At 32.4% G+C, this 72,089-nt stretch overlaps 1 protein-coding gene and 1 long non-coding RNA gene across 3 annotated transcripts; both read left to right on the top strand.

The window, feature by feature from the left end:
• Positions 1–36,648: 36,648 nt before the first annotated feature.
• LOC139846913 (inactive poly [ADP-ribose] polymerase RCD1-like) lies at positions 36,649–40,283 on the top strand. The gene is made up of 6 exons (XM_071836489.1): positions 36,649–36,815; positions 37,869–39,051; positions 39,248–39,489; positions 39,600–39,742; positions 39,827–39,951; positions 40,033–40,283. The coding sequence occupies exons 2-5, from the start codon at positions 37,973–37,975 to the stop codon at positions 39,926–39,928; spliced, it is 1,566 nt and encodes a 521-aa protein (XP_071692590.1). The 5' UTR covers positions 36,649–36,815; positions 37,869–37,972; the 3' UTR covers positions 39,929–39,951; positions 40,033–40,283.
• Positions 40,284–40,466: 183 nt separating this feature from the next.
• Positions 40,467–42,647, top strand: LOC139848065 (uncharacterized). Of its 2 annotated transcripts, none has more exons than XR_011759821.1 (3): positions 40,467–40,733; positions 40,841–41,094; positions 41,415–42,647. It is a non-coding gene; the product is annotated as an uncharacterized lncRNA (long non-coding RNA). The 2 variants fall into 2 exon arrangements; XR_011759820.1 differs by having other exon boundaries at positions 40,841–41,100.
• Positions 42,648–72,089: the final 29,442 nt, after the last annotated feature.

Below are 72,089 nucleotides of genomic sequence, written 5' to 3'. Positions count from 1 at the left end.
TTGGATAGTAAATTTTTACTCGAATTAGCAAATGGTAAATTAATTTCAGCAGATAATATATGTCGGAATCGAGAAATTAAACTGGTTAGCGAAACATTTAAGATTGATTTGATACCAGTAGAGTTAGGGAGTTTTGATGTGATAATCGGTATGGACTGGTTGAAAGAAGTGAAAGCAGAGATCGTTTGTTACAAAAATGAAATTCGCATTATACGAGAAAAAGGAAAACCCTTAATGGTGTACGGAGAAAAGGGCAACACGAAGCTACATCTTATTAGTAATTTGAAGGCACAAAAACTAATAAGAAAAGGTTGCTATGCTGTTCTAGCACACGTCGAGAAAGTACAAACTGAAGAAAAGAGCATCAATGATGTTCCCATTGCAAAAGAATTTCCCGATGTATTTCCGAAAGAATTACCGGGATTACCCCCACATCGATCCGTTGAATTTCAAATAGATCTTGTACCAGGAGCTGCACCAATAGCTCGTGCTCCTTACAGACTCGCACCCAGCGAGATGAAAGAACTGCAAAGCCAATTACAAGAACTTTTAGAGCGTGGTTTCATTTGACCAAGCATATCACCGTGGGGAGCTCCTGTTTTGTTTGTCAAGAAGAAAAATGGTACATTCAGGTTGTGTATCGACTACCGAGAGTTGAACAAACTTACCATCAAGAACCGCTACCCACTACCGAGAATCGATGACTTATTTGATCAACTACAAGGCTCATCTGTTTATTCAAAGATTGACTTACGTTCCGGGTATCATCAAATGCGGGTGAAAGAAGATGATATTCCAAAGACTGCTTTCAGAACACGTTACGGTCATTACGAGTTTATAGTCATGCCGTTTGGTTTAACTAATGCACCAGCTGTGTTCATGAACCTTATGAACCGAGTGTGTGGACCATACCTTGACAAGTTTGTCATTGTTTTCATTGATGACATACTTATTTACTCAAAGAATGACCAAGAACACGGTGAACATTTGAGAAAGGTGTTAGAAGTATTGAGGAAGGAAGAATTGTACGCTAAGTTTTCAAAGTGTGCATTTTGGTTGGAAGAAGTTCAATTCCTCGGTCACATAGTGAACAAAGAAGGTATTAAGGTGGATCCGGCAAAGATAGAAACTGTTGAAAAGTGGGAAACCCCGAAAACTCCGAAACACATACGCCAGTTTTTAGGACTAGCTGGTTACTACAGAAGGTTCATCCAAGACTTTTCCAGAGTAGCAAAACCCTTGACTGCATTAACGCATAAAGGGAAGAAATTTGAATGGAATGATGAACAACAGAAAGCGTTTCAGTTATTGAAGAAAAAGCTAACTACGGCACCTATATTGTCATTGCCTGAAGGGAATGATGATTTTGTGATTTATTGTGACGCATCAAAGCAAGGTCTCGGTTGTGTATTAATGCAATGAACGAAGGTGATTGCTTATGCGTCTAGACAATTGAAGATTCACGAACAAAATTATACGACGCATGATTTGGAATTAGGCGCGGTTGTTTTTGCATTAAAGACTTGGAGGCACTACTTATATGGGGTCAAAAGTATTATATATACTGACCACAAAAGTCTTCAACACATATTTAATCAGAAACAACTGAATATGAGGCAGCGTAGGTGGATTGAATTATTGAATGATTACGACTTTGAGATTCGTTACCACCCGGGGAAGGCAAATGTGGTAGCCGATGCCTTGAGCAGGAAGGATAGAGAACCCATTCGAGTAAAATCTATGAATATAATGATTCATAATAACCTTACTACTCAAATAAAGGAGGCGCAACAAGGAGTTTTAAAAGAGGGAAATTTAAAGGATGAAATACCCAAAGGATCGGAGAAGCATCTTAATATTCGGGAAGACGGAACCCGGTATAGGGCTGAAAGGATTTGGGTACCAAAATTTGGAGATATGAGAGAAATGGTACTTAGAGAAGCTCATAAAACCAGATACTCAATACATCCTGGAACGGGGAAGATGTACAAGGATCTCAAGAAACATTTTTGGTGGCCGGGTATGAAAGCCGATGTTGCTAAATATGTAGGAGAATGTTTGACGTGTTCTAAGGTCAAAGCTGAGCATCAGAAACCATCAGGTCTACTTCAACAACCCGAAATCCCGGAATGGAAATGGGAAAACATTACCATGGATTTAATCACTAAATTTTGCCAAGGACTGCAAGTGGTTTTGATACTATTTGGGTAATAGTTGATCGTCTCACCAAATCAGCACACTTCCTGCCAATAAGAGAAGATGACAAGATGGAGAAGTTAGCACGACTGTATTTGAAGGAAGTCGTCTCCAGACATGGAATACCAATCTCTATTATCTCAGATAGGGATGGCAGATTTATTTCAAGATTCTGGCAGACATTACAGCAAGCATTAGGAACTCGTCTAGACTTGAGTACTGCCTATCATCCACAAACTGATGGGCAGAGCGAAAGGACGATACAAACGCTTGAAGACATGCTACGAGCATGTGTTATTGATTTCGGAAACAGTTGGGATCGACATCTACCGTTAGCAGAATTTTCCTACAACAACAGCTACCATTCAAGCATTGAGATGGCGCCGTTTGAAGCACTTTATGGTAGAAAGTGCAGGTCTCCGATTTGTTGGAGTGAAGTGGGGGATAGACAGATTACGGGTCCGGAGATTATACAAGAAACTACCGAGAAGATCATCCAAATTCAACAACGGTTGAAAACCGTCCAAAGTCGACAAAAGAGCTACGCTGACATTAAAAGAAAAGATATAGAATTTGAAATTGGAGAGATGGTCATGCTTAAAGTTGCACCTTGGAAAGGCGTTGTTCGATTTGGTAAACGAGGGAAATTAAATCCAAGGTATATTGGACCATTCAAGATTATTGATCGTGTCGGACCAGTAGCTTACCGACTTGAGTTACCTCAACAACTCGCGGCTGTACATAACACTTTCCACGTCTCGAATTTGAAGAAATGTTTTGCTAAAGAAGATCTAACTATTCCATTAGATAAAATCCAAATCAACGAAAAACTTCAATTCATCGAAGAACCTGTCGAAAAAATGGATCGTGAGGTTAAAAGACTTAAGCAAAACAAGATACCAATTGTTAAGGTTCGATGGAATGCTCGTAGAGGACCCGAGTTCACCTGGGAGCGTGAAGATTAGATGAAGAAGAAATACCTGCATCTATTTCCAGAAGATTCGTCAACACCTTCAACAGCTTAAAATTTCGGGACGAAATTTATTTAACGGGTAGGTACTGTAGTGACCAGAACTTTTCCATGTTTATATATATTAATTGAGATTGATATTTACATAATTAAATGTTTCCAACATGTTAAGCAATCAAACTTTTTAAGACTTGATTAATTTAAATATGTTTCATATAGACAATTGACCACCCAAGTTGACCGGTGATTCACGAACGTTAAAACTTGTAAAAACTATATGATGACATATATATGGATATATATATATATATATAGTTAACATGATACTATGATAAGTAAACATATCATTAAGTATATTAACAATGAACTACATATGTAAAAACAAGACTATTAACTTAATGATTTTTAAACGAGACATATATGTAACGATTATCGTTGTAAAGACATTTAATGTATATATATCATTTTAAGAGATATTCATACATGATAATATCATGATAATATAATAATTTAAAATCTCATTTGATATTATAAACATTGGGTTAACAACATTTAACAAGATCGTTAACCTAAAGGTTTCAAAACAACACTTACATGTAACGACTAACGATGACTTAACGACTCAGTTAAAATGTATATATATGTAGTGTTTTAATATGTATTTATACACTTTTGAAAGACTTCAATACACTTATCAAAATACTTCTACTTAACAAAAATGCTTACAATTACATCCTCGTTCAGTTTCATCAACAATTCTACTCGTATGCACCCGTATTCGTACTCGTACAATACACAGCTTTTAGATGTATGTACTATTGGTATATACACTCCAATGATCAGCTCTTAGCAGCCCATGTGAGTCACCTAACACATGTGGGAACCATCATTTGGCAACTAGCATGAAATATCTCATAAATTACAAAAATATGAGTAATCATTCATGACTTATTTACATGAAAACAAAATTACATATCCTTTATATCTAATCCATACACCAACGACCAAAAACACCTACAAACACTTTCATTCTTCAATTTTCTTCATCTAATTGATCTCTCTCAAGTTCTATCTTCAAGTTCTAAGTGTTCTTCATAAATTCTACAAGTTCTAGTTACATAAAATCAAGAATACTTTCAAGTTTGCTAGCTCACTTCCAATCTTGTAAGGTGATCATCCAACCTCAAGAAATCTTTGTTTCTTACAGTAGGTTATCATTCTAATACAAGGTAATAATCATATTCAAACTTTGGTTCAATTTCTATAACTATAACAATCTTATTTCAAGTGATGATCTTACTTGAACTTGTTTTCGTGTCATGATTCTGCTTCAAGAACTTCGAGCCATCCAAGGATCCGTTAAAGCTAGATCCATTTTTATCTTTTCCAGTAGGTTTATCCAAGGAACTTAAGGTAGTAATGATGTTCATAACATCATTCGATTCATACATATAAAGCTATCTTATTCGAAGGTTTAAACTTGTAATCACTAGAACATAGTTTAGTTAATTCTAAACTTGTTCGCAAACAAAAGTTAATCCTTCTAACTTGACTTTTAAAATCAACTAAACACATGTTCTATATCTATATGATATGCTAACTTAATGATTTAAAATCTGGAAACACGAAAAACACCATAAAACCGGATTTACGCCGTCGTAGTAACACCGCGGGCTGTTTTGGGTTAGTTAATTAAAAACTATGATAAACTTTGATTTAAAAGTTGTTATTCTGAGAAAATGATTTTTATTATGAACATGAAACTATATCCAAAAATTATGGTTAAACTCAAAGTGGAAGTATGTTTTCTAAAATGATCATCTAGACGTCGTTCTTTCGACTGAAATGACTACCTTTACAAAAACGACTTGTAACTTATTTTTCCGACTATAAACCTATACTTTTTCTGTCTAGATTCATAAAATAGAGTTCAATATGAAACCATAGCAATTTGATTCACTCAAAACGGATTTAAAATGAAGAAGTTATGGGTAAAACAAGATTGGATAATTTTTCTCATTTTAGCTACGTGAAAATTGGTAACAAATCTATTCCAACCATAACTTAATCAACTTGTATTGTATATTATGTAATCTTGAGATACCATAGACACGTATACAATGTTTCGACCTATCATGTCGACACATCTATATATATTTCGGAACAACCATAGACACTCTATATGTGAATGTTGGAGTTAGCTATATAGGGTTGAGGTTGATTCCAAAATATATATAGTTTGAGTTGTGATCAATACTGAGATACGTATACACTGGGTCGTGGATTGATTCAAGATAATATTTATCGATTTATTTCTGTACATCTAACTGTGGACAACTAGTTGTAGGTTACTAACGAGGACAGCTGACTTAATAAACTTAAAACATCAAAATATATTAAAAGTGTTGTAAATATATTTTGAACATACTTTGATATATATGTATATATTGTTATAGGTTCGTGAATCAACCCGTGGCCAAGTCTTACTTCCCGACGAAGTAAAAATCTGTGAAAGTGAGTTATAGTCCCACTTTTAAAATCTAATATTTTTGGGATGAGAATACATGCAGGTTTTATAAATGATTTTCAAAATAGACACAAGTACGTGAAACTACATTCTATGGTTGAATTATCGAAATCGAATATGCCCCTTTTTATTAAGTCTGGTAATCTAAGAATTTGGGAACATACACCCTAATTGACGCGAATCCTAAAGATAGATCTATTGGGCCTAACAAACCCCATCCAAAGTACCGGATGCTTTAGTACTTCGAAATTTATATCATATCCGAAGGGTGTCCCGGAATGATGGGGATATTCTTATATATGCATCTTGTTAATGTCGGTTACTAGGTGTTCACCATATGAATGATTTTTATCTCTATGTATGGGATGTGTATTGAAATATGAAATCTTGTGGTCTATTATTATGATTTGATATATATATATAGGTTAAACCTATAACTCACCAACATTTTTGTTGACGTTTTAAGCATGTTTATTCTCAGGTGATTATTAAGAGCTTCCGCTGTCGCATACTTAAATAAGGACGAGATTTGGAGTCCATGCTTGTATGATATTGTGTAAAAACTGCATTCAAGAAACTTATTTTGTTGTAATATATTTGTATTGTAAACCATTATGTAATGGTCGTGTGTAAACAGGATATTTTAGATTATCATTATTTGATAATCTACGTAAAGCTTTTTAAACCTTTATTGATGAAAGAAAGGTTATGGTTTGTTTTAAAATGAATGCAGTCTTTGAAAAACGTCTCATATAGAGGTCAAAACCTCGCAACGAAATCAATTAATATGGAACGTTTTTAATCAATAAGAACGGGACATTTCACGCGCCGCGCACTCCTGCGCGCACCGCGCATTTCCTCAGGCCAAATTTACTTGTGTTTTATTATTATTATTTTTTTTCCAAAACCTTTTCCGCTTAACCGCAACTCCGATTAACATGAAACTTGGCCAACATGCTCACATATGATTATATAACTTAGAAAAATTGTCGGATACCCGACCCGACCCCGTGACTTTGACTTTGACCAAGTTTGACTTTTAGTCAAACTTAACCAAAAACTTATGCAATTATTCTAATCCTCTTTTATACTTGATTCTTGCATGAAACTTGACAACTTGATTCACATGCTAAATAATCGAGTCGTAATGAGCCATATGACTAATTGAACACATTTCGACCGACCTTGTGTCGTGATCGGTAATTGATACGACTTATTTGTTAGGTCAAGGCTAAGCAACATTCATTGCACAACGTTTAAATTACAAGTACTTTGGCATGCAACTACGATGAGATCATAGTCCCACCTTTTCAACACTTTTACTCTTTAAACTATGGGATGAGAAACATATACGTATTATACTTTTATACTTTGAACACAAGTACGAAAACAAACATTCCACGTGCGAGTTAGCACAAAAATCCTCAATTCGATTATCATTAATTACACTTGAGGGTGTAAGCGAGAACTTATGTTGTGTGGCCATACGTGTTTGACAAACCCTCATTCGGACGGTTCGCTACCGTTATGCGGATGAAATATATTTTTGAGAAACAGTGTAGGTTCTAACACTATGTGTATGGGGTTCATGAAACGTTAAGCCTTGATAATTGGGTGCTCGCGAATAACAACTTTTGGAATGCAAACGATTTGGATAATCAACTTTATGGAAATACTAAATCTTGTGGTTCAAACTATAACGTTTACAAATACACATATGATTTCACCAACGTTTTTCGTTGACAGTTTTCTATATGTTTCTCAGGTTCATACTTGGCTATTTGATACATGCTTCCGCGTACACTCTGATTACTTGCTTGGAGTCAAGCATATTGTTTACATACTTACGCTATTTATAGCAACCGTGATTTTCAACTTATATTATGTCGCAAGTTATTTCATTTATACTTTATAACTTTTGTAAGCTTAAACTCTTTGTCGAACCGTTTGGTAACTTAAAACTTTGTAAGTCTTACAAGTTTCAAATGAATGCGACATAATTTTGGTCAAACGTGTCTCATTTAGGGACTATGACCACGCAACGGGACCTAAGTTAACGGCGCCGTCAATGAGGATTTTGTCGCGTCGTTACAGTACCTGTTAATTTCAATTTTATTTGAACAAAGATAATAAGTATTAGAAAGTGGCAAAAGAAAATTGCAATAATATGTTGTTAACACCTAGCTATTGCCACTGTATGTTGTTAGCAAATTATTTGCTATTATAGAATTAATGTTCTGATTGTTTTTTACTATGAGAAAATATAGGTAGTAGTAATGGATATTTTGATGGAGTGTGTCAAGAATGTATATGAAGGGAAGGAAGTTTCGTTCCTTTAAGATTAACCACTGTTCTTCGGGTTTATTCTATTGGGATGTTCTCTTATTTGATTATAATGATGTTTATGCTTCTTCAAGTCTAACCGATTTTCCGATTCTGGTAAGATGCTAAGCTATAGCTATTTGGGTTTGTTATTGTGTGTGGATTATGTTCTGCGTTTCAGTTAATGATGTTCATTCTTGCGAGACATCTTACTAACAATCAATCTTCAGGTCAATATTAAAAGTTTTATTATTTTTCATTTATTGTGCTCTGATTTCTTTCATTTGTGTTCTTAAAATTTGATGAGGTGCTGTTTATTTTTCGTTTAGTTTCATCAATTCTCTTTCAGTTTTGGTTAAAGTTAATATATTTTATGTTATTTTGCTCAAAAGGTAGTTAAATTTACCGAATGTGTATTACAACCAGGATTTGTGAAGGAGACAAGTTATGAGCAACTTGGACATGTTGATCACATATTTTGAACCAACTTTTAGAAGTCATGTATGAAGACGGGGCTTCCCAGATATTAAAGTAAGTACATATCAATAACAATTTGTGGTTCAACTGCTATGTCTGTTTGACTTCATTTGCGATTATTCTTTATCATTTACTTATGATTCATTTCAGTTGTTCTAAATCCTAAATGAGTTGAAGAAAATTCCTATTGAAAGAGGAACTGGTCAAATGGGTCAGCAAGGGTCAAAAGCCACCGAGAGTATTAAATAGCATACCTCCTAAAATCCTTTCATTTAATGTTCTAGATTAATAATTAATTTTGCATATATACTCATTTTTATTGAGTCGAGGACGTCAACAATGGTAGGTACACCTCTTTCAAAAGAGAACTGAATATGTTCTTCACATTTATCTCTCGGTAAAAATGACATGGTTACAACGTTTCTCTTCCAAAGGTACACCCCCAACTAGAAATTTTGTCCTTTTGGTTATCTTATATAATCTCTTTCAAAAGTTCGTTAGTAAACCTTTGATTGCCTTTTGGGAGCCTTCGCTTGGAAGGTGTAATTCGGTAACCGAGTAGAATTGTTATTGTTTGTAGCGTCAAATTCGAATAATTATGGTAATGGATTGATATGTGGAAATAATGAGGTTAAGTTTAGGCCATTTAGTAACAAAGGGGTCATTTTTTTGGCTGATAAACATCATGGTGTAAGTAATTATTGTTGTTCACCGTGAGTCGTCTTTTACCCTTATTTCTCTTACTGACTATCTTTGGTTACTTAGAAGGGGCTTTCCTATCGTCTTCGAACTAGACGGGTCCCTTCGTCAAACAGGTGGTCCATCTATGATGCTCAATGAAGGAGCCAACAACTCAGAATAACAACGAATTGTGGAAAGGTTTATGTATTACTTTGTGGTTTTTGGCATGGATATTGAAGCTAATATTGCTTCAAAGAAAATTAGCGACAATCTTTGGTGAGCCCTTCATTTCAAACACGTAAGACATAGATGATTCATCCACTTCATTTTTCGCTGATTCCCAAGGTATACTATTTCTTCTTGTTAACTGATATTGAACTAAAATTAGAAGGTACAAATATTTCAAGGATATATATTGAATTTTGTTGCATATCAAAGTAACATGTAACAGGGCTATAATCAGCGCACATTAGCCGCAACATCAATTTTGTAAAATATCTGACTTCTGGCAACTGTTTATACGTCCTTTTACACCGTTTGTTCACAATGCAGCAAGTAATCATACTATAGGTTCATTTCTACCATCACACAAAAGAAACACACAATTGACAGACACAATGGTTCAGTTTTGTTTCATATGTCATGCTCATTTTGTACAAAATTGTAATTACATTACGTAACGAAGTAGTGTTTCGACTAAACCATGTAGCATAACCACGATTTCTTTCTGGCACATATCCATTGTGTGCCCGGATCTGTGTCGTATTAAGATTTTTGCGTGGTTGTTATGTCTCATTAAACTAACATATAAAGATAGTATTAGGTGCTTTGTTACTGAATTACTTGATTGGCAAAATGGTTGTTAGGTGTTTACGTATACACACCGACCCAGGTTCAAGTTTTGTCCTTCCAATTGTTACAACCTTCATATGTTTCTTGCAAGCCACCACCAAATGCCTCTTTTGTTAGAGATTTGGCTTTGTATTATCTGCACCTTTTATAAACGTAAATCTTTTTAGCTGATAGCTATCAAATTGAATTATGAAAAAAATGTTGACTTTTAAATCATTTTTTTGCAGTTGTTTACGTTTGGTGATTATATTGTCGGCTGATTTGTTTTGTATTTTTTTTAGTTTGTTTCCTTTCAATGAAAAATATCTGATACTGCTATTTTTTGAAGGTTGTCGTGCAATCGTTTCGGGGTATTCGACCTTTCTTTTGTTTTACGGTAATATGTTCGTTTACTAATGTATCTTTTTTTTTTTTTTTACTTGATCATTTGTATGCGTATCTTTATAGGGTTTTTTTTTTTTTTTTTTTTTTTTTTTTTTTTGAGAATTTAAACTTTTTTAACAGCTTGAGAATATACTGTAACTAACATAATGGCAAGTGAGAAAAGGCAAAAGAAATATGCCAGTATAGAGTGTCTGTTCGGTGAAATTTTCACAATCCATAAGATTACATTATGGTGAATATAAATCATATAAATGCGTTATTTCTGGTCTTATTTGATGTTCTGTTTAATTTCAGACCCATGTTAATTGATTTATGTTGTAGTGGATATGAGCTTAAGATTTATTTAGGTTTGCTCTTATGCTTCAAACATAGGGGGTTTTATGGTTGTCCTTTTTTCATATTGCTTTTTGTAGTTATATTTTACTTGAGGAATTTGGATTCATTTAACAACATCAAGCGATGATTCGGCAAGTCAACTGAACACAGTTTAAAGGGAAAAAGAAATGTAGCGATAACGTATGTGTGCCTGGTGAGATTGAGGTGGTAATTATGTTGAGTTTGAGCTCTACTTCTACTTATGTTGATTGTAACTATTTGTTTCGGGTAGTATCATTGTTACAGGTATTTTGTCAATATGAATATGCCATACTACATAAGAAAAACACATAACATCTATTATTCTAGCCGTTGCAACGCGCGGCCGTTCTTTATCTAGTTGTAATAATTGTAAGAATAAAATGAATAGAGGTTGTTTATACTTGTGTAGAATCAATATATCATCGGAGTTCCTATTATTAAAAAATGCTCGAAAAATGGAAATTGGAAAATGAGCTTTAACTTGTTTCTTAACTAATAATGTATTGATCATATACCCAACTTGAGTGTATAACATTCACATATTTTTCATCCTCTAATTGAAATTGTAATTGTGGACGCTAAGTATTTTCTAGTATGTAATTACATTGACAATAGTTTAGTTGAGCACAATGTTCGTAATTTCTCAATTGGTGGCATCTTTGAGCCTCGAATTAGTTTGACGAGTTGCACCTTAATTTTTATATATTATTTTACTTCTTCAAAAAATAGAATATGTTAAAATTATTTTTTTAAAGTGTCGGATTATTAAATGAAGTATAGTGTATGGACGTTACTAGTATCATAGTTACGTAAGTATATTCATATGATTATCTCATTCACTTAGAAGTAGAAGTGTTCATCAGTTCGGATTCGGTTTTTCGGATTATTCGGTTTGGTTTCGGTTTTGAAATTGTTAAAATCAAACCGATTACCAAACCGAAACCGAAATCAAAACCAAACCAAAAACCGAATTTAAATTCAGTTTGGTTTCGGTTAAAATCGAATTTAACTTTCAAAATCAGTTTTTTACTTTTTCCCTAAGAGATGAACAAACATTATCATATTAAACTAATATATAATCAAACGTATATATACAAATTTACAAAATACAATAAGCTTATATTAACTTATAAAATATCATAATCATAATACAATATATATTATATCAAGAAAATAAACAAAATCAATAAGAGAAAGTCGATTTGAATTGATTACATGTATAAGAATGTGAAGAAAATAAATTAGAAAAAATATGAATTAATAATTTAAATAGGATTTCAAATCCGAGTAAATAAACTTTGACTTGAAAAGGTAAATTATATACTAAAATTATCGATTTTGTGTTCGGTTTAAATGATTTCAACCAAATCGATGAACACCCCCTACTTAGAAGTTTGAAGTTTATGCTTGAAACATAAAAATGAACTTTTGTAAACATTGAACTTTTCACACGCATGAATGACAATACTGCTACATATTTTCTTTAGTAAAAAGTTTTACCCAGATAATTTTTATAAATACAAAAATATTACGATAGAGGTTACGAGAAGCAAGTACAATGCACTAGCAATGAAATGACCCGTCCTAATCTATCTGGACGAATACATTACATTTAGTTACATCCCGAGGTGCTTAACCTCTATATGATAAATTTTACAAACATTGCATTCGTTTTTAAAAGACAAACTTTCGTTACATTGAAAGTTGACGGCATGCATACCATTTCATAATATATCCAACTATAATTGACTTAATAATAATCTTGATGAACTCAGCGACTCGAATGCAACGTCTTTTGAAATATGTCATGAATGACTCCAAGTAATATCTCTAAAGTGAGCAAATGCACAACGGAAGATTTCTTTCATACCTGAGAATAAACATGCTTTAAAGTGTCAACCAAAAGGTTGGTGAGTTCATTAGTTTATCATAATCAATCATTTCCATCATTTTAATAGACCACAAAATTTTCATTTCCATTTCTCATAAATATACGTCTCATGCATAGAGACAAAAATAATCATTCATATGGATTGAACACCTGGTAACCGACATTAACAAGATGCATATAAGAATATCCTTATCATTCCGGGACATCCATCGGACATGATAAAAATGAATTCGAAGTACTAAAGTATCCGGTACTTTGGATGGGGTTTGTTAGGCCCAATAGATCTATCTTTAGGATTCGCGTCAATTAGTAGATCGGTTTACTAATTCATAGGCTACCAAGCAAAATGGGCATATTCGACTTCGATCATTCAACCATATAATGTAGTTTCGATTACTTGTGTCTATTTCGTAAAACATTTATAAAAGCGCATGTATTCTCAGTCCCAAAAATATATATTGCAAAAGCATTTAAAAAGGGAGCAAATGAAACTCACAATACGATATTTTGTAGTAAAAATATTCATACGACGAAACTGAACAATGCAGTGTTGGCCTCGGATTCACGAACCTATATCAAGTATATATATTAACACATATAATCGTAATCGAATAAATTTAGATATTATTATTAGTGATATAATTGTTATATTTAATAATTTATAGGTTTCATTAATAATTTAATTAAATATATCTAGTTTATATACTTTAGATAAATAATTAGTAAACATATTAATATAGTTATGTTACATGTATTAAGTGTAGTTATTTATATAAAAATATTTGTTTGTTATATGTAAGTATTTATATAAGTTATGTTAATATTTTTGATATATAGTTATATGAAATATTAATATAATTCTAGTATGTAATAAGTATATTTAATGTACAAAATACTTATTTGTTAAAATAATATTAATAAGAATAATTAAAAGGTGTAATTTATTAATAATAATAATAATAATAATAATAATAATAATAATAATAATAATAATAATAATAATAATAATAATAGTAATAATAATAATAATAATGATAATAATAATAATAATTTTTGATAAAAATGATAACTTTCCTAATACTGATAATAATAATAAAAATGATGACAATAACAATAAAAATGAAAATTTTAATATTTTTGATAATAAAAATGATAATAATAATAATAGTAGTAATAATAATAATATCTATAATAACTATAATAATAATAATTTTACTAATAATGATAGTAATAATGATATTAATACTAGTAATACTTATTTTAATCATAATAATAATATATATTGATAATAATAATAATAATAATAATAATAATAATAATAATAATAATAATAATAATAATAATAATAATAATAATAATAATAATAATAATAATAATAATAGTACCCATAATACTTAATGCTAATACTTATTATTAATGATAATAATATTAATCATATAATGTGACGATCGCTCCAAATTCATATGGACGAATACGTCATTCATCGATTTCATTGCGAGGTATTTGACCTCTATATGATATGTTTTATAAACATTGCATTCTTTTGAAAAGGTATACCATAAATGAATATTTAAATCAAAGGTTTTCGACATCTGATGATTTCTACACATAGACAATCACCGTAAATAATAGTTTACAATAGTACTTCCGTTGACAATGCAGTCAAAATAAGATACATGATGATGATTTGGTGAATGCAACGTTTCCTTGAATAAATATGCCATGTAAGACTCCATGCACATAGCTTGTCTAACATATAAGCAAACAGCGGAAGACTTCTAGGGAACCTGAGAATAAACATGCTAACAAGTGTCAACACAAAGGTTGGTGAGTTCATAGTTTTAATGTTTTGCATAATCTGTACGTAAAGGTGGATCACAAGATTTCAGTTGTTTCATCCAAAAACGTTTATCAAAATATTCTACAAGATTGAGCACCCTGGTAACTAAACTTAACGAATATATAATTTATACCCTTTGTATAATCATCTTAATAATACACGCAAACCAACGTGTACGCTTCTCAAATAGCATACGTCCGTTAAAAGGATAGTGCTCTAGCTCGGACGGGGATATCAAGCCCTATGGATTCATATACTACTACTCGCGCCCGCCAGTTCTTATAACCGGCAGTTACTAGTTACCAAAGCTAAGGGATTTTCGGTTCAAACTCAGTGTAGAATTTAGTATGTACTTGTGTCCATTGTGTTTAAAATAAAGTGCATGTATTCTCAGCCCAAAAATATAGATTGCAAAAGCAATTAAAAGGGGAGGAAATGAAACTCACCTTAGCAGCACATAAAGTCGTTCACCGAAATGTGACCGAAACTCAAAATACCAAATAACTGTAGATCTCAACCTAGAGAACATATGTTGGTCAATAAATGTCTATCAAGCTAGGTCAGGTCATAGTGTATCATAATCCTAATGCTCGAGATCGACATACAATAGTTATCAAAAGTCGTTTCAAAAAGTCAATCTGACTCAATACTATAGTTGAATGATCATGGCAATTGAAACATTTTAACATTTCACATAGTTTTCCAATTCTTGTAAAATTAAACTATAGTTTTTATAAGGCTTTAAAATATGATAAAACAGTCAATTTTGACAATTGTTTAACAAAACGAGACGTGCCTTATATAAGGATTCATTTACTCGATTAGTAATATTTGAAAATCCAATTTATCAATCTTATAAACAAGTTGTTTAAATATCAATTGCAGATTCAAAAGCGATTTCAATTAATGTTAATCATAATTCAGTTGTCCATATCTTTTAATTCGTTCATCGAAATTACGCGATTTCTAAATGAAAAGTTATTGATTTTTCGCCAGCTTTCCAATAACATGCATATCATATACCTTTTATCTGTAATATATGTATTTAATTCGTGATTCATCGTAAACTGTTTAATGACGAAATTTAACATACAAGCATGCATAAACATATATACTCGAGCACTAGCCATGGATACACTATTAATATATAAAAGATAAGATATGAATGCTCACGTATCAATATTGTGATTCAATATAGCAGGAAAGTGCATAGACGCAACAAAGATGATAAACACTAGGTTTGACTTGCAAATAATACCCGCGAACATTACCCATAACCTCCATAATTATAATCCATAGTTTCCATAGCTCTGTCTCGCTTGAAAACCCATTTTGAAAGTGACGCGCTCATGACTTCGTCGTAGTATTTTATGTATAATACTAATAATATTAATACCAATACTACTAATAATATTAGGATTAATAATAATAATTAATAATAAAATAAATAAATAATTACGGTGTAATATAAGATCAGAGGAAGTGTGCAACAAATGAACCAAAACATCGAATTTTATAGACTTGAGCCACCAACTCACACCATGCGATCGCATGGGAAATGTGAGGGGAAACCATGCGATCGCATGGCCCCTATTTTCAGCCAGGCCCGGATTTGAGCCCGTGCAACCAGTGCTGTAGCACAGGGCCCATACATTAAATTCGTACGGATCCAACATTATACAATATTTTTAGAAGTTACGAAGTTACGGAGAGTTATTAGTGAAGCACACATATGAAAAGAGATCTGGGCCCACATAATTTACATACTTTAATTGCTTCTTTTAAAATACTCCCTTGTTATTATTTACAGTTACAGTTTAATCCCTCAAGTATATAGGGTGTTTAATTTAACTTCAATTTTTTATACGTAGTTGTGTCAATTGTTTATTCGAATAGAACTAATGAACAACAATAATTTTTGGTATGAACTTTATTTATTTTATATTTAAGTGGACATAATTTTGAACACAGTAATATATAAATGTAATATTTAATAATTCTATTATTAGAAGTACTAAAACTCAAACTCAAACTCCCTTTTTCATAATAAATTTAAACCATTAAATGCGTATATGATATCTAATGGGACATATAAGTTTGTAGTTTTCAAGGTTTGAGTCTCTCCGATTGTATTTTGTAATCACTGTTTCTTAACGTTTTGTTTTTTAAAAAACGTCTTCGTTTCTAGAAGAGTTTTCGTTATTTTTAAAAAAAGATAATGGAATTTTTTTTTGTGTTTGGGGCCCATATTTTAATCTAGCACGGGGCCACTAAAATCAGCGAGCCGGCCCTGTTTCCAGCTCATGATCGTTTGATGTTTAGCTTGTCGACATATTATTATATAATATATATAATATATTTAATTTATATAATTAATTATATATTATATTAAATTCACGTGCATAGTTGACTTGTAATTTTTGGTCCGATGACTCGTACGTTGTCACTCGACTTATGTCCCGGTTCTGGTTTCTCGAATGCATTTTCGTACGCTTAGAAAACTAGTACTTTTCGTTACGCGACGTGTACCTTTATCAAAAATTAAACTTAATCATTGATAAACTATGTCACTCGAAGTGTAGCTTTAATCAATTAAGTGTTTTGGTTATTTGCTTCTATAAATCACCGTCTCGTAGTATATACATATACATATATACATTTTTATTTTGAAATAGTGTTTTACTGTAGCAAAGTTAATGTAGCAAAGTTTTTTTACTGTAGCATATAGTGATTTTCGAAAACACTTTAGCTTTTCGGGTACTGTAGCAATTCAAAAATACTGTAGCAAATTAGTGTTTTACTGGTTCATCTTAAACGTTTTAGTTAACTTATCTAAATATCAATCGAATTAATAATCGAATGTTACTATCGTTTACTAAATAACTTGAAATCATATATATATATATATATATATATATATATATATATATATATATATATATATATATATATATATATATATGCACATTAAGTTATATATATTGTTCGTGAATCTTCGAGAACAGTCAAAGAATAATTGATTACATGAATATAGTTCCAAAACTTTGAGACTCAACATTACAGACTTTGCTTATCGTGTCGAAAACATTAAATCATTTAAAGATAAAGTTTAAATTTGGTCAGAAATTTCCGGGTCGTCACAGTACCTACCCGTTAAAGAAATTTTGTCCCGAAATTTGAGTGAGGTCGTCATGGCTAACAATAAAAATGTTTTCATGACGAATATGAGTTGATAATTATAGTTTTATCACCGTTGAATAATATGGATAAAACAATCCAATTACTCGAAGCGTATGAGAGAAATTATCGTAAAAGAGTGAAATGAAGGAATAGAGATTCGTCTTAATTTTTGACGTAGTAACGATTGATTTTCGGAATTTAAGGAATAGAAAATCTTTATATTCTAAATAAGATTTGATTCTTAGAGAATTAAGGAGATTAAGATCTTCTTTAATTAAATGTTTAATCTGCCTCGATTGCTATGTCTGATATTTCACTATAAATTGACCTCTTCCGTTTCATTTATTTTCACCACTCCTATAAGCTTCTTCCTTATTTCATACTTCCTAATAGATTTTGAAAATGCTTAATCCAGTTCTGATTCTTGATATTTTCTTGGCTATCGTATCCTTCATTCTTCTTTTTCATCTGCCACTAGAGGAGGTTATTTTCTTCTACTATTACCTTGGGGTTATAGTGTTTTTCATTCTCCCGTGTCTTTATATTGCTATAGGCATTGATATACACGATTTGTAATTTCGGGGTTTTTATCGGGTTTTTTATTCTCCATTATATTTCGGAGCTTCATGCTTTTGTTTTCTCTTTCCGACCTTAAGTCAAGCGGATAATGGTCCAGAATTCGTAGTTATGCATTTAGGAATGAACATAGTCAATGTTCTAAGAAAGAAATTGTAATGGCACGATCTTGATTTGTTAAATTACCAGAATATCTGAAAAAGACCGAATCATCAAGAAAAATATTTTCTTGATATAATTAGAGGTTACATTGAATGAAAGAGTTATGTAACATGGTTCATGATGAGGGTATGATCCGTGAATCTTTATCACGTTCCATTAGAAACTCAGCATGACTTACTGTAATATAATCACGTTGATCAAGTATCATTATATTATACTAACTCATGCTTCAATTCCCAACACTACTTCAAAAACATTCATTTTTCGAAATTTTTAGAAATTAGAAACTAAAATAGTTTCTTTTATGATGTAACACAGATAGCGTGAAGAGATAAATAATTTCGGATGATAATAGTTATGAAGATATCTTCAGAAATATCGAAGATATTTATAATGAAAGATATGATAATATCTTAGAATTTCTAATATCGAAGGATGATGAAGAAGATTTGTTCGTAACGGATTTTGAGTCAGGAGCAAGGTATTCGTTAATGACTTCAGCAGATACTGAATCATTTGTATTCTTTGAAAGCAGGTTTAGTCTTTGTGATTTGTCCACAGCCTCCTTCATGGTCTGCTCAATCTGTTTTCAGTTCCAAACCTTCTCTTTTTTACTGTAGCAAATAGTGATTTTCGAAAACACTGTAGCTTTTCGGGTACTGTAGCAATTCGAAAATACTGTAGCAAATTAGTGTTTTACTGGTTCATCTTAAACGTTTTAGTTAACTTATCTAAATTTCAATCGAATCAATAATCGAATGTTACTATCGTTTACTAAATAACTTGAAATCATATATATATATATATATATATATATATATATATATATATATATATATATATATATATATATATATATATATATATTGCACATTAAGTTATATATATATTGTTCGTGGATCTTCGAGAACAGTCAAAGAATAATTGATTACATGAATATAGTTTCAAAACTTTGAGACTCAACATTACAGACTTTGCTTATCGTGTCGAAAACATTAAATCACTTAAAGATAAAGTTTAAATTTGGTCAGAAATTTCCGGGTCGTCACATATAACCACAATAATTAATAATAATAACAATAACAATAATAATAATAATAATAATAATAATAATAATAATAATAATAATAATAATAATAATAATAATAATAATAATAATAGAAAGGCTACCTGGCCTTTAAAAATAAAATAAACGCCCCTGCCCGGCGTCGAACCCGCGACCTCTCGCTCAGCCACAAACATCCTTAACCACTCAACCATTTTTGTTTTCCCTTATTTCTCACTTGAAGCATTTAATACTATCGATCTTCCTTATTCTTTTTCACATATCCACCTTCATCATCCTAATATAGATACATACGTATATCTTTGTTATTATTATTTTTATAATCGTCACCGATTATTATTATCATAATCTTCATCACCTTTCACCGCCATAACATCATTATTAGTTATCACTAACATAATCACATAAAATCATAAACTTAACATCATTGCCTAAACCCGTTACTCATCATCATCATCCTAAGTTTACAATCATCGATCATCGTCTTCTATTCTTAAACAGAACACAAACGAGTTGAAGTATCAAAATATAAACGAATGGGTTTTGTTTGATTGAAAGCATAAATAAGGAACCAGTGAGTAGCAGTATTCATTGATATTATCAAAATAACCTCCACCCGTCATTATCATCATCAAAAGAAGAAGGAAGAAGGAAAAAAAATATAGTAACGGGTATGCACCGAATTAAGACAGAAAACGATATCATGGTTTCGAGGCCCAACAATCAAGCAGGCTGCAGAGTTCCAAATTAATTCCTCCTGGATTGAGGGGCTAGTGGGTTATTCTATAAGCCCAATTCCATAAATCTGAACTTGTATGATGTAGGAGTCGAGTTTTAACTGGTTTACGATTTTAAGTGGAGAAAGGGTCCACGTTTTGAACATCCCACTATGATTCTCCTTCTTTTTCTTATTATAATAACTGACAGGAGTTATGCTTATAACTTTTCAGAAACAAAGCTGAGTGGGTGTTGTTTCTTCGGCCCACCACAATTGACACGAGAATAATATAATCAAAAGCAAGGGAAGTTGACAGCTATATTACTTTTGGAAAAGAATTCGATACAGGAAGGTTGTATTTGATGGATTTTAAATGGTTGATTGAGTAGCAGCCGTAATCAATTATAGTTAAGTGGGTGTTTTTGGGTTTGGGTTCAATTATGTATATGTATGTATGTGAAAAAAATAGAGGGTGATGATTGGTAACCTGTGTGGCGTGAGAATCAAAACAGAAAAATAGTTGCAGCAGTTAGGTTCGATAGTGGTGGGGTTATGGGTCTGTCTGGACAGAAACAGATAACAATCGCAGCAATAGTGTTTCCAACAGTGGAGGTTTGAAAGATGGCCTGGTGGTTGATCATAGGTGCATGGGTTTGGATATAGAAACAGCCATTTTCAGCAGCAGAAGACAGTGATAATAAAGGTTGGTTGATTATGGTTTTAGTGGCTTTAAAATGATGATGTTAAATAGGTTTTGAGGGTGGTGTTTAAATGTATGTTATAGTGTTGGATTGGGTGTTGAGTAGTAACAAGGATCAAAAGTAGGAGAAACAAAAGACTAGTTGTAATTGATGTTGTGGGTTCATCGTGAATTAACAAGGATAGGAGGAATGGTTCGAATTTCAAAAGTGCTGAAAGGTGGTGTGAGGCTATTTGATCATGGTAAACGATGGTGGTTGTAGCAAGTTCTTAATGGTTCAAATAGAATCAGAAAACATTGATTAGTGTTAGTTGAAGGTTGTAGTTTCATGGTAGTGAAATGTTGCTTGATGAAGATAGAAGTAGGGATGGAAGGAAATAAGTCAAGGTGATATATATCTATCTTGTGTAAGAATATGTGTGTACGTAATATAATTAAGATGTGTAAACTCCAAACACAGGAATCCATATCAATGATATGTAATTTATATGTATATATAAATGTGGCTACATAATTCAGTGGAAGACAAGAATAATTATAAAACAGTAATAAAATCATTTGATTCCAATTTTGGTTCAATCGATTGAAAACAGAATTCAAAAACTTTAATAATAATAATATAATAATAATTATAATATAATTTAAAATATAAACGTATGATTAAATTAGCCGTCGTCTACTATTTCATTCACGACTGAAATTCGTGCTCCGTTGATCATCAGTGGCGAATAAAAGTTTTCAGAAAATCTCATATTTTTAAATTAACTATATTTATTTATTTTGGTCATTATGGTATAAAATTTGATCCTTAATTTATTAAATAAAATTACATCAATTGTCCCTCTCAATTCTGGGTAAAATATAAAAAGTGTTAAAACTTACCAAATAGTTTCTAAATACATTTTTAATAAGCCTAAAATTTATAGAACTCATTTTCGTATCACCGTTTATTTTAAAATTACATAAGTTTGAATTTAAATTGCTTAATATCAATCGAAACATCAAACGAGTATTACAATCATTTAATATTTATTTTTTATATACTTTATTTATATATAGAGATATATTTTAAATAATAATTATTATTATAATATCATATTTTTATTTTATTAAATTTTTAATAACAACAACATATAATACTTCAAATTATATTTCGAATTATTATTTATATATATACACACATATCTATTTACAATTAATTGTTCGTGAAAAGACGAAAGCAGTCGAAGGTCAATTGATTTCATAAGATAGTTCAAACATTTTGAGACTCGATCTAACAGACTTTGCTTATCGTCTTGAAATCATATAAAGATTAAGTTTAAATTTGGTCGAAAATTTCCGAGTCATCACAAGCAACTCAACGACCATACAAGGTTTCAAATGCAAAGGTAATAATTATCGTAAGATCTGAAAGTTCAAAATTCACCTTTAGAAATAGCAAAACGACTTTTTCGGCGTCAAAACTATTTCGAATGAAAGAAAGCATTCAGGAAGTCTTGCTCATAGCGTTGTTATCTAGTAATCGTGCAAAAATTGGTCCAATTTTCAAACGAAGTTTTTATAGCTCGCTTGCCACATAATTCATCCGGATTATGTGGCAACCGTAATATGCTCAAAATGTGTTTTGCGGCCATGGATTATTGTCGAAACGTAACTATAGTCAAATATATTTTCATTTAATATGAAATTTGAAAATAGAAACAACTAGTTTTCGAACCCTCGCTTCGCGTCGGGGGTTTGATTTTCAATGTATTTTATTGTGTTTAGTTTGTAAAATTATTTGGTGGCTAACAATGATGTCGTTGAAGCGCAACTCGAGTTAAACTAAAAAGTATAACCCGTGAAAGATTTAAATGTTATTTTAAATTAACAATATATGTGCATCTCCGTGTTTCGCTATGAAATTGTTGAGTTTTAAAAATTTAATGCAAAATCAACGTGTATGAAAAGTACACCAAATATTAGCGTTTTTTAAAAAGCGTCCGTTTTGCGTATAGTTAGTGAACATTGTGTTCCTAAAATTATTTCGAGTTTAACGATGGTGTCGAAAAAAATTAACTCGTTGCGAGCGAGAAGATATGACCCATTGAATATTTGGGTGAAGTTTATTTAAGATTTTTTTTATGAAAATGATTATTTGACACTTTACCCCTTGTTAGGGGGTCGATTTGAATTTGTGAAAAAAGTGTGGGGAGCTTTGTTGGTGTAATTAAATTTAGTTAAAAGTAAAAATAAACAAAAGGTGAAAGGACGAAAATGCCCATAGTTACTATTCATTTTGTCTATTAGATAATATGGTAATTATAAAGGTATGAATTGAGCGATATCAAAAAAGTATCACAAAATAATCGAACCATTAAACCAAGATGTTACTAAACGTGTAAGAATTTGTGGCTAGTGGGGATATAATAAAAATATTCATAATGTACTTAAATATAGTATTACACAAAAAACAAGTATCAAAATAATATTTAAATATGCATAAGATTTCAAATATAATGGTAATAATTATCGTAAAATCTGAAAGTTCAAAATTCACCTTCAGAAATAGCAAAACGACTTTTTCGGCATCAAAACTATTTCGAATGGAAGAAAGCCTTCAGGAAGTCTTGCTCATAGCGTCGTTATCTAGTCATCGTGCGAATATGGGTCTAATTTTCAAACGAAGTTTTTAAAACTCGCTTACCACATAGTTCATCCCGATTATGTGGCAAACGTAATGTGCTCAAAAATGGGTTTTGCGGCCATGAATTACTATCGAAATGAAACTATAGTCAAATATAATTGCATTCAATATGAAATTTTAAAATAGAAACACTTATAGAGTTATGAATTAAGAAATATCAAAAAGTGTCACAAAATAATCGAACTAGTAAACCAAGATGTCATACACGTGTAAAGATTTGTGGCTAGTGTGAATATATTAACCCAAAAAATATTCTCAATGTAGATAAATACAGTGTTACATAAAAAACGAGTTCAAAATGAAATTTAAATATGCATAAGATTTCAAATGCAAAGATAATAATTATCGTAAGATATGAAAGTTCAAAATTCGCCTTTAAAAATAGTAAAATGACTTTTTCGGCGTCAAAACTATTTCGAATGGAAGAAAGCCTTCAAGAAGTCTTGCTCATAGCATCTTTATCTAGTCATCGTGCGAAAATGGGTCCAATTTTCAAACGAAGTTTTTATAGCTCGCTTGCCACATAATTCATCCCGATTTTGTGGCAAACGTAATGTGCTAAAAAATGTGTTTTGCGACCATGAATTATTATCGAAACGAAACTATAGTCAAATATATTTGCATTCAATATGAAATTTGAAAATAGTAACAATTATAGAAATATGAATTGAGATATATCAAAAGTGGCACAAAATAATCGAACCATTAAACTAAGATGTCACTAAACGCGTAAGGATTTGTAATTAGTGAGATATATTAACCCCAAAAATATTCTCAATGTACCTAAATATAGTGTTACATAAAAAACTAGTACCAAAATGATATTTAAATATACATAAGATTTCAAATACAACAACAACAACAACAACAATAAAACTCAATACCACATAAGTGGTGTATGAGAGAGGTGAGATGTAGATAATTCTTCCCCTATCCGAGAATAAAGACAAGTCATTTCTCCGCCCAGAGTGAAAACACTCTCAAAAGTAGAGAAAGTCACCCCTCTCTTTATTCGACGGATAGAGAGATTGCTTCCGAGTGGACCTCCGACCAATGAGTAGGAAAATATTTTAAAAAATAAAATTAAATTAAAAATAAGAGACGCCATGAAAATGGTAAAATCAAATTTCTATGGGTTTTAAATCCTACCTTGTAAGTAATTAGAGGGGGTGAATAGTTACTTAATACGATTTTTAAAACTTTTCCGATGATCAACAAGATTTGAACAATTCTTAATCACTTTAATCAACTCAAATCAATGTGTGGTGTGTTCAGGGGCGGATCTATATGGTGCGGACCGGTAGCACGTGCTACCAGTGAAATGTGCAATCTAATAGACAAAATTTGTGGGTTTTAACTAGTGACACCAGTAGATAATGTACATTTTTTTAAGTGATACCATTGGACAACTAGAGTCAGATGTCCACATTAGTTTAGTATTAATTCCTTTTTGTTTTTATGGAAGAAAAATTTGATGAAAAAAGTTGCAGGTTATGGAGAGGAGAATATGAGAAAATTATAGGGAAGATGAGAGAAGGGGTAGTAGACGCACTTCTTTTCCATTAAATGTTTTTTTGTTTTTATTTACATCTCAAATCCCAATACAACTTTGATACTACCGTATCAATTATCCATTTATCCCACTGCTTCATTTGAATTTTTGTTTAAACCAACACTTTTATTTTATTTTATGTAAACAAGTACTCCGTAATTTAATTGGGACAAAATTGCTGAAATAGTCCCTATGGTTTGTACCAAAACGCTGGTTTAGTCCCTGTGCTTTTTTTTTATGGATTTGGTCCCGGTGGTTTATAAAAGTTGCTGATTTAGTCCCTCTTAACGACGACCGTCAAAAAAGGCCGTTAACTCCAGTCATGTGCCAGACATGTGAGGGTATTTTCGTCAGTTTCCTTTATTTATTTACAATATTGCTGAAATGGTCCCTGTGGTTTATAACAATATTGCTGAATTGGTCCCTGTGGTTTGTACCAAGAAATAATAATGGAAACTACCTTAAAGGCTTTCCTAAAAAAAATGCCACGAACAAGGCTCAAACCCGCGACCTCTCAAATACCCGTCAACACCCTAAACCATGTAACCATTTCTATTTTTCCTGATTAACATCCCACCTATATTTATTTATCACGTTCCTTCCTGCTTCCCCTTTCTCCTCCAACTCAGAAATCAATTGACCAGAGAACCAACCAAAATCATTACAGCTAATTCAGTTTGGTTTACGTTTTAGAATTGAAACATAAACGATCATGATGTGTTTGGATTTGGTTAAATAACAGAAAGAAAGAAAATAAAATAAAACTGCAGCAGACACTTTATGAACACGAAGAACATAATTTTTGGTTTTGAAATTGAGATTGTTTTAGACCACGACTTCAACATGAAATAAGTATAAAATCGTTACTGGAAACTTTCTCCATCATCAATTTAACTTAAAACATCAAGACGTGTTCGAATTTCCTCAAGAACAAATTAGTTGACTTTTGAAAATATAACTTTGACTCTTAAATTGGAACGCGATAGAAAGAATTAGGTTTTGAAAACTTACAGATAGTTTAAATGGACAATTCCTAACACTACCGCAGTAATACATTTTGAATTTATTTTCGAATTCAAGATTTTGGAATTTTGAACTCAAGAACAGGGTATATCTGGGTTTCCTTCTGTTGTTAGGTTTTCAATTCAGATTTATATCTATTTAATCGATATATAGTTTTAATCAAATCAAATGGATGTGTTTACTTGTTAAGCATATAGTGGATTTAATTTTAATTTTGGTGGGTTTGATTTTACATATTAACTAAAGTGTTTGAAGAAAATAAAAACTTAGGGTTTGTTCATATTTTTTGCGGATAAAGATGAAGGTGAGGAAGATAAAAATTTTGGGGATAAAGATTTCAGCAATTTTGTTACAAACCACAGGGACCAATTCAGCAACTTTATTACAAACCACAGGGACCATTTCAGCAATATTGTAAATAAATGAAAGAAACTGACGAAAATACCCTCACATGTCTGGCACATGACTGGAGTTAACGGCCTTTTTGATGGCCGTCGGTCAGAGGGACTAAATCAGCAACTTTTATAAACCACCGGGACCAAATCCATCAAAAAAAGCACAGGGACTAAACCAGCGTTTTGGTACAAACCACAGGGACTATTTCATCAATTTTGTCTTTAATTGGAGTAACTTATGTATTTCAAAAATATTTATTTTTTGGTAAACGCATATGATAAAATAAAGTTTTTTTTAACAGCGATTGGGATCACCCGAGGGGGACTAAACTGCCCATTGCGATCATATCCCATTTCGACTATGCCGATGCAGCGATAATAATTCCGCCCACATCGCTACCCGGGAGGAAACCTTGAAACTGATCCAAGGGCACGATCAAGTAAAACCCCCATCCCCTTTACCCCTCCAAACGATATGAGAAAGGTGTCATGGGTGGATATTTCATGGCAGAGATGAAATTGTGTTTTTAATATGTAGCCAACGGGGGTCGAACTCCTGACCTTCCCTAAAGGAGGCAGACCACCAACCGCTGGACCACATCACAACTTCATGATAAAATAAAGTTAATATCTTAATGTTCACAAAATAAAAAATAGCATAGTATAAATTTTTAAGACAAACAAGTATATTGGATTTATATATAGTTTAAAGACAAACAATTGTATTGCATTTATATAAAGTATTTATGTGGAAATAACATACAAGGGGTCGAAGTAACCCATATACCACATGTACACAAATAGATAACAACTAGTTATTGAACCCTCGCTTTGCGCCGGGGGTTCGATTTTTAATGTATTATATTGCGTTTAGTAAAATTATTTTGTGGCTAACGATGATGTCATTGAAGCGCAACTCGAGTCGAACTAAAAGGTATAACCCGTGAGAGATTTAAATGTTATTAACAATATATGTGCATCTCCGCGTTTCGCTATGGAATTGTCGACTTTTAAGAATTTAACGCAAAATCAACGTGTATGAAAAGTACCCCAAATATTTAGCATTTTTTAAAAGCATCCGTTTTGCGTATAGCTAGTGACATTGTGTTCCTAAAATTATTTCGAGTTTAACGATGGTGTCGGAAAAATTTAACTCGTTGCGAGCGAGAAGATATGACTCGTTGAATATTTGGGTGGAGTTTATTTAAGATTTTTTATGAAAATGGTTATTTGACACTTTACCCCCCTATTTGGGGGGTCGATTTGAATTTTTCAAAAAAATATGGGGGCCTTTGGTGGTAATATGAAATTTAGTTAAAATTTTTAAAAAAAGGTAAAAAGTCGAAAATGATCCTGGCACTATTCATAACTTTTATCTATTAGTTAGTATGTAAATATCATTTGCTGTCAAGTTTATAAAGATTAACATTTCAAACTTTGATAGAAAAGAAAACATATTAAAAGTAACTTTTATTATAGGATTTGTTTAACCGCCCTGAAAATTCACGTTTAAAAGTGTTGTACCCCATACAATTCTACAATTGAATAAAATTAATAATTAACCACTATGCACAATATATTTTAGTGTGTTTACAACATCTCTTAATGTCGCCGTTAAAAATGCTTAAATATATATTGTTTCTTGTTTTTATTGACTATAGATGATTTTACTATTATTTAACGTTGCTATGTGTAAATTTAGTGGTTTGAAATCTTTAGTAAAGTTTTTGCCCCCGTACAAACAAAATTTTGCATCCGTCACTTGATATAAGCCATCTAATAAAAAAAATTGGACTTTAACCAGTGACACCAGTGACTTGCATTCTTAGATCCGCCACTTGGCGTGTTTATGTTTGTAATAATACGAAATGTAAAGTAGACAACATAAACACAAGGACTTATAGTGGTTCGGGTGGATGTTAACTAATCCACCTTAATCCACTCCCCAATTCACTATATAACACCCCGCCAAATTTTTATCTGACGGCGTGTTAATCATAGGTCCCACAGTTAACAGTTAAGCCCTCTATATGAGACGTTTCAAAGCAATCGCATTTAATTTTATTAAAAAGTTGACTTTCAAAACATAAGTCAATAAATTCCAAAATAAGTAACACTGTTGTGATCGTAACCACAAGCCAACAGTATTAAACAGTTGTAAAAGTTTTAAATGCGAAAATAAATAATGTCTTTAAAATAGCATGCTGACTCCACGACCAGACTAAAGCATCAACACGGCGGAAGACTATACCTCTTAAGGACCTGAGAATAAAACACGCAAAACAGGTCAACAATATTGTTGGTGAATCTACAGGTTTAAAATAATGTAACGGTATCTGAAAAACAGTTATCAGAAAATAGTTCAAGTTCATTGACCACGAGATTTTACAAGTACAACTCCAAGTTGTGAAACATTTACATAATCCATGAGCACCTAAATACTAGCAGTGACCAGAGTATAGAAACCACTACACTCCCTTTACCCTATAAAATGTTATACACTTGTTCGAGTGTATCTAATGTTCAAAGTAAATGTGCCACGATTAATATTGTTTGGGCGAGGTTTGTCTAACCTAACGGATCCGTCCATCTAAATTGTGCTTACCCGAAAGCAATAAAAGTATTCAAGCTAGGGACTTTGTGAACAAACTCAATATGTATAATAAGTACTCGTGTCAACATAAAAGCATTTGAAAATGTAAGTACAACAGCGTGTATTCTCATCCCTGAAAACATGTAAAAAGCGGGACTGTAGACTCGCCTTTGAATAGTTCGGATGAAAGACAAATAACTTGTGCAATTTAGTGCCGAGAAGTGCAACCTAAGTTTATTTATTTAGGATGGTCAACATTTATGTCTTTTATAATAGTGGTTTCATAGAGTAAGTTGTCTTATTGCTCGACTCGACGCGTTTCAAAGTAAAAGTCAACTAATTCATGCAAGTCAAACAAAGTCAACAAAAGTCAAACTTGGTCAAGGTAGTTAACTAAAGTCAACATCAGTAGGTTCATGTCAAATGTTGGTCAACATGTCAAACCTAAGTCAAACAACACGTTTTAGTTCATAAATGGTCAATTACACGATCACAGTTTATCGTCATGCATGACGTTCATGTATATGTAGCAAACGACGCATAAAATCTCATAGCACATAATTCATGGCAATATGACAAACTCCAGATCACAAGTAGACTCAAAATTTATTCCAAAAAGTCTGGCCAGAGTCTCATACGATGTCTACAAGTCGGGTTTCAGAAGGGGTACATTTACGGTTTACTAAATCAGTTTCTGACCGTGCACTGATCTCGTAATGGCTATAACCAGAGCTAGGGACATGAAATTAATGCAAGGTCAGTGGACATGGTTCAAGGACAAGTCAAAATATTACATATCCGAAAATGAGAAACTTTGGTTTAGCCAATTCGTACAGTTTATTCATTCAATTTGGATGTTATGTTTCAGCTCAATTCAGAAATTTCCAAAACTATGGTCCTAGTGTGCACAATGCATAAGGTTTCAGAGGTTACAACAAACTAAACATATATCACATAACATATAAATATTCATATTCCAGAATCATTCATATTAATTCACAAAATACAAACCATAGAGTACAAATCAAAGAACAAGTGGCAGATTCGATCCTAGTTTAGCTAGTCACTTTCGCCTGCAATTATCCGAAGATTTAGATACAATTAGACCATGATATATACATGAAAAGTGAATTAATATTTGTGTACATTACAGATATGAAAACCTATAATCTCAGAAGTCAATACATTTTAGCATACAAGTCCGTTTTCATGCATGTGCTGGAAAAATCTATGTTTTCATTCGATTAGGCATATCACAAGTTTTACTCAAGAAAATGACATGATATACTAGTGTAACCTGAGTGTTTTTGAGTTATATATCCAATGGTAATCAATACATAAGCCAGTTCGTGGCCCATCGATATCATTTTTCTGATCAAGCATAAAAACACAACGATAATTCAAACGGTCATAACTTAAGCATATGGAAACGAAAATAAGCGAATCCAAAGCCTAAAATTATTAGTTTTTAGAGAGGATTTCAAATATATCATAATAATCAACATTCAAGAAAGCCAAGTTTCTGTGATCACACAAATCAAAATCGGGATTAACCCTAAACGCATCAAACGATCAAATTAACGACCACAATCAACAATAACGCGTATAGACTTGAGCAATTGACAAAATAAACTATGAAACTTCAATAAAATTAGATTTTTAGAGTTAGGGTTTATGCAATTATACCTTTGATCAACAAATCGTTTATACCAACGCGTAGAGGGTGATGTGAATTGCAATCTTTGTGTTGAACGTTTAATCTAATTGTGAAAAATTGATGGTGTTATGTTGGCGAGGATGATCGACGAACAGGGAGGCCAGGGAAAGAAAAAGATGTCGACTGGAATGTGTTTAGGGGAATAAGGCAGTTTAGGTTTTTACTAACAAAATATATTAAGGCCCTAATAACACTAGTAACTAGCAACAAGGCCCAAAATAGAAATTTAAGGGGGTACACATGGGGAGTCGGCCGAACATGGCCCACAAGGGGTTCCCGGGCTCGTGTTTTGCAAAAGCGTGTACTCGTGGCTCGTTTCAAGTGCCGTTTAGACGTACCGAAAACCCGAAACACTAAACCGATCGTTAAAACGCAACCAAACGTTTAATTTATTAAAAACTCAATAAATTAAATATTTTTATAAAGTTAATAATTATTAAAATAATTATTAAAATAAACCCTAGCGTTTCGTTGCTCAAAAATTAGTTATCCAAACCGTATCGTTTTTATCATATTTTTTTATCTGAAATATATTTTCAATTTAATATTAACCCATATTAATTATCGTAACCCTCTAAGGATCAAGTATGTATTTAATACACATAAACACATAAAACATCAAATAATCGCCGTTAAATTAACTAACAGAAAGTTAACGAAAGTGAATGAAAAAGCAGGGTTGTTACACACTAATCGGGAGTTTTGCTTCACTAAGCACTTTTCTCCAAATCCGGTGGAGATCCGATTTACAAGCCTTGTACTTCTCCTTAGACAACAAACCTAATCCTTATATCCCTTTAAAATATTACCTCCAACTTAGATCAACTTGTCTTCACCTTGGATAAGTATTAATCCCCAATGAGATTAATCAACTCCCTAGTTCCCTTTAAGGAAGATGATAACTAAGCTAGCATATGCTTCTAATTACAAAGTACATGACAATCCTAAAGACAATTCTAATGATTATTACAACACTATGTAAACTCACAAAGATGGTAATTTGAAAGTAAGTTTACAACCTTTTCTATAATCTATGAGATTATAGAACTTCTCTTGCTAATCACAAACGTATGTATAAGTGACAAGTTTATATAACATATATAATACTTTTACTTGTTTTTCATTAGAAATTAATTGTTAGTGGTTATATAATAAGTATATATATATATATATATATATATATATATATATATATATATATATATATATATATATATATATATTTCAGGTTCGTGTAGTTAGCTTCGGTTAAGTGTATCTCATAGTGTATTTATCATCTATAGGTGTACTAGGAACCCTTGGATAGCTATTTGAGTCCTCTAACTAATACAATTCGTCATATGTCCTGAATCAAGGTATAGGTAAGTCAAAATTATAAAATTGTCCAAAACAGTCCAATAATCGTCATAGGAACAGTTAATAGGGTATGATAAATAGCTAAACTTATTATTTTTCTTAGATATTATGGAATTTAGTTGTTAACATATATATTAACATGGTTTAGGAAGGAAAATAGCCCAGGTCTGAGTTAGCATAGTTTTTAAGTTAAATATATTAACCATACAACGTTAATCTTAGTCAAAAATTTGGGTTCATAATTTCTTCGTTACCTCATGTATTTTGGTCATACAAATTGCTGGAGACTCCTTAATATGTTGGGTTTTCAAAACATATTCGAAATGTTTTAGTTTCATAGTCGAAGTTAGGCTTACGCCCTTAACTTGTAACGGTGGACAGATTCGGAGGAATTCCGAACTGTACTCACCAAATAAAAATGAAAAATACCTTTTTCTTTGAGATAAGTGGTGATTTTTGTACAGAAAATCAATATTATGTAATTGAACATTTTCCTAAAATAGAAGCCTTTAAAACACAGTCTAAGATAGCTTTTTAATTTTTATGTCAAAACAGTTTTTAAGAACCGAAAGAGACTAAATGCTGTTGTTAAGTTTTAAGTGTCTTATACATGTATACAAGTTATTAATTCTTATACTAACTTAGTATAATGTTATAATACATATATATAAGTGTTTTTCCAGTCATGTTAGTAAGGTTAACTTAGTTTTCAAACAAGTTTGGATTACACCAAAACAAGTTCTAGTTTTTACAAGTTTTATAAACTTAAAAAGATAGCAATAAAGTAGGAATTTAACAAGAGTTTAAGAGGTGTTTTACCTTGATTTTGAAGCTAGATGATGAGGAAAATACTTGGTGATGATCTTGTATGAAGATAGAAGTATTTTGAGAGAGTAATTTGAATTAAAGAATGAGAAAATAGAATGGAAAAATGGGGTGGTATATATGGACGAATTTTAAGTTTATAATGGAGTCATATGTTGCCAAAATGGTTAGTAAACTTGTGAGTTTTTGTCTCATGACTCATTAACAAGACAAAAGATGCTAGGATACAAAAATGGGGCTGCTAAGAAGTGTATTTTCCAATAGTTATACATCTAGAAGCTTGCATATAATACGCGTATAAATACCGCATAAATACGAGTAGAATATTTAATGAAAACGAATCGGAATACGAATGTTGCTATCTTTAATAAGTATAAGTATGTTAAAGTATGTATTCATAGCTTTCAAGAGTGTATTATACATTCATAATACATTATATATAAATACATTTTAATATGGGTTTAACTACGTCGATATATATATATATATATATATATATATATATATATATATATATATATATATATATATATATATATATATATATATATATAGTTTGAAAACCTATAAGTTTGTAATATGAAAACGTAGGTGTAATATTTTGTTAATATATTTCATGAGATACTTAATTATTGTATTTTCAAGTTAGGTATATATATATATATATATATATATATATATATATATATATATATATATATATATATATATATATATATATATATATATATATATATAATACACGTAATAACTAGCGTGAATCATCGGAATGTTCAAAAGGAGTGAATGACTTCATAAAACCTTTCAAAAATTTTGAGACTCATAATAATAAGTTTGCTTATCACGTTGGAAACATTATATCATGTAAATATAAGGTTTAAATTAAGTCAGAAATTTCCGGGTCATCACATATTAACCCATAAAATATTCTCAATATACCTAAATAGAGTGTTACACAAAAAACAAGTATCATAATGATATTTAAATATGCATGAGAGTTCAAATGCAAATGTAATGATTATTGTAAAATCTGAAAGTTCAAAATTCACATTTAGAAATAGCAAAACAACTTGTTCGGCGTCTAAAGTATTTCGAATGGAAGCAAGTCTTCATGAAGTCTTGATCATAGCGTCGTTATCTATTCATCGTGCGAAATGAGTTCAAATTTCTACCGAAGTTTTTTTAGCACGCTTGCCACATAATTCGGCCCGATTATTTGGCAAACGTAATGTGCTCAAAAATGTGTTTTGCAGTCATGAATTATTATCGAAACGAAACTATAGTCAAATATATTTGCATTCAATAGAAACAATTATGGAGTTAGGAATTGGAGTTAGGAATTGAGAGATATTAAAAAGTGCTACAAAATAATCGAACTATTGAACCAAGATGTCACTAACCGTGTAAGGAATTTTGGTTAGTGGGGATATATTAACCCCAAAAATATTCTCAATGTATATAAATAAAGTGTTACATAAAAAAACAAGTATCAAAATGGTATTTAAATGTGCTCAAAAATGTGTTTTGCGGCCATGAATTATTATCGAAACGAAACTATAGTCAAATATATAAAATTGTTGAAATTTTATATACTCAAAAATGTTCCACGCTCCCTCATGGTGTCTGGTAAAATATTTTTATCATTGATCGTAAGTGGATAAAAAAATCTACACAATTAAAATTTGGAACACCAAATTTCGATGCATGATTTTGTGTTTTGAATACGATTTACTGTAAAGCTAATTTTTTCAGAGAGAGTAGATTAAATCGTGTATTTTCTGATGAAGGTGACTGTATTAGTGGTACAGTATTGCGTTTGGTAAGGGCTAGAGTATAGTGTCAATTAACAATTAAAAATGAAAAGCGAGATAATTGTTGTGATCAAGTAATCTAAAAGTTGTTATTGAAAGATGCTATTTAATAAAATAGTCTTTTTTTTTTTTACTCTATTTAAATTTTTTGAATTTTGATTAGCTAAAGTTGACTTTTGTTATTATATATAATATAGAAATATAGAATATAGATATAGAAGATAGAAATCAAAAGGTGTTTTGTAACGATAATTGGGCGGTTTCTAAAGTCATAAATGAGATTCAAGTCAAGTTGTTTGAATTGATAAACAATTGCTCGGGGCTAAAACCTATTGACTGGCATCAATGGCTCCTTCATCCTAACACGTTATGCTTTCCTCAAGTCAACAATCGTGATCCGAGTTGAAGTGGTCATCTTCAAGTCATGTAGTCTTGTAAAAATTAGGTTGTAGCTCCTGATGTATATTCATGTGTATGTCTTTGTAATTAATTGTGTGTTGAGCAAAGGCTTCATGCTCCTCACTCACAACCTTGTAAATAGTTGTGTTAATTATAATATATAGTTACTTTTCAGGAAAAAAAGAAGATATAAAAGATAGAATAGATATAGATTCACATGACATTTTACTTCTCAGAGTAAGGTTTTCATAACTTAGTTAACGAAAGTATAAATTTTGTATGATTCTATTTTCAACCTAACTCTAAATTACCCCACTTTACACAACCCGGCCCATTTGAGACTCACGACGCCGTCACAGTTACCCCTAAAAATATCTTCTTCTTTTCCCCCAAATAAATCACGCCATACGATCTCGCCGTCTTTTCTCTCTCATCCGTTTCTTTTTCGCCAAGCACAACCCCAAATTCACACCTAAAAAACCCTAATTATAACAATGAATTCCAACTCATCATCTCTTTAACGACGTCGTTTTCTCTTCTTCGTTCACGAAATTCAGTCCTCGCCTTCTCTTTTTATTTCTTCCGCAAAAGAACGACGACTTTATCAAACATTCGATCGATCAATTATTAATCAATCGCTTACATCAAAACGCATATAATTTTTTCGTGATTTATGCGTGAAGTTGTATAGTCCTTTTTTTCGGTAAGTTATCATGATCGTGTTAATGAATTTTACTTGTATTCTAGGGTTTTAGTTACAATTTCAACAGATCGGTACTGAATTGTGTTATCCGTGATGATATGATTTGATATCCTAACAAAATTCTGTTGGTTATATTAATCATTAATAAGGTCTAATTATTTGATTATTTATGAGATTTTTGTGAAAATACCTTTTAAATTATATTCGCAGATGGCTAATTAACATGTGGATTAATTGTGTTTACTTAATTATTTAGGGTTAGACATAGATGAAATTTGGGGATTCAGTTCATATCATGTTGATTGGTGAACTGTTGCTGAAATTAGTTGTTTATTTGGCTATTTTTGTTTATATACGTGGTTCGAGTATCATTAACATGTGTAATTGTGTATACTTTTCAGACTTAAACATGGATCTAATTATCTGTTTAGGTTATAAACGCGGTGACATTGATGAACATGTATTTATTTAAGTATATATGCATACTAAAATGATATGGTACGGAAGGGTGTAATTTGTGTTTAATCTGTGGATCTTATCATATTGCTTCAATTTAGATAGACATTGCGATGCTTTTGATAGCAACAAAAGTTTTCATGTTAAGTCAACCTTGAATTGTGATTAAACATATGGCATATTGAAGATATTGTATTGATTTTTTATATATGATAATGAAACCTTGTTTTTTTTTTTTCTCTTATCTTTTTACAAGTTCTGATGACTGTTTGGTGTTTTAGTGTAGCACTTGTTAGAGTTGTAATTACTCTATATATGCTAGGGTATATAATTTGCAGACTTCACACAATGGAAGGAAAATGGCCACATTATGCGGAGATAATGCAAGTTAGTAAAGTTGGTATGCTTTTCGAACTTTACTACTATTGAGCATGATTGTGTGTTTCATAATGTTAAATATAATCATCTTCTATTAGTGCATTTTGGTTTGATTATGAATTTTATAGTTATCATCATTGTCTTTAGTTGGACTTTATTTGGATTTGCTTTGTTAATCGTTACAGTTCAATTGAAATATATAACATTGCATTATATGAGATCTTGTTGCATGCACAGCTTCTATTATGTATATCATGTTACTATTTGGTTATTTTGGTTTCAAATTGACTGATTCGAAAATCGAATCAAATGAAAACCGAAAAAAATTTAACCAAACTTTGATTTGTTATGATTATTTTTGTTAAGTTATAATGTTTTTTTGAGTTTTTCAGCTTTAACTGAAACCAAACCGATATCCAGATCCGGTTCTCGGTTCGGTTTCGGTTTGAATTTGGTGTCGGTTTATAGTTTTGCCTCTAAAATTTTCAAAACCAAACCCAAGAAACTGAGGAAACTGAACCGATGAACACTCCTAGTTACTTGCAGTATTATTTTCTATATGCATACACAAGCTGTATAGTATAAATTTTCATGTATAGTATGGAATCACATGTGTCTTGAAAGCAAGCTGTCCTATCAGTATATCAGTTTGTGTTATGATCTTTGAATGTCCAACTACTTTGCCATATCTATATGGGTTTCTCTCTTTTTGTAATTAAAAAATTGAACCGATTATTTCAAATAATACTCCGTATATAAGATGGAACACCTGATATCACTTTAGGTTATATTAGCTGATGTATTGTTAATAGGTCCGCATAATAATGTTGGTGTTCCATGCATTCCTTCGTGTTACATTAGATAAATGCTCTTAAAACATCTATACTGTTATACTTATTATTTTGTTCTCAGGAATAAAATAGAGTAATAACTATTAAAAAAAGAAACACTTTTCAAATGTGGGTAAGGCTTATTTTTTTTATTTTTTTTTTTTGCATGCATTTTAATATTATCTATTGTTGTTATTTCAATTAACTGATTGTTACTTGTGTTGTTACTTGTGTTTCTTACGCAGGACCAGTTATTTCTTCGACCCCTCGTTTTGAGTATTGTACATTACTTCAGCTAGGTGATTTTTAGGTAGTCCCGAGTAAATACAATTTGTTTTTTTTTTGGAAAATGTCGTCAAAGTGGGTTAAAGCATCAGATGTCGGTAATACGTTTTTTATCGATTCAAAGAGGAAACGAGCATCTCAAATTGGTAAAACTAGCAATCGTGCTATAACTGCAAGGCCTATCTTTTCTCCATTACTGAACAAATCTGGGAAAAGAAAGAGAGATGAAAGCTGCAAATCCTCTAACAGAACTTACCTGAAAAACTACTCAAATTTTATGAGAAGTGGGCCAGCACAACGTTTGCTTTTTTCTCAAAATGGCCAATGGAATGATTATTCCCAAAATGTCCTTGACTTGGTCAAGGAAGATTTCAATGCAAAGAAGGCATCAATTGAATTGAAGTATAACGGGCGCCATCTAATGTTAGATATGTTACATATGACTGAAGTTGACCTGAAAACTGGCGCACAGAAACCGATAGCATGGATTGATGACAAAGGTAGCTGTTTTTTTCCTGAAACACATTCTAGTTATGAAAGTCATCAACGCAATAAGCCCGAATTTGCTGAATTAGACTCTTCTATGACTACTGAAATTAAGTTACGTGTTGAGATTGAACTAAATGGACTAAATACTAATAACTTTGAGGAATGCATGGACGAGTCAAATGTCCACGAGTCAAATGTTAAGCGGGTCAAAGTTGATTTGGATGAAGGTCACAAAAATATTCTTGATTACAGTATAAATGATAATTGCAATCAATTAACTGCAAAAGCTGATCAACATTTTGAGAACATGCAACAGAGTGATGAAGATGCATCTCCAACATACTTCAAAAGTATGGACACAGAAATGGTTAAAAATATGTTCATGAAAAGCTTTAATTTAGCCTCAAAGGTTGATATAATCGATGTGGAGAAATGCTCTGGTAGTATTATGGATGCGAGGCTCGAGCTTTTTCAGAAGCAAGTTGAAATTACACAAAAGCTTCGTGGAAATGCAAATGTGAAATATGCTTGGTTTGCATCTCTTAAAGGTGCAACTTGTAGTACTCTGGTTAATGGGCTTGGGCCTGACGGCCCACAACTTGGAAGGTATGGGTATGGGGTCCATCTTACAGCTGTCGACTCTGCCCACAACAGGTATAAATAAGCTATACTTTTTCTTCGTTGTGAACGATGATTTGAGATGATGAATGTACAATCAAGTGCTGACATTACACTTTTCAGTCTTCACATTCGGGAACTGTCAGCATTTTCTATTGTTTTACATCTGGTATATTTGAATTTTATTTTCACATGTTATTTGTAAGAATTTAATCTTGTACTCTCGTTTCAGTGCTACTATTAGTGATGTTGACGAAAAAGGAGTAAGGTGCATGGTGTTATGCCGTGTTATACTGGGAAATATGGAAGTCATTTTACCTGGATCTAAACAATTTTATCCTAGTGACGAGTCCTTTGATAGCGGAGTTGATAATTTTCAAAATCCTAACCGTTATGTTATTTGGAACATGAATATGAATACCCATATCTATCCAGAGTTTGCTGTCACTTTCAAGACGTCTCCAATTACTGAAGGTTGGTAGTAGTTTGTCCCAATACCTTGTTAAAAATAAAAAATAAAATAAAATAAAAAAACTAAATACCGTTAATCAAACTTTAACATGGCTTATGTGATGTGTGTATAGAGAATGTCCCTGGTGTAGTATCGAGCGCCTGTAAGGTTCCTAATTCTCCTTGGATGCCTTTTTCAAAGCTGTTTGAAGCTATATCGGATAAAGTAGCACCAGATGACATGAAGCTTGTGCATATCTTTTACGAGTCTCTTAAGGTATGTTTTTCCTTGCCACGTGCATCAAATTTACGTGTATTTTGGGTGCGTATTTTTACTAGTGTATGTTTGTGATTTTTCAAGGGGAAAAAAACAAGTCGAGAAGAGTTTATTAAGAAGTTGAGAGTAATAGTGGGGGATCAGATATTGAGGTCTACAATATCTAGTCTTCATGCCAGGGCTTAGCCATTCTGATAACTTTTGCCTGGGTAGGACTTGTGATTCCTTTTAGGTTTTGATTTTTTTCTTCTTCTTGAACTTTACTGTTTATTTTGGCATTCTGTTTGCAGCTTCAATACCGATTTCGTAAGACAGCAGAAGCTAGGAAGGGAATGCAAGTAATATGAGGTGGCTAAATACTTGTAACTTTTGATGTCCGTTTGCTTATGGTGTTGGAACTATGTTAATCTGGTCTTTTTACATTTGTCCTCAGATTGGTATTTTACTTTTGTTTGTGTGTCGGTTATGTTAAACTTGAATGTTCTACTAGGATTTTATCTTTTATATTATCATTTTATGCCATTTCAACTGCTTTTGAGAATCAGGTGTTGATCTTTCCAGCTATCCGTTAATCTGTTTGATGGAATCATGTTCATCATTATTCTCCTGAACTGGTTAGTCATGTGTTTTGAGTTCTGGTTCTGGGATATTTTCGGTCTAAATAGTCGTTACTTGACTGTGGTCTTCTTTCAATTATCTAAGTAAATTTACTGTTGCAGGAGAATGGTCTATGATTGAGATTGAATTTTTTTTTTAGGAAAAAAAAGTAAACTTTTTAGATGAATCTGGGTTTTAATTCAGTTGGAACTTTAATTTTCTAATGGGTGTATTAATGACGATTTGGACCCTATACACACGAGTTTTAAGACACCAACAGAAATCAGAATTGCCTGTACTTCGTGCAAATATCAAGATCAATTATCCGTTGAATTCGAATGGTACGAGAAATTGTTAGCATCAGTATTTTCTTGATCTTTTCCCAAAGTTCAAGGTAGCGTGAATTTGAATATACTATTCTTCCGTTTTTATATAAATCTGATTACTATTGACAAGAAGTTCAACCCAAAAGTTTCTCGATCTCAAATTTATGAATTGCAGCGGATCAAGAGAGGATCATATTAAATACGTATTTCACATTGTCTATGCACAATGATGGCCTCCTCCTGGTAGGATAATTGCGATGGCGGCTGCATACATTACCAGATAAGACCATTCCATACGCTAAAAGCAATTGTTGTGGTGTTGTGAAGGGAATTATTGCTGACATGACACTGTTCGTTAAAAGCAATTGTTGTGGTGCTGTGAGGGGGATTTTTGCTGACATGACACTGTTGCGGGACTGAAGAGATGTGGTAAATGTATTGTTTATTTTCCTTTTTTTAAACAATAGATATTAGATATTATAATTAAATAAATAAGTAAATATAAATTAAAAAACACACAAATTTTATAAATTAAAATGCTAAAAACGAAAAAAAAAAAATACATAATTTAAATTTAAAACTTAAAAAAGTACATAAAAAATGAAAGAACTTCTACTCGTCTTCATCGTCGTTCTCGTCATCCGATATCTCAATGTACTCCTTAAACTTGTTGCGTAAAAGCATTTTAAACTTGTTCACTCATTTGACATCCTTTTTTGTTTTTCATATTCTCGATTGATGTGGTCAAGAAACCGATACCCGAAATAGCTGATTGGAGGGCTACGTAGTCTTTGAATTCAACCGAGGCTCCTCTTTTATCGACATTAATGAAGAACTCCGTTTGTTGTAGTTTTCCACGAACTCATCCAATTTGGATGATGTTGATCGTCGTGAAGACGTCCCGACATCAGAAGACGCAGAATTCCTAGCTGCTTTCCTTGATTGTTCACGTCCGGGTGGTCGAGGAAACCTATCTTCTCCAAACATATCGTCTTGTTGGCCAACCAAACAATTTCTTTGTTGTTCACGGTGTTTTGAAACAAATTTTTGTGATTGCCTTTTATTTCCCTACAACAAAATAGGTATATATTAATGTTTTACATATACACACTATGTATATTAATATACATATACCTACTGTATATATTAAATACATACAGTGGCGGAGCCAGGAAATTTTTTCATCGGGGGCGATTTTTTTTTTTACATACGAAAGGATTTTTTTTATAGAGGTTTTGAGGCAAAATATTGAGTTTTTGAGCAAAATTTGGAGGTTTTTTTGGGCAAAATACGAAAATTTTGGGCAAAATACGAAGGGTTTGGGGAAAAAAAAAAATTCACCAGAGGCAAAATTGAAAAATCGATAAAATTTGCACTAAAAATTGCAAATCCACTGGGGGCGGACGCCCCACCCTACCCCTTCTTTGGTCCGCCCCTGCATACATATGCATATTATAAATATAATAATAATATATCATTAGACACTTGAGTTTTACTGTTCACTACATTTTAATATTCTCAAAGGGTAATTCTGTCATTTTAATTATCTCCACTTATAGCGTGGGGTTACTGACCTTTCATCATCCCCATTTGGTTCGGTTGTCACATACTAACTTTCTAGCCCTAATTTTATCTTCTCCACTAAAACTCCGACGATTTTCTTTGTGCTTTGAGCGATTTTTGCTTGCTTTATGCGGTTGTTTCCACCCTTTGAATCTGCTAATCGTGATGAAGGATTATCCATCCCGATTTTTTAAAATTGATTGCTGATTTTGGGTAAATGTTAGGGATTGACGCGTTAAATCTCCAACCGTCGGCATCACTTTCGTCGTTCATATTCATACGATATATTACATACATATACCTACTGTTTACATATACATATATACGAATATAAATATAATACAAGTATACATATAAACGAATATAAATATAAATACAGATATAAATAATAAATAATTATACGTATACAAAAATTAATTTATACCTTTTTCCTTTCGTTTGTGACTTCTCCTTTTATTAGAAGGCTCACGTTCAACCGTTTCTTTTTGAGTTTTCGGTTGTTGTCGCTCAATTTGTTGCTCGCTTTGTTGTTGATTTTGTTGTTGTTGTTGTTGTTGCCATGATCTATGTTGAGCTTGTTGTTGTTGCATATAATTGAATTGTTGTTCTACCGTCATAATTGATTGTTGGTTTTCAAATAAATTTCGTTGAATGCTCGGATTTTAGAGTGGTGATCCGATTGCCACACCCTGAACGTTGGGTTTCCCAAACGCCAATAGATTCGACATGTTTGTTCCGGGGGGAAACCTGAAATCGTTAATAAAAAATGGAAGGTTTTGATTATTGAGGAATTGATTATTTGGATTTTCGATGAAGACATTTTGATTGTTTGGAAAATGGAGGAATGTTTAAGAAAAAAATGAATGGATGATTGTTGAATGAGAGAATGTTTAAGAAAAAAATGTATGAGATAGTGTATATATTGAAATGAAGATTTAGTTCTTTTTTATTTATTTTTTTATTAAATTCAAATATTGCAACGTATGGAATTTGTAAAACTGGTCAAACTCACCGACCAATTACAGCAGCCCATTTGGTCTTCACGACCGTTGTGTGTCTCGTCGTCCCATCTCACAACAACACAACGAACGAAGCCACAACGGCCTTACAGAGCCCGTTGTTGTTGTTGTGGTGCAACGAGTGTGTCTCGTAGTCGTGTGTAGTAAATGGTCTAAAAGGATAAACTTGTGGCATAACAAAGTGTGTTGATATCTGATAAGAGGCGTTCATTACAATAAAACAATCCTTACTTTATCACAATTTGGTAGGTTCTTTCATCATGAAAGTTCTTTGCTTATATATCTTTTTATTTTTTCGACAAAAAAAGATTGCAAGAAGAAATTACCTTGAACACAGTTGTGGGCTATCTAGGTTAATCAAAATAATGTGGATGTCAAGTCATAGCTAATAAGTGAGCTTTTTAAAGAAAATTTTGCTAGTCAAACAACCTTGGTTTGAAAAGACAAATTTGTCGAATTAGGTGATTATAAAATGCAGTAATTACCCTATATGGATCTAAATTATTAGTAATTTTATCATTATGCTTTTTATGATGTAATGATGATGTTGGGATGACTGATGACTAAGTATTTTAATACTGAATTTTTATTGGGACACAATTACGCCGTTGGTACACATACATGTGATTTGTTCACATTTACATCATATCATCTAAACTTTTTTTATTGCGTAATTTGTACTTCAATTTTGTTTAACTATTATGGTTGGCACTCCAACTTAACTGCAGTCAAAGTTTAGGTGTTATGATTCAAATGTAAAAAAATCACAGGTATCAACGGTGTAATTTTTCTTTGTCTACATAAATATTTCTATTTTGTCTAAAAAAAAAAAACATTTACATGTAAAAGATAACTATAAAATTTATTATTCACCTTTCGAATTGGTCTCAATAAATTTTTTCTTGAAAATTTCAAGTCAAATTTATCATGAATAAAAAGATAAAAGCGTCATTTAGTTGGCAGTCTTGTTAAAACTGATCAATCCTATATTAATGTTACTTAATTAAGGATTGAGTGCAATGAGATTATAGGGGTGGAATGGGATGTTGATGATTGTTTTGGGCCCTGATGATCGTCTTTCACTTTAGCAATCAAGTGATCAACCACCCCGACCCGGTCTTGATTATTGATTAGCATAATTCACCTTAACACAATGTAAAAGTTCCTTGGGCAAAGTCACAAGTGAAAATTACAAAGGCTAGAGTAAATGGCAGAGAATCAACAACCTATAAATGAGAGGCCAAACTCCCTATTTATAGTTTTTAGAATATTCGCGGTGTGCGGATTAACTATTATCCGCATTAACTTAGCGGAAGGAATCCACAATCTTTATTAATGCGCAATCTGATCCGCAAACTCAACTTTCAGCGGATCTTCCAAACCTTTTAGGTATTCTTCGCGTAATTTCTGTTTTTAGCCTTTAGCACTTAAAATATACATATACAATGCTATGTATATGATCAAAAACGTTCAAAGAACATGCTAAATATGGACGAACCTAGATTATAAGCAACGGCGTCCCGTGACACTAGTTTACAAATTCTTGTACAATATACACCTCAAATTATTTAGGACACTAATAAATTTAACTATAGGACCTCAAATATGTTTAAATTCTATGCTTTTTAATAGGTAAACAACCATTAAAGTACTATTGAAATATAATTTGTTTTGAATAAAATTTAAGGACCCGTTTAAATTTTCATTTTAGATTCACCGCTGATGCTGAATATTGTTTGGAGTATATGTGTAACAACCCTCACTTTTCGACTTCTAAATTTAGTGAATTAACCCTAGGGTTATCTGCCTGACTATATGTATTAAGGGTTGTTATATACAATTAAATATTGACCGAATAGTAATTTTTAGTCAACAATGTACGCTTAAATAAATAATATATTATTAATTTATATAATTTGACATAATTTAACTAAGTATATAAACTTTGTATCACTTTTATTATTTAGTTAATGTATTATATATTTAACTATATAATAAATCTAATTATATTGATATGCTTAGAGGTGTATATAAAATAGCTTATATTTTACAAGGAAATACTATTAAATACGATACAATTTTACACAAGATATGTATTTATTTATTGAATGGATATACTTAAACCTTGCTACAACACTTATAGGCAGTGTACCTAATCGTACAGTAGTGTAGTTTTTAGTAAGTCCGGTTCGTTCTACAGGGAATCTTTTAATCAAAGCTTAACGCTATATTAGTTTAATTTATAAAAATACGAATATATATATAAGTAATATTATTATTTTAAAGGGGGGTTTTTACCGTTTAATGACCGGTTTGTCGATTTTAAAACTTTAGTCGCAGTTAAAACCAAATGTAAAATATTAAATAAATAAAAGACTTAATTTAAAGCGTAAAGTAAATAACGATAATGAAATTGCGATAAATAAAAGTGTGATAAAATAAACTTGCGATAATTAAAAAGTACGATAATTAAAAGTGCAATTAAATACAATAACAAAAAATAAAAGTGCGATAATTAGAAGTGCAATTAAATATAAAATAAAGGAAATTAAATATGAAATAAAAGAATTATGCTTATTTAAACTTCCGTAATCATGATGTTTGACGTGTTGATTTTAGTTTTATGCCCATGGGTTAATTGTCCTTTGTCCTGGATTATTTAATATGTCCGTCTGGTTTTTGTCCATAACAGTCCATCAGTCATAAATATAAAGTGCGAGTGTCCTCGTCAAATTATCCTTATACCCGAAGTTAAATATTCCAACTAATTGGGGACTTAAACTGTAACAAGATTTTAATACTTTGTTTAATAATTACACCAGGATGTCGACTGAGTGTAACCCAAGGTTTTAATACTTTGTTATCAATTATGCCAAGTGTCCTTGTACATAATTTCACCCCTGTTTTAATAATTCTAGTGGCTATTAATCCATTCCCGTGTCCGTTTAAATGAACGATTATTCGTACATATAAATACCCCGCCCATCGTGTCCGATCGAGTGTAAATGGTTATTTATAGGGACGCCCAATTGTAAATCTTTATATTAACATTAACAAACTATCATTTAGTTAAACAAATATAAAGCCCATTAATAGCCCATAGTCTAATTTCCACAAGTGTCGTTCTTTTGTCCAAACCCCAATTATGGTACAAAGCCCAATTACCCAATTTTAATATTTTTAGCCCAACATCATGATTACTTCGGATTAAATAAGCATAATAATAACTTAGCTACGAGACATTAAATTAAAAAGGTTGAACATAACTTACAATGATTAAAAATAGCGTAGCGTTACACGGACAGAATTTCGACTTACACCCTTACAACATTCGCTAACACACCCTTATTATTATAAATTAAAATTAAAATTATAATATAAATATAAATATTATACGCTGAATGAGGAGAAGAAAAAGATGTGTGTTTTTGCGTCCAAAACTCGCGAACTTTATAGGACAGGCCTGGAAAAAGGGCTCATGCGATCGCATGGGCTTTGCCCTTCAAGGCCATGCGATCGCATGGCCAGCTGGGGAGGCTCAAAAGTCTTTGTTTTTTTATGCCGACGGTTTTTAAATATAATATAATATATATATTAATTTTAAGAATTAATTATATATTATATTATATTCATGTACATAGTTGACTTGAAATTTTTAGTCCGTTGCGTCGAGCGTTGAGAGTTGACTCTGGTCTCGGTTCCGGATTTTCGAACGTCCTTGCGTACAATTTAATATCTTGTACTTTGCATTTTGAATCTTGTACTCTTGTAATTTTGAGACGTTTCTTATCAATAATTGGAATCTTATTGATTGTATTTTGTACTTTTGAGCTTTTTGGTCGTTTGCGTCTTCAATTCGTCGAATCTGTCTTTTGTCTTCACCTTTTATTATTTAAACGAATATCACTTGTAAATAGAACAATTGCAACTAAAAGCTTGTCTTTCTTGAGGGATAATGCTATGAAATATATGTTCGTTTTTAGCATTATCAAATATTCCCACACTTGAGCGTTGCTTGTCCTCAAGCAATATAGTCTTGAAATACTAGAATCACTTCTTTATTCTTCGCACTTTGTACATCAGTGATTTCAATACGGCGGTATAAACAATGGTAGTAACGATATGGTTTACAGTCCCACATGACTTATGAAAATTTAGATCCTTTAGGAAATTGGATCTTTATGAAAACATTTGATTTTTTTGAAAATTAAATCTAGCTTTTACCCTAGATAAGTTTTCCGGAATAACCCTTTACCGGTGTTTGCAAATTCTTTTTGTGGGTTTGGTGGGTTTTAGATTTGAAAATTTTAGCTTAAAACTTATGGTTTTGTGTCACCCACTTGCTAACCTTGTATTAGGAAAGCAACACGTCCAGTATACTTGCTCCGAATATTACCTTTCGATAAACTACCGTCCGGTTGTAAAGGAAAGCTTTGAACAAGCAACTGTTAAGGCAATGTCCCCTGACATGCTTTTAATTATGGTCTATAACGTGTCGGACGCAATTACTATCCTTTGTAGGAGCAATAGTAAAGCTCACCCTTATAATTTTCCAGTCTGGCACAAGGTCCTGTCTTTGACCATGCTATGCAACTACCGTTCTTACGGTTGACACCCGATTTGGTTCAGGTGACCTAATGAATTCCAGGTGAATTCCTAGGATTTTACGTTCAATGGTAATGAACGCATTGAAAATGGGTTTTCATAAAACAAATCAGTTTATAATTTGATCAAAATATTTTCTCGTTCAAGCTCGAGTTTAGATATCATTGAATTCCATGAGTTTGTAATTCTCAATCTTTAAGGTCAATCTCTAGGATTGAGTAATATCAGTCTTAAAAGCTGATTTTTGATCTTTTAAGGAGATTATCCTTTCTGGGGGTCTGATTCATTAGTCTTATCAAGCTAATTTACACGGTGCCCCCCATTGTACGAGATAAATCCTTCTCATGGTTAGGATAAATCTGACCACTTGGCGACTCTGTTTTATGCTGAGGTCCGTGGATTTCCTGCTGATTTTAGAGATGACTTTTCTAGATTTTTCATCAACCTACAGCTGGTCTGGACGACAACTTCATGACCTAAATCAAGAAGCGCGTTTCTTTTTCGAAAGACTTTACTTCCTTTTAACGATGGAATTGATTTATCGTGTAGATCCATCTCTTCTTTTCTTTCATCGGGTAAAACAGTTTAGTTTAGTCCAAAGCAAAAGTATCTTCAATTATTTGTTACAGAAATATGTGACATATGTTTAAGATAACTTGGTAATTTTTCCCACACTTGGCTTTTATTTTCATTTTTATTGTCCTCTATTCCATTTTAAATGAATTTTAACATTTTGGTTTGTTTCTCAATTTATGTCCTTTCCGAGGTAACAATAATTTCGGTGTTAACACCTAGTTTTATCGTTCATAAATATGTATAAACATGATTTTGAGTTCATTTAATTGAAAATTTTGAAAAATTTTACTAGAATTGGGTAGTCAGTATATAAGGCTAGGGCTATTCTTTATTATCAGAGAGCACTAGATTCTAATACAACTACTACGTTACTAGTATTTTTAATGGTAACCAAGTGTTTAAGATAAAAATTTTAAAAATCCGAAAGAATTTAACCCCTTCCCACACTTAAGATCTTGCAATGTCCTCATTTGCAAGAAATCAGTAACAATTTAAATTATTGAGGGTGATTAGCGTAGAAATGATTAAATTTTACCAAAGTTTCCAAACATATTGGCGTTTGTTTGCTGAATGATAAATGGTGCATATCATTTGTTCATTCCGTCTGTTGTTACATCACATTTATTTGTCATCTTGTCGTCAAAATTAGTAGCTTTTGCTGAACTTAATGCCAGTCTTTGAAAATGCGTTGTTTTACCCTGTTTTGTACAATTTACAATATACATACATACAAATATAAACATGCATGACAATTTGAAATGGGACTTAATATCCCACTTTCAAATCCTAAATGTGAAATATTAGTACACAATAATAATAAAAATGATAAAGATTACATAAGTATATTCAATAACATAAGTTTAAACATGAATAAGTAAAAAGATAAAAACATAAAAATCATATAAATAACCAAATGAAACTAAATCAGTCTGGATATGGGTTCCAGTTCATCTCGTCAGGTGGGTTCCATTGTTGGTTATAGGTGTTTTGATAGGCTTGGTTATAGTCATACCGGTTAAAGGGTGGTCGGATATCGGGGCTGTGTGGCGGAAAATGAGCAGGTCGAGTAGGTACATAGTTATTTGGTACCTGATATGATAGCTGGCTCATGATTTGGTGCTGATGAACTAACCAGCTATCGTGTTGGTGTCGCCTATAATCCTCGTATACTTGCTCGGAGTTCCACTGCTCATACATACTATGTCTGGCCGCGTTCGTCATTGCTTCCTCATCTATACGAACGTGGACGTCAAGAATAGCATCTCGAAAGACATACCTAATGTCTTCTGCCTCCTCCATTTCCTCGTCTGAGCCTCTCTCTACCTGAGAATGAGATCCCTCATAGGGTACTGCCTGGTTACGTCTACTTTTCAATACCTTAGCACCCACATAAACTTTCAATCCTAAGGGCTCAACCTGTTCTCTACAAAGCTGTAATGGACCCCCTTGGTTCCTATCAACACCTAAATACTCTCCAATGAGAGTAACAAAAATACCTCCTCCTATTATACTCCCTTCCTGCATTCCCTCTACCATTTTAGATAAATAAAAAGCAACACAGTAAGGGATATTGACAAAGCTTCTAGGATCCCGAATACACTTTAGGTAGAATAAATCATGTAAGGTAATTTTTTCTTTATTGTGACCTCTCTGTGTAATCGAGTTAGCCAAAAATCTATTGTAACAGACTGAAACCCGGGCTAGTTGTAAGTTGCCTATTTTGCCCTTAGGGTTTGTGCTTAGTCTTAAGTACTTTTATTTTAATTATTTTATTAGTGTTTTATTATAATTGTGTTGTGACCAGTTTGTGACAAGGGTCCCAGAACAGGTTTGTTTATTTTATTTGGACCTCGTTTGGGCTACCTAATCTTGTGCGAAAGATTTTAAATAACTTGAAAATACCCGTGTGTGATGGGGTATGGGATTTTAACCCCAAATAAGTGTCTAAGAGCTGCTCATTTATCTCATTTCCACCTTCTCTCTAAAAACACCCCGTACCTAACTTTCAACTCCTTGAAAATCCTAATTTGATTTTGTGAGCTTTTGGATTAATTGAAGTTAGCAATCGATTCCTTGTGTTCTTGTGATCATCTTAAGGTAAGTATTGCAAAGATTTATGTATTAATCTTGTTGGAAATTGGGTTTTGGGTGTAAATGGGTTTTTAATGAATTTTGAGCTTGAATCTTCATATTATGTGTTTGTATGTGTTAATTGATGTTAGAAATAGGTTGTATATATGTTTATTAGCTTCCATGTGCTTAAAATTTGATCAAAATCGCTCAAAAATTGAGTTTTTGGGAAAAAATGTTCGAAATCAGCGTTTTTTGTTCGAAATCCAGTTGCTACAGTATTTTGCTACATTACCCGAATTGCTACAGTGCCCGAGTTGCTACAGTGCCTGAGTTGCTACGGTGTCACTAGTTGCTACAGTACCGAGTTGCTACATTGTCACTATTTGCTACAGTGTTCGGTATTGCTACAGTGTCACTATTTGCTACAGTACTGAATTGCTACAGTGCCTGAGTTGCTACAGTGTCACTATTTGCTACAGTACCGAGTTGCTATAGTTCCACTATTTGCTACAGTACCGAGTTGCTACAGTGCCACTATTTGCTACAGTACCTTTTATGAAATTGAACCGGGCGTAACTTTCAAAACGTAACTCCGTTTTTGATGAATAAACTATCGTTAGAATTGTAATAAAGAATACTTTTCAATGGTGAACTTTTAAGAAACTAGATCAAACTATTTTTGGGCCGAAAAAGGAGTTTTAGTGTGTATATCGTGTTTTGCACGCACCTGTATGCCATTATTGAGTGGAGTCATGATGTAGACTCATAAAATTATGAATATATGGTGTTATGACCTAGTTAATCGTATGAAATGATTATATTATTTATTGGATATGTATATTAACTTTGTTTGTGTTGTTCTCAGGTTATAAGGATAAGGAGGAAGCTCAGAAATAATAACTGAGCAGTTGCTGGTAATTGGTGAGTGGGTCTATCTCCGGTTAGAGTTTAAGTAGCATATCATGCTACTGTGGTTGACTCTTTTACCATGCATAGTGTATAAATTACCTTGTTAGAATAATATAGTATGCCTGATGTTGTATGTGATTTATGTGTACACTGTGTGAATGGCACCAGTCGGGCTTAGGGAGACTGGGGACTCGAGACCGTGCCTAGGTGAGGTTAGAGTCCGTATGAGGTCAACCGTGCCTAGGGGAGGTTGGGTCTATAGGCTACTGATTGTGGAGTATAGTGTGAATGATGCATCCCCTGCATCTGGATAACTATACTGTGAATTGAGTAGCAGGGACTATCGGTAGACTCAGGCCCGATCAGCTGAGAGTCGTGTGCTCGTACAAGCCGCCGATCCTCGTATTGTCTTATTGTATGCTAGTTGGTAGTTAGCAAGTGTTGTTGTTAGTATATAGCTTGTGTGTGGGTTAAGCTATATCTGTTAGATAGATTCCATTCACTTAGCGGTGCGCTAATCCCCCACATGTTTCCCCCTTTTGCAGGTTTAGGTACTGCTAGTCGGGATGGGTATTGATGCAGATGATATGTTTGACAACCCAACTCTGATGTGGACTTTTGTATAAATAATGTTTTGTGATTGAAAGGACCCGTTCATATACATTATAAACGATTCACAATAGTTGATTACATTGCGAGGTATTTGACCTCTATATGATACATTTTACAAACATTGCATTCGTTTTTAAAAGACAAACTTTCTTTACATCAAAAATTGACAGGCATGCATACCATTTCATAATATCCACTATCCAACTATAAATTGATTTAATAATAATCTTTGATGAACTCAATGACTCGAATGCAACGTTCTTCGAAATATGCTATGAAAGACTCCAAGTAATATCTTTAAAATGAGCAAATGCACAGCGGAAGATTTCTTTAACACCTGAGAATAAACATGCTTTAAAGTGTCAACCAAAAGGTTGGTGAGTTCATTAGTTTATCATAATCATTTATTTCCATCATTTTAATAGACCACAAGAATTTCATTTCCAGTTCTCATAAATATACGTCCCATGCATAGAGACAAAAATAATCATTCATATGGTGAACACCTGGTAACCGACATTAACTAGATACATATAAGAATATCCCCTATCATTCCGGGATCCTCCTTCGGACATGATATAAATTTCGAAGTACTAAAGCATCCGGTACTTTGGATGGGGTTTGTTAGGCCCAATAGATCTATCTTTAGGATTCGCGTCAATTAGGGTGTCTGTTCCCTAATTCTTAGATTACCAGACTTTAATAAAAAGGGGCATATTCGATTTCGATAATTCAACCATAGAATGTAGTTTCAATTACTTGTGTCTATTTCGTCAAACATTTATAAAAGCGCATGTATTCTCAGTCCCAAAAATATAAAGGGTAAAAAGGCAAATGAAACTCACCATACTGTATTTCGTAGTAAAAATACATATAACATCATTGAACAAGTGCATGGTTGGCCTCGGATTCACGGACCTAAATTAATTATATATATTTATGTGTTGGTCAATATTTGTCTAACAAATTAGGTCAAGTCATAGTGTACCACAATCCTAATGCTCGAGACTAATATGCAAAAGTCAACAAAAGTAAATTTGACTCAAAATAATTTCCAAAAATCTATACATGATTAATATATAGTTTAAATGTCGTCGTTTTATATTTTTAAATATTTTTTTAAAAGATTTATTAGAGTAAATAATATAATTTATTTATTAATAAATAAAATTTTATATTAAATTTATATAATAAAATATACTTTTATATATATATTAAGTAATAAAATTTATAGGGTTCATTTAATATCATAAAGATAATATGATAGGTATTATTAAAGTAAGTTATTACACGTAGTAAAATATGTTTGTATCACATATTTATTTGATAAAATAATATCTATAATGATAGTAAGTAAAAGTTGTATTATTTTGTAATAATAATAATTATTATAAAAATATCAATATTTATAATCACTAAGATGACATTATGATAAAACGATAATTCTAATTATGATAACTTTAATATTTACGATAATTTTTAATATTATCTTTAAAATAATAATTCTATTTAAAATAATAATAATAATGATATTTTATAGTAACAATGACATTTCTATTAAAATGATAATTTTTGTTAAAATGATAGTTTTAATACTAACGATACTTTTAATAATAATAGCAATGATAAAAATAATAAGAACGATAATTTTATCTAAATCAATATTTTATAATATTTTAATTTCATCATGATACTCTTACTCATTATTTCCTAATCGTTTCGTTTAATAGCTTTTAATCGTCTTTTATATCGTGTTCATAATAATGATAATAATAGTAATCAAAATAATTAGGTGTTACAAATATTTATTTTAATTACACTAATATTAATAATGATAGTTACTATAACATTATTAACGATAATACTAATAATTATCTTAATGATTATATAGTAATAATAATAATAACAATAACAATAACCATTTTTAAATAATGATATATATATTAATAATGATAATAATAATAATAATAATAATAATACTAATAATAATAATAATAATAATAATAATAATAATAATAATAATAATAATAATAATTGGATAATAATAATAATACTAATTATAACTTTAACGATAATAACGATAGTAATAAAAAAAATTACAATTTTTAATGATAAATCCCTTTTATTGATAAAGATAATAATAATCATAATAATAAGATAAAACTAGAACGACGATAAAAACGACGATAATAATAATCATTTTTAATAAAAATATCAAAAATTCAATTGATTATAACTTCTAATCCGTTCATCGAAACCATTCGATATCTAAAGGAAAAGTTCTTAATTTTTCGCTAGCTTTCCAAGGACATGCATATCTTATACCTTCTCTCAACCGCAAGTGTAACTAATTCAAGATTTAACCTAACCTGTCTAAGGGCAATATCAAAAGTACAAGCATGCATAATCCTAAATACTCGAGCACTAGTCAGGGATACACTATTAGTATGTAAAAGTTAAATTATGAGTACTCACGTATCAATATTGAGATTCAATATTGCAGGAAAGGTACGTAGACGCAACGGAAATGATAAACACTATATTGACCTCACGAGCATACCCATGAACCATACTCAATCACCTCCATAGCTATAACCCATAATTTCCTTAATCCTATCCTACTCGAAAAACAATTTCGAAACTACTCGGACAGCACTCCGTCGTAATATTTTATGTATACTAATAATATCTTGAAATAATACGGAGTAAATATATATATGTAAATCGATTGAGAGAATTTAGAGAAAAATATTTTCAAGTTTCTATGAAATAATGAAACCTATTGAATTCTATTTATAATAGATTTTTGAATTATTAAAGTGAATTATTAAAGTATGAATTATTAAAGTGAATTATTAAAGTATGAATTATTAAAGTGAATTATTAAAGTATGAATTATTAAAGTAAAGTAAAGTAAAAATAAAGTAAAGGTAAAGTTTAAGTATAGTAAAAGTATAAAACTATGTACGTATAATACGCGTATAAATATATATAATATTAATTTAAATCATTATATATATTTAATAAAATAAAATATAAATATCTTTATCTTTATCTTTATCATACTAATTAAGTAGTGAGTTGTCAAAAGTGGTTCTAGATATTTATAAAAGTTATATACGTTTTAATAATAAAGTTCTTTTTAAACTGAAAACGTTTTTGTACGTTTGAAACTAAATAGATCAATCGAGTCTTTATGAGATTCAATCTTCCACTATCCTTTGTCTAGTTCTCAATGATTGACAATTTGTTCTTATTTATAAATCACTTTACCATTTTCCGAATATTGTTAAAATAGAAAGATTTCTCAAATCAACGTGGGCCTTTCAACAGAGACTTGTAATCATAATTCAATATATCTGATAATTCAATCATTTGATCTTATCTTCTAATTCCATTGATAAAAATTTTGAAACAGATACAATCATATAAAGTATTTAATCTAATATTTTGTTTACGTTTCAAGTTATAATATATATACACATATACATATATAATCATATTCGTTTAATGGTTCTTGAATCGTTAGAACTTGGTCGAGGTTGAATGAATGTATGAACATAGTTTAAAATTCTTGAAATTTAACTTAACAAATATTGATTATCGTGTCAGAAACATATAAAGATTAAAGTTTAAATTTGGTTGAAAATTTCCGGGTTGTCACAGTGATAACGTAACACCGTTGTGTAAACTTAAACGTAATGACGTGACTTATATTGTGTTTGTTAATAAAGTCTTCCGCTGTGTATTTAAAAAAAAAAATGGCCGGTGTTACAAGTTGGTATCAGAGCATGGTTTGATAGCAAATACGTGCGCGTATTTTGTTCCCAAACCCTGAGGCAAGTCAAACATGTCTGTGGGAGTGGGGGCTAAGTGAAAATAGGATATACGTGTGTTAGTTGTGATTGAACTAACTGTTATCCACTAAGCTTTTGTGTGAGCTGTTTTGTAGCACATGTATGGCTGATAGAAAAGCAATTGGCCCATCCTATCCGTGGGGGCTAAGGTCACCATGATTGCTCGTTATTATCCTATCCGTGTTTGTATGTGATTACAGGAACTGCAGGAACGAGATTTGGATGTTTGACTATGTTAGACTTAGTCAGACGTACGAGTGAAACCTCACTAGTACGGCTGACAGGCTCATACGCACGGTTGATGCTGAGCTAAGTCACAATTACAACCTAAATGAGAAGACACGAGTGAGTGATCACCCGTACGGCTGATGAAGCTAACTCGTACGTGTGATGGATGAATCGCACAGGTGAGTCAACAGCAGAGGTATATAAAGTCTTATATTCTTCATTTTTAGGTTAAGCCTCTCATTTGTTACACACACTCAGATCTGGTGAGCTCCTCCGATTCTCTTTCAGTCCAAATCACCCAGGTGGTGAATAATAGCTCTAGGTGTTGATCTAATCACACTTGATTTAGTTGTGGTTTGACTAAATTAATAAAAAAAAAAAAAAAAAACTTAACCTATTCACTAGAGGGTTTGATTCACTTATTCCGCCATTGTGTGAGTTAAATCTGTTGATTTCTAAGTTCCTAGTCATGTTTCATCACCTTCTATTCTTTCCCCCTCAACTCATATTTTAAAGTATTCATCAATATGCTCCATCCAGTTCTGATTCTCGATATACTTCTAACTTTCATATCGGTTATTCTTCTTTTTCATCTACCGCAGGAAGAATCTATTTACTTCTACTATACTCTTGGGTTTATAGTGTTTCTAGTTCTCCCGTATCTTTATATTGCTATATGCATCGATATATATGGTTTATAATTTCTGGTTTGTCGTTGGGCTTTATATGTTCCCTTATATTTCAAAGTCTCTGCTTCTGTCTTCTATAATCATTATCATTCACAGTTAATGCTCTCTTTTATTTGCTGCAATTTATACCCCAATTTCTATTTCGGAGTTTTGTCCTTTTGTTTCTTCTTCTTGCGATTAAGTACCGCTTGTAATGGTCCAGAATTCACAGATATGAATTTCGGAATGAACATTGTTAATGTTTTAGGAAGGAAATTATGATGGCACGATCTTGACTTGTCAAATTACTAGAATACCTTGGAAAAGGCCGAATCATCAAGAAATATTTTCTTGATATTTTAGAGGTTAAATAGAATACAAGAGTCGTATAACATGACACATGATGATGTTATGATCTGTGAATCATCAAGTTCCATTTAGAAACTCAGCATGACTTACTGTAATATAATCACATTGATCAAGTGTCATTATATTATACTAATTCATGCTTCAGTTCCCAACACTACTTCAAAATATTCCTATTTTAAACTTGAATGTTTCAGAATTTAGAAACTAAAATAGTTTCTTTTATGATGTAATACAGATAGCGCGAAGAGGTAAATGATTTCAAATAAGAAAATTTAAGAAAATATCTTCTGAAATATGGAGGATATTTATAATGAAAGGTATGATGATATTTTAGAATTTCTAATATCAGAGGATGATGAAGAATATTGTCCGCAGGGGTTTAGAGTCAGGAGCAAGGTATTCATTAATGACTTCAGCAGGTACTGAATCATTTGGATCCTTTGAAGTCAGGTTCAGTCTTTGTAATTTGTCCACAGCCTCCTTCATACTTTGCTCAATCCATTTTCCAGTACCAAAACTTCTCTTTTTCTGCGCTTTGCCAGCACACTTCATCATTATCATCCAGCTTTTACTGTTTAAAGTCGTTTATAGTTTTTGCTGCTTCATCAGCATTTTTTTTCCGGAGAACCAATTCGTAGTTCGGAGTGTTTTTCATAAACTTCACATTCAAATTAAGTCCAGAAGATAGACGTTATATATACACATATAACTGTTGGCGTAGACATGCTGCGAGATTTCAAAATACTGATTGCTAATTCTCAATGATTCGTATGGCAATTCTCATTACAAAATGCGAATGAGTAAATGATGGGGTTTCAATGAATAATTATAATGACTTTTTTTGGAGAGGCTAAAGTCAAAGGGTAATGAAGTTGTTGGTACATCTGCTAATAATGTGGTGGAATGTAAAAGGTTCTCTGGTAACGATGGTGTATATCTCAAGGTTATAATAAGGTTAGTCTGACTGAAAAGTCGAAGTTGACTTGCTGGAGCTGTGACAAAACTGGCTACTTTGAATTGGAGTCGCAAAGTTATTTTTGCTAATAAATGCCAAAGAATCTGACGCGGATACGTTGTTTAAACTTTTACTTTGGTTTCAAGAGTTTTTCGGGTACATAACTGTGGGTAACATGTGGTTGGATCATCATCTCGATTGCTCATCATTCGAAGTGTCTTTAGAAATTTTCGAAGGGTTTGAACACAGATTGTAATCGTTAACATACATTTGATGTTCTAACACAGTTTTGAAGTCAAAATATAGCTTGTGAAATATGTAAGGATCTAAGAGTGATGATTTTGGTCATATCTCAAGTTGAATTTTGAGATTTCAAAATCAGAATATGTAATTAAATTTTGAATGAGTATGGTTGTTTTGATTTCTATAAAAGAATGTATATTGTTGTGAAAGTAGAGAGTATAATAGATGATTTACTGAATCAGATTCGAAGAATGTAACATATTAATTGTGAATTTATATATCTCTCGGGTATTACCTACCCGTTAAAAAAAATTTCACAATTAATATTTTGTACAAAAGAATTTTATTACAGTCTTTATGAAAATATATATATGTATATTTTCTTCAGATGTAACATAGATTTAATGAGTTAATGTTAAATTAAACTCATTTGATTTACGGTTGAAACTAGAATTGAATAATCCCTAAAGGCTTTAAAAAGTACATAACTTTTACGCAGTATTTCTTTAATGACATTGAAATTATGAATCAATACTTCGTTATTTATTGATGTATGATGTTCGTTTCGTGGAATTCTTGTGAATTTCGCAAAGTACGAATGATGTTATCTGAAAAGTTTCGGGTACATCGATGATGATAGTGTAAAATCAAATATATACTTGATTTATTATGAATTGGAATTTGTTGAATTGCGACAGAGATTGTAGTTAACGCTGGTTAAGTTGCGGCCGAAGGACGTACATTATTGCATATTTGTAATATGAATTAACCGAGTAGTTAAGATTCACACACAATAGTTTAGCATGGAAACATTTATTTCAATATATATATATATATATATATATATATATATATATATATATATATATATATATAATACATATAATTTCTTCAGAGGGAATGAGTTAATTCTTCATAACTCGTTGATACAATATACACGTTATTGATTCGTAATGATGTCCACAGTGATTCTTGAACTGACGGAGTTTGTGATGTTATCTGTGTTGTTGATTCGGATGTTGACTGTACTGACGATGCTGGTAACGCTGACTGTACTGTTGATGCTGTTGGTAAAGTAAGTTTAGCTTGTTAATCACACACCATTTTTGGCAGGGTTTCTACTCTTCCTTCTATCATTTTGGTTCGCTTAACTGATTTATGGTTAGGGCTAGATTAGATAATCTCTAAGACTTTAGAGATTACATAATCGCCGCGGAATGTTTCTCCAATGAAGTTATGAATTAATACTTCATCAGTTATTGTTGTTGGTACTCCTTGGTATCTATGGTGCGTATGACGTTGATGCTCGTGGGACAGATTGTGAAGTTGAGGTTTACGACGTGGTTGTGGTTGGAGGTGGTAATGGTACTGTTGGCGTTGATGATGGCGGTACTGGTTATGCTGCTGATGCTGCTGCTGGTGTTTGTAATCTCTGCACCATATTCTCCAAAGCCACTACCCGAGCGCGAAGCTCGTTGACTTCTTCTATTACACCGGGGTGATTGTCGGTTCGGACGAGTGGATAAATAAAATCTAAAATTTTATGTAATATATAATCGTGACGAGATACTCTGGAAATGAGCGAGAAAATGGTGTTTCGGACAGGTTCACCGGTAAGTGCTTCAGGTTCTTCGTCAAGAGGGCAATGTGGTGGATGGAAGGGATCACCTTCTTCTTGTCTCCAATGATTGAGGAGGCTACGAACCCATCCCCAATTCATCCAGAATAGGTGATGACTGATTGGTTAATCCATTCCGGTCACACTGCTTTCGGAGCTTGAGTGAGATTTCATTTCGGAATCCGAGTGACTTGAACTAACGAAGAATTCCATTTCGTACGATTTGATAAAGGATTTTTCGATATAAAATGATTTTTCTGGCTATCAGGTGATATTCTATTTACATAGGATATCTATATATATAGATCAAAAGATTTTTGTAGATTACGGAGGAATTTGCGGGATATGTCAGGCAAAGTTTAAAGTAATAGATACGATAAGATATGATTTAGCAGATACGCTAAGATATGAATTTTGTCTATACACTACTCATGCAATTAATGTAGCAAGACGTGTCTAGACTAATAATGATAAGTAGGTAATTTCATAAGGATGATAAGCAGATGATTTCCGACTAGAATGATAAGCAAAACTTTTGACATGCAGACACGGTCGAAGTCCAGACTCACTAATGCATCCTAACGACTTATAAGTTAGACCCATTAATGCAGACCTGGTTCGCTAAGACCACCGCTCTGATACCAACTGAAAGGACCCGTTCATATACATTATAAACAATTCACAATAGTTGATTACATTGCGAGGTATTTGACCTCTATATGATACATTTTACAAACATTGCATTCGTTTTTAAAAGACAAACTTTCTTTACATCGAAAATTGACAGACATGCATACCATTTCATAATATCCACTATCCAACTATAAATTGATTTAATAATAATCTTTGATGAACTCAATGACTCGAATGCAACGTTCTTCGAAATATGCTATGAAAGACTCCAAGTAATATCTTTAAAATGAGCAAATGCACAGCGGGAGATTTCTTTAACACCTGAGAATAAACATGCTTTAAAGTGTCAACCAAAAGGTTGGTGAGTTCATTAGTTTATCATAATCATTTATTTCCATCATTTTAATAGACCACAAGAATTTCATTTCCAGTTCTCATAAATATACGTCCCATGCATAGAGACAAAAATAATCATTCATATGGTGAACACCTGGTAACCGACATTAACTAGATACATATAAGAATATCCCCTATTATTCCGGGATCCTCCTTCGGACATGATATAAATTTCGAAGTACTAAAGCATCCGGTACTTTGGATGGGGTTTGTTAGGCCCAATAGATCTATCTTTAGGATTCGCGTCAATTAGGGTGTCTGTTCCCTAATTCTTAGATTACCAGACTTTAATAAAAAGGGGCATATTCGATTTCGATAATTCAACCATAGAATGTAGTTTCAATTACTTGTGTCTATTTCGTCAAACATTTATAAAAGCGCATGTATTCTCAGTCCCAAAAATATAAAGGGTAAAAAGGCAAATGAAACTCACCATACTGTATTTCGTAGTAAAAATACATATAACATCATTGAACAAGTGCATGGTTGGCCTCGGATTCACGGACCTAAATTAATTATATATATTTATGTGTTGGTCAATATTTGTCTAACAAATTAGGTCAAGTCATAGTGTACCACAATCCTAATGCTCGAGACTAATATGCAAAAGTCAACAAAAGTAAATTTGACTCAAAATAATTTCCAAAAATCTATACATGATTAATATATAGTTTAAATGTTGTCGTTTTATATTTTTAAATATTTTTTTAAAAGATTTATTAGAGTAAATAATATAATTTATTTATTAATAAATAAAATTTTATATTAAATTTATATAATAAAATATACTTTTATATATATATTAAGTAATAAAATTTATAGGGTTCATTTAATATCATAAAGATAATATGATAGGTATTATTAAAGTAAGTTATTACACGTAGTAAAATATGTTTGTATCACATATTTATTTGATAAAATAATATCTATAATGATAGTAAGTAAAAGTTGTATTATTTTGTAATAATAATAATTATTATAAAAATATCAATATTTATAATCACTAAGATGACATTATGATAAAACGATAATTCTAATTATGATAACTTTAATATTTACGATAATTTTTAATATTATCTTTAAAATAATAATTCTATTTAAAATAATAATAATAATGATATTTTATAGTAACAATGACATTTCTATTAAAATGATAATTTTTGTTAAAATGATAGTTTTAATACTAACGATACTTTTAATAATAATAGCAATGATAAAAATAATAAGAACGATAATTTTATCTAAATCAATATTTTATAATATTTTAATTTCATCATGATACTCTTACTCATTATTTCCTAATCGTTTCGTTTAATAGCTTTTAATCGTCTTTTATATCGTGTTCATAATAATGATAATAATAGTAATCAAAATAATTAGGTGTTACAAATATTTGTTTTAATTACACTAATATTAATAATGATAGTTACTATAACATTATTAACGATAATACTAATAATTATCTTAATGATAATATAGTAATAATAATAATAACAATAACAATAACCATTTTTAAATAATGATATATATATTAATAATGATAATAATAATAATAATAATAATACTAATAATAATAATAATAATAATAATAATAATAATAATAATTGGATAATAATAATAATACTAATTATAACTTTAACGATAATAACGATAGTAATAAAAAAAAATTACAATTTTTAATGATAAATCCCTTTTATTGATAAAGATAATAATAATCATAATAATAAGATAAAACTAGAACGACGATAAAAACGACGATAATAATAATCATTTTTAATAAAAATATCAAAAATTCAATTGATTATAACTTCTAATCCGTTCATCGAAACCATTCGATATCTAAAGGAAAAGTTCTTAATTTTTCGCTAGCTTTCCAAGGACATGCATATCTTATACCTTCTCTCAACCGCAAGTGTAACTAATTCAAGATTCAACCTAACCTGTCTAAGGGCAATATCAAAAGTACAAGCATGCATAATCCTAAATACTCGAGCACTAGTCAGGGATACACTATTAGTATGTAAAAGTTAAATTATGAGTACTCACGTATCAATATTGAGATTCAATATTGCAGGAAAGGTACGTAGACGCAACGGAAATGATAAACACTATATTGACCTCACGAGCATACCCATGAACCATACTCAATCACCTCCATAGCTATAACCCATAATTTCCTTAATCCTATCCTACTCGAAAAACAATTTCGAAACTACTCGGACAACACTCCGTCGTAATATTTTATGTATACTAATAATATCTTGAAATAATACGGAGTAAATATATATATGTAAATCGATTGAGAGAGTTTAGAGAAAAATATTTTCAAGTTTCTATGAAATAATGAAACCTATTGAATTCTATTTATAATAGATTTTTGAATTATTAAAGTGAATTATTAAAGTATGAATTATTAAAGTGAATTATTAAAGTATGAATTATTAAAGTGAATTATTAAAGTATGAATTATTAAAGTAAAGTAAAGTAAAAATAAAGTAAAGGTAAAGTTTAAGTATAGTAAAAGTATAAAACTATGTACGTATAATACGCGTATAAATATATATAATATTAATTTAAATCATTATATATATTTAATAAAATAAAATATAAATATCTTTATCTTTATCTTTATCATACTAATTAAGTAGTGAGTTGTCAAAAGTGGTTCTAGATATTTATAAAAGTTATATACGTTTTAATAATAAAATTCTTTTTAAACTGAAAACGTTTTTGTACGTTTGAAACTAAATAGATCAATCGAGTCTTTATGAGATTCAATCTTCCACTATCCTTTGTCTAGTTCTCAATGATTGACAATTTGTTCTTATTTATAAATCACTTTACCATTTTCCGAATATTGTTAAAATAGAAAGATTTCTCAAATCAACGTGGGCCTTTCAACAGAGACTTGTAATCATAATTCAATATATCTGATAATTCAAAAGTAGCACATGTATGGCTGATAGAAACGCAATTGGCCCATCCAACCCCGGAACATTTAGAGCACCAGAAGAGGGTGTTGAGTCGGATGATGATCAGAGTAGTTACATCCTTCAGTTAGAAAGCAAGCTAAAAGAGGCTGAGGACAAAATTAATGAGCTTGAATTGGCGAGACATTCTGGAAATAATGATACACCACCTGGATTCCCAACCGCGCAATCCCAAACGATACCTAATGTGCACCAGAACCAGTTTCAGAATCAAATACCTAATCAATATTATATGCCACCACAAAACACCTTTACTTACCAAAATCCCATGATGATGAATCCATACCAAATGCAAATGTTCCATCAATCTTACATGCAACCATCCAAAAGGTGTACTTATAAAAATTTTCGTGATTGCAAACCCTCCGAGTTCTCTGGAAGTACTGATCCGACTGTAACTCTCAATTGGTTGCGAGAAGTTGAAAGGGTATTTGAAGCGTGCCAGTGTAAACCCGAGCTGAAAGTAACATATGCTAGTCGAATGTTGAAAGGTAGGGCTATGATTTGGTGGGATTCTTTGATTTCCAGTATACCGAAAGAGCAAGTGAGTATGATCACATGGGAACAGTTTCATGGGAAGGTGTGTGAACAGTATTGTAATCCATTTGATATGAACCGAATCAAGACCGAGTTTCTTGAAATGAAGATGACACCTCAAATGACGATTGATGAAGTAGTAGAGAAGTATATGGATAAACTGAGATTTGTACAACAGTGGGTGCCATACGAAGCTTCTCGTATCCAGCATTTTGTTAATATCATTCTGCCAGAGTACCGAACTTTTGTTAGAACAGCTACATCCTTGTCTCAAGCTGTTGTGATGGCTAAGATGGTAGAAAGTGATGTTCAGGCTGCCAGAAACAGAATGTTTGGTAATGTGCTACAATAAGGTGAGCAAGTATCTGGTCAATCAGGATCTAAATCCAAGAAGTCTAGTGGGTTTAAATAAAAGGGTAAAAGTGGTCAGAGTAGTATTGGATCTGGATCAGGTAAAGGGAATTGGTGTCACACGTGTCGATCTTCTCACAGTGGTCCGTGTTCTGAGGCTACAAGAAGATGCTTAAAGTGTGGTGTTGTTGGGCATAAGACTTCAGCATGCCCGTATCCGAATAGTGTGTGTTGGAGTTGTCATAAACTAGGGCATCGTGCAATTAGTTGTCCGTCGAAGAGTGGTAGTTCCGGGGCAGGGTCAGGAGCGCGTTCAGCATCAGCCGTAGGGTCAACTGCCTCGAGTGGGCAGAAGAGGAAGAGCCCTTCAACAGCAGAGGCTAGAGCTTTTTAGATGTCGGTGGAAAATGCTGTGGCAACCGACGAAGTAATCATCGGTATGTTTCTAATCAACTCAATACCTGCTCGCGTATTATTTGATTGTGGTGCCAATAGGTGTTTTATGTCCCTAGATTTCTGTGCTAAGTTGAATTTACCAGCTACTGTGTTACCCAAGCCAGTTAGTGTAGAAGTAGCTGATGGTAAGACCACACCCGTCACAACCTATGTGACTGGGGTTTGTATAGAGATCGAAGGGAAGTCTTTCCCGGTGACTTGTTTAGTGTTACCTATTCCTAGCTTTGATGTAGTACTAGGAATGGATTGGTTGAGCTCGCTTAGGGCTAATATTAAGTGTGATAGGAAAATGATTACCTTTCGTTCGACCGATGGAACCCGTGTTGTGGCCCGAGGGGAGCGGGGAGGGTATAATTTTCTGTTGATAACCATGATGAAAGCGAAAAAGTCAATGGCAAATGGTTGTGAATCATTTCTTGCATATGTGATTGATGCGAAGAAAGAAAAGAAAACAGTGGCCGATATTCCGATAGTATCAGAATTTCCCGAAGTGTTCCCAGATGAGTTACCAGGTCTGCCGCCGGTAAGGGAAGTTGAATATAAGATTGAATTGGTTCCTGGAACAACTCCAGTTGCAAAAGCTCCATACCAATTAGCGCCGTCTGAAATCCGTGAAATGATGTCATAGATTCAAGAACTATTAGATCGTGGGTTTATCCGACCGAGTTCTTCACCGTGGGGTGCTCCGGTATTGTTTGTTAAAAAGAAAGATGGGTCAATGCGTATGTGTATTGATTATCGTGATTTGAACAAAAGAACAGTGAAGAATAAGTATCCGTTACCTCGAATAGACGATTTGTTCGATCAGGTACAGGGTGCTTCATTCTTTTCTAAGATAGACTTACGATCCGGATATCATCAGGTTCGTGTTGCTGAATCAGATATACCGAAAACAGCGTTCAGAACAAGGTATGGTCATTATGAATTTCTTGTCATGCCGTTTGGGTTGACGAATGCGCCAGCAATCTTCATGGATCTAATGAATAGAGTGTGTCGCCCGTTCTTAGATAAGTTTGTGATTGTGTTTATAGATGATATACTAGTGTATTCAAAGACCGAAAGTGAACATGCTGAACATCTGAGACAGGTTTTGAACATGTTGAAACGTGAACAACTATTTGCAAAATTTTCAAAGTGTGAATTTTGGTTACGTGAAGTGCAGTTTTTGGGTCATGTGATTTGTGCCGAAGGTATAAAAGTTGATCCGACAAAAATAGAAGCAGTAATGAATTGGAATTCTCCGAAGACTCCTACTGAGATTAAGAGTTTTCTGGGATTAGCCGGTTATTATCGCAGATTTATCAAGGATTTCTCGAAAATAGCGGGTCCGTTGACTAAGTTGACTCGTAAAGATGTAGCCTTTCGATGGACTGATGAACAGGAAAAGGCTTTTCAGATTTTGAAACAGCTACTGTGTCAGGCACCAGTGTTAGCTTTACCAGAAGGTTCAGACAACTTCGTGGTATACTGTGATGCATCATATGCTGGGTTGGGTTGTGTATTAATGCAAAGAGATAAAGTAATCGCCTACGCCTCGCGACAGTTGAAAGTTCATGAGAAGAATTATCCAGTGCATGATCTTGAAATGGCTGCAGTAGTGTTTGCTTTGAAACTGTGGAGACACTATTTGTATGGAACCCATTGTGTTATATGTATAGATCACAAGAGTTTGCAGTATATCTTCTCACAGAAAGAATTGAATATGCGTCAGAGACGATGGCAAGAGTTGATCAAAGATTACGATTGTGAAATTAAATACCATCCGGGTAAGGCAAATGTGGTTGCAGATGTGCTAAGTCGTAAAAAGTCAAGTGAAAATGTGAAATTTCTTCGTTTGAATATAACTTCAGATTTGATTAACAGCTTAAAAACCATTCAGGCCTGTGCTTTAGAGGACGAACATATTAAATCTGAACAAATGACCAAATGAAAAGTGGACTTAATTAATGACTCACGTGGACTAAAGACCTTAAACAATCGTGTTTGGGTGCCTAAGCTTGGAGATTTGAGGGATTTAATCATGACAGAAGCTCACAAATCCAGATTGACAGTACATCCGGGTAGTAATAAGATGTATCATGATTTGAAAACAGTGTATGGTGGCCAACAATGAAATCAGATATCACCCGTTATGTCGAAAAGTGTCATATATGTGCTCAAGTGAAGGCAGAACATCAGAAACCTTATGGTTCGTTACGTCAGTTACAGATTCCAGAGTGGAAATGGGAACATATAACGATGGATTTTGTGACCAAATTACCTCGAACTCAGAAAAGACATGATATGATTTGGGTAATAGTGGATCGTCTAACTAAAAGTGCTCATTTTCTTGCTACTCGTGAGACAGCTTCGTTAAGTGAGTTAGCAGAATTGTATTTGAAAGAAATAGTTAGTCGTCATGGTGTGCCGTTATCGATCGTTTCAGACAGAGATTCCAGATTTGTGTCAAATTTTTGGAATAGTCTTCAACAGAATCTGGGTACACGTGTGAATTTAAGTACAGCTTATCATCCTCAGACGGACGGACAGACTGAAAGAACAATACAGACTTTGGAGGATATGTTAAGGGCTTGTGTGTTAGAATACGGTGGTTCATGGGATACACATTTTCCGTTAGTCGAATTCGCGTATAATAATTCATATCATTCGAGTATAGGGATGCCGCCCTATGAAATGTTATACGATCGTCGTTGCAGAACTCCGACTTGTTGGTTAGAAGCCGGGCAGAAACAGTTTGCAGGTCCCGAAATTGTTCAAATGACAGCCGAAAAAGTTGCAATTGCGAGAGAAAAGTTAAAAGCCGCTAGAGATAGGCATAAAATGTATGCTGATCCGCGTAGACGTCCGGTAACCTTTAATGTGGGTGAACGAGTGTATCTGAAAGTTTCGCCGTGGAAAGGGGTTATCAGATTTGGTAAACGTGGTAAGTTAGCACCGAGATTTATTGGTCCGTTTTCGATCAGTGAAGTGTTGAATGATCAGACTGTGGTGTTAGATCTTCCGTCAGAGTTATCCGGTATTCATAATACATTCAACGTGTGTTATCTTCGTAAGTGTAAAGTCGACGATGAAACACAACTTCTTCCTTTAGAAGATTTAAGGGTCGATTTGAATAAGAAATTGGTGGAAGAGCCGGTCCGTGTGGTTGACCAAAAGGTGACTAAGCTGAGAAAGAAAGAGATTCCATTGGTGTTGATTGAGTGGAAACACAGTTTGGGATCTAATCTTACGTGGGAAACGGAAGAGTTAATGAGAAATCGCTACCCTCGTTTGTTTGACCAAGACCAGATTTCGAGGACGGAATCTTCTTAAGGGGGTGGATTTGTAACAGACTGAAACCCGGGCTAGTTGTAAGTTGCCTATTTTGCCCTTAGGGTTTGTGCTTAGTCTTAAGTACTTTTATTTTAATTATTTTATTAGTGGTTTATTATAATTGTGTTGTGACCAGTTTGTGACAAGGGTCCCAGAACAGGTTTGTTTATTTTATTTGGACCTCGTTTGGGCTACCTAATCTTGTGCGAAAGATTTTAAATAACTTGTAAATACCCGTGTGTGATGGGGTATGGGATTTTTACCCCAAATAAGTGTCTAAGAGCTGCTCATTTATCTCATTTCCACCTTCTCTCTAAAAACACCCCGTACCTAACTTTCAACTCCTTGAAAACCCTAATTTGATTTTGTGAGCTTTTGGATTAATTGAAGTTAGCAATCGATTCCTTGTGTTCTTGTGATCATCTTAAGGTAAGTATTGCAAAGATTTATGTATTAATCTTGTTGGAAATTGGGTTTTGGGTGTAAATGGGTTTTTGATGAATTTTGAGCTTGAATCTTCATATTATGTGTTTGTATGTGTTAATTGATGTTAGAAATAGGTTGTATATATGTTTAGTAGCTTCCATGTGCTTAAAATTTGATCAAAATCGCTCAAAAATTGAGTTTTTGGGGAAAAATGTTCGAAATCAGCGTTTTTTGTTCGAAACCCAGTTGCTACAGTATTTTGCTACATTACCCGAATTGCTACAGTGCCCGAGTTGCTACAGTGCCTGAGTTGCTACGGTGTCACTAGTTGCTACAGTACCGAGTTGCTACATTGTCACTATTTGCTACAGTGTTCGGTATTGCTACAGTGTCACAATTTGCTACAGTACCGAATTGCTACAGTGCCCGAGTTGCTACCGTGTCACTATTGCTACAGTACCGAGTTGCTACAGTTCCACTATTTACTACAGTACCGAGTTGCTACAGTGCCACTATTTGCTACAGTACCTTTTATGAAATTGAACCGGGCGTAACTTTCAAAACGTAACTCCGTTTTTGATGAATAAACTATCGTTAGAATTGTAATAAAGAATACTTTTCAATGGTGAACTTTTAAGAAACTAGATCAAACTATTTTTGGGCCGAAAAAGGAGTTTTAGTGTGTATATCGTGTTTTGCACGCACCTGTATGCCATTATTGAGTGGAGTCATGATGTAGACTCATAAAATTATGAATATATGGTGTTATGACCTAGTTAATCGTATGAAATGATTATATTATTTATTGGATATGTATATTGACTTTGTTTGTGTTGTTCTCAGGTTATAAGGATAAGGAGGAAGCTCAGAAATAATAACTGAGCAGTTGCTGGTAATTGGTGAGTGGGTCTATCTCCGGTTAGAGTTTAAGTAGCATATCATGCTACTGTGGTTGACTCTTTTACCATGCATAGTGTAGAAATTACCTTGTTAGAATAATATAGTATGCCTGATGTTGTATGTGATTTATGTACACTGTGTGAATGGCACCAGTCGGGCTTAGGGAGACTGGGGACTCGAGACCGTGCCTAGGTGAGGTTAGAGTCCGTATGAGGTCAACCGTGCCTAGGGGAGGTTGGGTCCATAGGCTACTGATTGTGGAGTATAGTGTGAATGATGCATCCCCTGCATCTGGATAACTATACTGTGAATTGAGTAGCAGGGACTATCGGTAGACTCAGGCCCGATCAGCTGAGAGTCGTGTGCTCGTACAAGCCGCCGATCCTCGTATTGTCTTATTGTATGCTAGTTGGTAGTTAGCAAGTGTTGTTGTTAGTATATAGCTTGTGTGTGGCTTAAGCTATATCTGTTAGATAGATTCCATTCACTTAGCGGTGCGCTAATCCCCCACATGTTTCCCCCTTTTGCAGGTTTAGGTACTGCTAGTCGGGATGGGTATTGATGCAGATGACATGTTTGACAACCCAACTCTGATGTGAACTTTTGTATAAATAATGTTTTGTGATAATGTAACACCGTTGTGTAAACTTAAACGTAATGACGTGACTTATATTGTGTTTGTTAATAAAGTCTTCCGCTGTGTATTTAAAAAAAAAAAAAATGGCCGGTGTTACATCTATGAATAATACGAAGCTCGGCTCTGTCAATATGTGTATAGGAGTGTCCTCCTGCTCGTGTAAAAACATCAAAATGTGACATACGCCTCCAAATGGCGTCAGCGTCAAAGTTGCTATCTACCCTCTCACCATAATGAATCAAGTTTGTACAATCGGGTAGTAGCAACTCACCAGGAGTATATATCTGTAAAGCCCTGGCCATGTCCAGCATGGACATTCTGTACATCCTACCGCCAAGGATAAACCTAAGAAATCTTCTATCATCTATTCTAACTATATTTGTATCAAGTGATACAATACTCATCAACTCAACACACCATTCCTTATATACAGGTTTACGAATGGTGAAAAGACGTTCCCAATCTGTAAAAGAAGAACTGCCATACCTTTGAACTAAAAGCTGTCTAACACGGTCAGCTAGATGGACCGTTTCCAAAGGGGCCCAATCGATTACCCTTGGCACCTCTACATTTTTTGTTACCAATTTGAATTTGTTCCTTTGATATGTCTCGTAATCTCTCCATCTCCTATCAAATCTCAGATTAGGATGCAGTGTGTGCTCAGGAATCGTTGGGAATTCTACTGGCGGCCTCATTGGGAATACTATGAATTCATCAACAAACTGTACCGGATCATAATAAGGTATGTGCTGATCAGGCTGTTGTTGTGGTTCTTGTTGTGGTTTTTGTTTGTGTTGCATTTCTGGTTCTGGTTCTGGTGCTGGTGCTGGTCGTCTAGATGATGATGCTCCTGAACCTCCAGTATCGGCTTTCTGCAAAACACATTAAACACAAAATTTGTGCATCCAAATATGCATTAGTGTTAGCAAAATAACAACTTAAAACAATCACTATAACATGTTAAATCAAAATTAAACTTATACACATTTTCACAATTTTTCACAATTCTACACTTTTCAAATAAGCACATATGAAAATGTATACAAAGTTCATAATCATTTAACTCAAATAACATGTCAAAATAGTCATTACTAATAATTAAACAAGTCTCAAATGGCAATTACATCAAATTAATCAAGTTCATGAATTTTGGACTTAAAAAGTCCACTTTAATCTTCAAAAATCATGTTTAGGATCAATGTTTGGATCATTTAACTATCTAAACATGTTACACTACTCAATTTAGCAATAATTCATGACAAAAATTGACCATAACCTGTTTATATCAAAAAGCCCCAAATTGCTCAAGAACACTAACCCTAGATTTCTAAAAATTTTGAAGTTTTTGGCTTCAAATCATGTTAAATAGCATCAATCTAGGTTATACATGCATAAAATACTAACAATTTAACACTAATTACACTAGAAATTAACAAAATTGCATTAGGTAAAAAATTGATAATTATCACAAAAACTAGGAATTTATAGAGT

The sequence above is a fragment of the Rutidosis leptorrhynchoides genome, chromosome 5, assembly GCF_046630445.1.
Source record: "Rutidosis leptorrhynchoides isolate AG116_Rl617_1_P2 chromosome 5, CSIRO_AGI_Rlap_v1, whole genome shotgun sequence".
NCBI lineage: Eukaryota > Viridiplantae > Streptophyta > Magnoliopsida > Asterales > Asteraceae > Rutidosis > Rutidosis leptorrhynchoides.
Note: the sequence above shows the minus strand (reverse complement) of the source record. Positions and strands in the feature narration are given on the sequence as shown.

Coding starts and splice junctions, on each gene's coding strand:
- LOC139846913 (XM_071836489.1), top strand. CDS start 37,973: ATGTCGTCAAAGTGGGTTAAAGCATCAGATGTCGGTAATACGTTTTTT. Junction 39,490..39,599: donor GACGTCTCCAATTACTGAAG/GTTGGTAGTAGT, acceptor ATGTGTGTATAG/AGAATGTCCCTGGTGTAGTA. Junction 39,743..39,826: donor TCTTTTACGAGTCTCTTAAG/GTATGTTTTTCC, acceptor TGATTTTTCAAG/GGGAAAAAAACAAGTCGAGA.